This window comes from Nicotiana sylvestris, chromosome 9 (assembly GCF_000393655.2).
Source record: "Nicotiana sylvestris chromosome 9, ASM39365v2, whole genome shotgun sequence".
NCBI lineage: Eukaryota > Viridiplantae > Streptophyta > Magnoliopsida > Solanales > Solanaceae > Nicotiana > Nicotiana sylvestris.
Genome location: NC_091065.1, coordinates 63613480 through 63685568, shown reverse-complemented (window position 1 = coordinate 63685568; position 72089 = coordinate 63613480). Strand labels below are relative to the sequence as shown.

General features: G+C 38.7%; 2 protein-coding genes across 3 annotated transcripts; one reads left to right on the top strand and one right to left on the bottom strand.

The window, feature by feature from the left end:
- Nucleotides 1-8558: 8558 nt before the first annotated feature.
- On the bottom strand, nt 8559-23057 carry LOC104214713 (tyrosine decarboxylase 2). Of its 2 annotated transcripts, none has more exons than XM_009764424.2 (13): nt 22876-23057; nt 22642-22762; nt 22325-22397; nt 21976-22248; nt 21455-21618; nt 21090-21230; nt 20205-20264; nt 18852-19016; nt 18491-18547; nt 17773-17837; nt 16711-16834; nt 8931-9068; nt 8559-8809 (listed from the first exon to the last, which is right to left on the bottom strand). In XM_009764424.2, coding segments are annotated over exons 1-13 (1506 nt in total). In that variant the 5' UTR covers nt 22878-23057; the 3' UTR covers nt 8559-8686. The 2 variants fall into 2 exon arrangements, with proteins under 2 accessions (XP_009762726.1, XP_009762727.1); XM_009764425.2 differs by having other exon boundaries at nt 21976-22206; nt 22876-23055.
- A 31450-nt stretch (nt 23058-54507) lies between these two features.
- On the top strand, nt 54508-56412 carry LOC138877672 (uncharacterized mitochondrial protein AtMg00810-like). Its single transcript, XM_070157297.1, has 4 exons — nt 54508-54631; nt 54728-54971; nt 55092-55270; nt 55730-56412. The coding sequence occupies exons 1-4, from the start codon at nt 54508-54510 to the stop codon at nt 56410-56412; spliced, it is 1230 nt and encodes a 409-aa protein (XP_070013398.1).
- Nucleotides 56413-72089: the final 15677 nt, after the last annotated feature.

Sequence of the window (72089 nt, the reverse complement as noted above, 5' to 3'; positions counted from 1 at the left end):
TCGCCTTAAAGGAAATCCATACAGAAATATGTGAGATCTCATCATGACTGATAGTGGAGTCAGGAACTATATATAACAAAGGAATTAAACCAGAAAATGCAATAACTGTATAATTTTCTCACAAAGAGGATTTGATTAGTTAATTCTGCCCTGATCACGTAAGCCTTTCCTCTCCTATTTCACTTTTCTTGGAAGGGAAAAGAAAAATAAAGGGGAGAGGAAAAACAGGAAAAAATAATTAAGCATACCGTGCAAGTATTGAAGATACTGTACCAACATTTGACATTAATTTCCTCCTTTTTACCTTCATTTCTTGTCTACTGCATGTTCGGCAAGAAACTTAGACACTATTATAAGAACATTCATTTGCTTATAATTCCATGTCATAAGAGATCCCGACAGAATTTAAAACTTATGAATTCGAACGTTTATAGTCTTTAATATTAATTAAGTACTTTATTTATACATATTAAATAAATTTTATAAGACAAATAATTATAATTCTGCACGTCACTACTGAGCAGGAGTACTTAGTTGTCAGCTTATCTGGACAACAGTAACATGCAAATGTACACAAGACTTTGCTGTTTTCCACTATGAAAGTGGATTCTGTGGATATGCCAATTAATAGTACAACTTTTCAGCATTGTCGTTTTTGTCATTTCTTTATTCATATCTGCAAACCCTTTAAACAAAAAAGGCCCACCATTTTGTTTTTTTTTTTAAATATTGGGGATAATATAATGAAGAACACGTTCTTTCTTAATTTTGATCGATCAATGTTTTCAACTTGGGGCAGAATCCAAACCTTCTATTTATAACACGAACAATGATTCAAGTTCCAGTTGAGCGTACAGATCCCCCAAATAGATGCAAATATAGTCCTTCAATTCGTACTTAAGATTAGCCATTTTGTTGCTTGTTAGTGTTCAGGGTTGGGTTAACAGATCAAAGAGCAAACATCAGTGGAGAAACCAAAAATTTTGTAAAAGTATTCAAGATAAAATATACATCAAAAAATATTTTTGACATATACTTAATATAAGTTTTTATATACATAATATATTTTTTTATGAAAAATATTTAGTTAACCAGATTCAATGTATGTGGCTACCCCACCGCCACCGGTAAACATAAGCAAAAGCGAAACCTATTTAAAACGATATTTATGGAAACAGACTAAAAAATATGACGTCGACACCATATAAAAATAATAACTAAGACTATATATGAATTAACTTTGGTCACTATAAATTGCTTTCGAAATCCGTACTTAACTAATATGGAACAAGTACAACTTTAGGAACAATCAAACTCGTTTTCTAGCCAACACGTATATTCCTACGAGTACCAATCTTTGTTAGCCAGCACGTGCCCCTGAGATGAACTAGGCATTTCTTATAAAACGTAAAAGTTAAATGAAAGATCAAAGTAGAAATAGCCTTTCGGCATGAAAGGTGAGAAAAGGTGAAGAGTGTGATATTGCTTTCTTGGGGAATGGGCGTCATTCCCAATGTAGTAAAATATTGTATCACATTCAATTTGCAAAGCTTGTCAAAACACTTGTTAGTGATATTTTACACATCAGATACCTCACTTTTATCGGCGGATTTTTCCAAATACGTTTAAAACCAAGCACAACCAGCAACTCTATGTCCTATGTAAGAACATTGACATAATATAACCTAAGATTAAATATGGTATTAGGACACAAAATTAAATTCAGATTAGGAAGAATAGATATTTAGGTCTTACCGAATTACACGTAGAGATATTGATGACACACATGAAGATAATGGTATTTCATAATTAATTGATTGAGCAATTGTCTGTAAAGCACCTAAAAGGAAATATTTATTATTTGATTCATATCCCAACATAAGAAGTCCAATGAGAACAATACTTGCAATGACAATACTAAAATCGGCTAGAACAAGGTGACCACCAAAACGAATTAACTGAATAACTTAGAAAGATAAACATTACTATTACATATATGTTTAAGTTATATTGCGAATTGATGAAAGATTAGGTATTTCTCTCCGATATCATTCCTTTAATATGACAGGTTAATGGACAACTATCACACACATCAAATGTTATGAAATAATTATGATTGTGTATTTATATAAGCGCTAGAGAGGGGAAAGTGTAATTAATGAAATTGTGATGGGCCTTCTCATTACGAGCCTCATTGGGTTGAGCTTACACTTATCGCAACACTAGAACCACCAAACACATAAAGTGCACAACCCGAAAACTAATTATCACACTTATAATTGGGCTCACATTTATGGTCTATCATCAAATCATATTTAAATGAGATATTTGTCTTCCTACACACTATTTGAAACTTCATTCTCTTCGTACTTAAGTTTTAATTTGATTACATGGTCAATGAATAAGGAATATCAGTTATTTCATTATCCCTTTATGCTTGCACACTCTCTTTGTCTCTCTCTCTCTCTCTCTCTGTCATTGCCTCTCTCTTCGTCTCTATCTCTGTCTTTGTCTCTCTCTCTTCGTCTCTCTACTCTCCTTCTCCGTTTTTTCCCAATTTTTCTTCATTTGATTCTTTATTTTTTAATGCTTTCTTGTTGTATAGAGTTTTAATGGAATTCATCAATGGATTTCAATTGTTTTTAACTTAGCCATTTCCTTTTATGTTGCAGAATTGGTGTTCAAATTGAAATTATCAATCAATAAATTTTGAAAATATTTGACTCTCCACCATTGACAACCATTAAAAAGCTTTGAAGCTTTGAAATCAAATTTGGGTTTTCAAAAATCATTATTTGTTTGGATTGGGTGTTGTTGCAAATAATTGGGGATATTGTTTGGAATTTATATCTCAATTTTCAGAATGTTTTGGTGAATATTAGACTTAATTTTGGTTGAATTTCATATTGAAACTCGAAGAAGAAGAAGAACAAGAAGAAGAACACATGACATACAATGTACTTGCAAATTGTAGTAAAGTTGTAGTATAATTGTATGTAAATTGTATTCTGTTGTAGTTATATATTTTTTTATTTGAATGTTGTATGAAAGTTGAAAAATAGTTGTATAATGTATGAATCGTTGTATAAAAATTTTATTTAAGTTATCAATACTATCTTTTTACATAAAATTATTGATATGTATCAAAATTGTATTAAAAGAGTAAGTTTTGATTGAAATTTTAGAGAGGAAGAAACACACACCACAGACAAAATATATACAAATCAGACACAAAATATATACAAAAACACATTGTATAAAATTTGTATAAAAATTGTATTTAAGTTGTATGATATTGTAGTTGTATTTAATTGGGTAAAAATAATGTTTGAAAGGTGTAGATAAGTTGTATAATATATAATTAGTTGTATGAAATTTGTTTTTAGTTTATATATTGTTGTAGATATTCATATTTGCATTAAATTTGTACAAAATTTATTTTTAATTTGCATGTTGATATACCATATATTGTTCTTAGAGATAGAGATTTATGTGTTTAGTTTGAATGTAAATATGCAATGAAGTTTAGATTCAGTAGAAGTTCTATTTTAGATTGTGCTGATGAATAATTGTTGATTCCTTTGAAAAACATAATTCGAACTCTGTCTTATGTATTATATAAGAATTTCTATTATATACAAACTAAAGGACAGGCATTTGGTGATTGTGCAAGAACAATATTTGGATCATAGATTTCATAGTACTCGCGTTGTTTCTTTTATACGGTATTATTTCCTTATTAATCAGTTTTAAAAGAACGTCAGCTTTCTATCTTTGAAAACAATTTAATTTTAAACTTCGCCATTTGTCTCCAATAACATGATTTTTTAGTCACAGTAATCTATTGCTTGTGTACAACCAATATATATTCTGGAGGTTCTAACATTTCCATCACAAAAAAAAGGCAGCACATAATTCAACTAGAAAATAAATTGGCAATATTGTATACCTTTACGGGATTGCAAATACAGTGAGACCGCCAATTTTAAATTATATTTGTGCAGAGTAGAAATCCAAAGTATAATAAAAAATAAAAGAGATTACCAACTTCTAATAGTTGAGGCTTCACTCATTGATCGCTTTCAATCACGTTTACGATTGGTTTAACATATGAATATAAATAGAATACAATTACATTTTTTTCCATTTTTTGGTTTTGTTTTTTGAGTCTACTTTGGAGAGGAATTCCTGGGAATTATCCATGAAACTAACTGATGCTCCTAGTAAGTGTGGAATAGGATTATTTAGCAATTGGTATTCAACTACAGTACATTGTAGAGCATGACTATCAGCTTTGTAGTACGTAGTTTAAAAAATGGAACTCGAGTTTTAGTTGAATACGATACTCTTCGTGAAAAATTTAGTTACTTGATTTGTTTTGTGGAAAATATTGACCGTTGGGAGTATCTTTGGTCCCAATATTCCGGAGAGAAAAGGGGAGAGATGAGAGAAAAAAGGAAAATGGTATAACTAAATCCCTTTATTGAAGGCACTAATAATGGATTGGGAGCCTTTTAAGGTGGAATGTATATAATTTGTAAGTAATCCTTGTTTAGGGCGGATAATATACAAAATTAGAATAATTTTGGTAAATAAGTTTCAAATATTGTATAGGATGGAAAAAATAAAATATTTTAGTAATGTAAGCCCATTTTTCTTACACTATATGTATAATATTATTTGCAATTTACTTTATCCTTCTTTTCACATCAAAGTTTATTATACATTATGCGTATTTTCATTATCTTTTGACCTACTCATTTGGTTTAACTCACATCATCTTTTTTTAGGTACCTTAATTAAGAGAAAAAAACTTACTTATATCCGATCTTTACACCATATAAATACACTATGAATTAAGATGATAATATGCATGCACTAACTAGTCATGATAACTAATGTATGCAAAAGACATTAATTATATATTTAATAGGTTTTAGTATAATTATCGAGTATGAATAAAAAATCTTTAATCGTGTAGTAAATATGGTATGGTGTAGTAGTTGTGGCCTAGCGCTTGGGAAAATTAGTTAACGTTTTTATCAAGGATGAAATCAGAAAAAACTCGAACACTCATTATGATTATTTCATTCATTTTTCATTTATATGACATTCTTTTTCATTCTATAGTGTATATAATTTCTAACATCACTTTACAAATAAGATTATTTTATATGAGTAAAACTTTTACAAGTTTCACATCTTTTAATTAAACTCAGCTCATTGATATATTTACCTTAAACTTTGATGTGATTCTATTCAATAAAAAAAATTATGACGTAACTAGGGAAGACTCCATTCGAAAGCCACTAAATGAGTTCGTCGCAGAGCAGATTCATAAATTTAATACTTAATTTTCTCCCATTATTATAGGTCAAACAAGTTAAAAATCATTATATAAACTAAACGGAGGAGAATTGTACGTTACATGATTTAGGTGAATGGAGAATGTTTCTAAACTCTCAACACTGCAAATACTGGTCAATATCTTATCACTAGAATAAATGTGGCACATCATTTTATTCCTACGAATTCCAAGGACCCTGACCAGTTGAGCTGCATGACGCAAATCACACATGATAGTTATCTAACTTTGGATCTTAACTCGTAATATTATAATTCGAATTTGAATATCTATGTTGAAATCAAGTTCTACTACTCTTTAATTTCAATAAATCAAGTCTTACTATTCTTTAATTTCAATCGTTCTAATTTCAAATAGTTCATATAACAAATTGTAAAGTTTTATGTTCCACAGCAATCAACTTGAGTTGAGGTTCCACATGCATACGAAGATAATTAGCAATGTTCGTTCTCTATCCAATTCAGTTGTCTCACATTAAATGCTTTTATTGACTTTGCAAAAAATACAGTAAATTCGGAGGTTGAATATAGGAACCGTTAAACACATTGTCCAACAAGATGAGTCATCATTGTTTCAAATAGGACCCACAGGCTTTTTATAATAAACGAAGAACGCTGTATATAAATGATAAAAATTTAACCATCCAATATTTATACCAAAGTATATTAATTTATCATAATTAAGTGATAAAGTCAATGTAAAATACATATTAATTAATTATAATTTAATAATGATTATATGCGTGAAATATATATCATGTATTTATTAAATTGATATAAATACCTAATGCGCGTGAGCATTTACCGTCCATATGACGCCCAACTTTGTTTGGCAATTCCGACCAAATGGCTGCATTCTCAGACACAGAACGGAAAATTGGGCCATTGTCGGCCATAACCTATATATTATATAAAATCTCACCTGAGGGGCAAGTGCACAGATAACCATATCCAGGAATGTTATTTTGAAATTAATCAGTACTTATTTTATCCTGAAATTCTAAACTAAAAATCTTAATTTTCAGACAATTTAGGCTATTTTTGTCCCGAAAAATTAAACTGAAAAACTAAAATTTAGGACGCAATGGCTAATTCTTAAATAGCACCCGTTAGAGTAGCTACCTGAATATGTTTACTTCAAAATAGAAGGCAACAATTTCTTTTGTGCCTTTTATGCAAGAACTGCTCAGGACTAACCATAATCATATTCAACAGACCAAGGACTATGCTATTGAATTAAATGAAATTGGTATTGATAGAAAGCATTACAAGGTCATTGCAATCTATCAATAAATTCTAGGTTCATAAATTAATGATCATACTCCCTTCATTCCAAGTTATTTACACACCCGTCCTTTTGGGACATCTTAACATGCCTGGTATACTTCAATGAGAGCACAAAAACTCAAAAATTCTAAATTCTATTCATAAAAGTCGCAACTTTAGATTAACCCTTTGCACAAAATGACTTAATATTCAAACTACGAAGTTATCTGGCTCGAATATTAGTCGTTCATTTATTCACCTAAGAAAAATTAAAGGCAGAGGTTGTGCAGTGGCTTGTTTCTCAATTTGATTGGTGAGAAGTAAAAGACCACGACATAACAGAGATTTAAGTTTTATACTTGAAAATATAAGAAGGAAGTCCGGCTAGGACCTATACTTTCAGTTTCACACAAAAGAGCAAACTCAGAACACAAAGCAAATATCTTAATCATGTTGAATTAAATGAAGCAGAGAGCCATTACCGGTGATATTTGTAACTTAACTGCATTTGCCACTCTTGTTACGGACCACAAATACAAGCAAATGAAACTTCAAAGTACAATTGATAAAAATTTAAGTACAAGATTAGCACTTCTCACCTTGAACTTCAGTGGATACAACCAATTTTGAGTGGAAGTGCATGGAAATTCAGCTGAGATCCATTAAAAAACTAGATGGGAGATTTGCCACAAACTGCATTTTGTTCACTACGCATTTAACTTGCAGATTCTAACAGAATACCTTTTTCCATCTCCTCCGGTATTGCAGCTATCAATGTAAAGGTTGGTTCTTCGTTCTAGAGAATGAAAGCTAACTGGAATGAACCAGATGCAAGGTTCTACTAGATCAGTTTGTTACTTATGATGAGGCTGAAAAGAGAAATATTTTATACAGGGATAGAGTGACAACTTGGGGCAAGTTCTATGCTGCTAACACAAGTGTTGGTGGGCGGTAGAGGGCCTTTGACACAGACAGATTTCCCCATGGATGAGTGAAGCATAGTGGAACACAAGGATGTGATCGGCCTCGGAGGTATTAGCCCCTTGTGTCAGTGTGATGGTCTAATCTCTCTTTATGGGAAAATACATATCATCAGAAAGCCAATTGGAGACTGCATGACTACTCCCTTTCTTTTACTGCATATCATGAATATAATAAATAATATAATACTTATTTCACTCATCTCAATAGCAACACAGCTCTTTCCCGTGCTGTTACTAAAAGATTATCATTAACTAGTGATCCCCGCATAAACCTCAGCTACCAATTCACACTTTAGAAGACATATAGATCCTCTCATTGATTATCGTGCCGCAGCAACTCAGGAAATTGAATTTAGGACTAACTAGTTTAAATTTTGGCTGTTCACTGATGTAAGCACCAAAAATTACAACAGAAAGGAAATCAAATAGAACTTTAGATAAAGCCTAAGAGTGCTAGTTGTGCCGCATGCGGAGTTAGATTTATTGTCAGATGTCTACACTTTTACATTGCAATACAGTGTGCACCTTATCTCTTCTCAATGTGCCTTGATTTTCTGCTCTTCATGATGATCCCAATCTCATACAGTTCGTAACTGAAATCTTCTTGCATCCTCAAGTCTTTGCAGTATTATTCTGTCCAATTTAATAGACGAGGTATACCTCCCCTTTCTTACCATGCATATAATCATTTCATTAGCCCTAAGAAGTCAATTAAGATTCGGGATAAGAATTCAATAACGTAAGTGGTTATTTTGGCTATTCGAAAAGTATCATATCAGTTACATAACAAATATTACTCTAACTTATATAAATGGGTCACTAATATATTATTGAAAGCAAAAATGATTCTTTCAGCCAACCATCAGAACTAAAGATCTTCTGAGTTCGAGTGGCATCGCGTGATCAAAGATAACAAGAAAAATCCTAGCAGTATTCTAAGCTTAGTTCAAAGTGGAACAGAAAAGTCATTCAAGTAAAATACTGTAATAGAAGTGTCAATGAGAACAAGACAAAAGAAGTTACATTTCAATATTGTGATCAATTAATAATGACGTGAAATAATTGGCTTAGTATTAACATTTGCTTAACAATGTAGCAGCCTCATCTTGAAAAACTTTCCAAGCTGCAAGAATGTGCCTCTCTTCTGTCAGTGGGGCCCCTACTGCAAGGCGTAGTATGTATCTATTTGAAAGAACCTGCACAATTTTTTGACATTAAGTAAGATATATATTATTAAATTACTGAAGATCTATTTAATCTCCAATTCTGAATCGAAAACAAGGTTATCAGGAAATAGTTGGCAAAATTCAAACATACCGTGTGAGAAATAAACAATTTCCCAGTTGAGTTAACAGCATCTAGCAGGTCATGGTTCAGTTTATTGGCATAATCTTCATTACTCTGAGGTGGTCGTAAGCGAAAGCAAACCAAAGAGAACTTCCGAGGGGTGACAATCTGCAGCCAATGAATTTCTCAGGGGACAGATTTCTTATATAGAAAGAGATATTAGGACGCTTTTGATACAAACAATAATAAGTGTCTATCATCTCCCAAAAAAGAAAATGCTATCAAAAATGAATCAACAAATGGGCATAATGCTGTACAACAATACATGGTTTAGTCAAAAAAACAAGTCTCCATTGCACAATCATGTTTTCATTTAGTTAAAACCAGAAGTTCTCATTCTAATGATCATCGTTACAATTCAAGGATCACCATGTTGGAAGTAGGGAAAAAACAGCTTTCTTAAAGTTGGTAAATGGTAAATACTACAGGTAAGACCAACCAACGTTTCTGTCATCCAACATTCTGCATATACGGGATAAATTGATAGGATGGCAGCCCCATAACTTATCCCGGACCCCAAGATTTTAGGGAAGGGATTCAAAGCTAACGAGGCTTGAACATGAGATCTTATACAAAGTTTGAAACCCCGTAACTGTTATTGTTGTTAGAATATGTATATATATGTAATTAGTCCTAATCCCATATGTAGGAGTAGATGTATTATATATAGGGCTCATTGTATCATTGCTAATATATCAATAATATTTTTTCCGTGTATTATTTCTTACATGGTAACGGAAAGGCAATGAGAAAACACCCGGGAAAGAAAACCCAGCCAAAACAGTCGTCGTGCTTCAATTCCGACGACCTTTATAGGGCGCGTCCCACCTTTTTCCTTGGTGTAGTGCAAAATCCAACACCACCATAAGGTTCCCAAGAAAGAGGCGACCATACCCCAGAAAGATTCTCCGGCAAAGACCTCTCGACGTGCCCCCACGCGCCTGTCGGAGATCTGTTTCCAACAGCACGTCTGCCTCACGCGCCTGAGCGCGAGGCTAGTTCCGGCCAGATTTTGAAAACATTTCTTTTGGACAGTTTGATCGCCTAGTAATTCCGAGCCTACCCATAATATTCTCTTTTTATTCCGATCAAAGTTTGAAACCTCGTAACTATTATTGTTGTTAGAATATGTATATATGTAATTAGCCTAATCCCATATATAATAGGAATAGATGTATTATATATAGGGCTCATTGTATCATTGTTTATATGTCAATAATATTTTTTCCGTGTATTATTTCTTACATGGTAACAGAGCAGCAGTGAGAAAACACCCAGGAAAGAAAACCCGGCCAAAACAACCGTCGTGCTTCAATTCCGACGATCTTTTTAGGGCGCGTTCCCACCTTTTTCCTTGGTGTTGTGCAAAATCCAACACCACCACTAGGTTCCCAAGACAAAGGCGACCATACCCCAGAAAGATTCTCTGACAAAGACCTCTCAACGCGCCCCCGCGTGCCTGTCGGAGATCTGTTTCCAACGGTGCGTCTGCCTCACTCGCCGGAGCGTGAGGCCTATTCCGGCCAGATTTTGAAAATATTTCTTTGGACAGTTTGATTGCCTAGTAATTCCGAGCCTACCCATAATATTCTCTTTTTATTCCGATCACTTTTAATTTTTTGCGGCACCCGGCAGACACAGTGTTTCCCCTGTTTCAGCGAGATACAATTGATTATTTTTGTAATTTGTTTCTAGACCTCTCCAATCCAACGATGTCTTTGGGATTTAATATATTTGGTTCCAAAAAACACGAGTTCCGGAAATTCATGATTACTTAAGAGCTCTTAATGGGAAGTTCAAACTAATTAGCTTGGGCTTCCTATGTTGAATCGCGGTGCAAGGGTCAAGGTGTTCAAGATCACTTAACCAAAAAGGCTAGTGAGGGAGATGAAAAGGCCAAAGCACTTAAGGAAAAGATTGATGCTCAATTATGTAGTATTTTGTGGCAATCTAATGATCCCTAACTGATGCCCTTGTTTCGTCCATTCCAAACATGTTACTCTCTCTGTTCCAGTTTATGTGAACCTATTTCCTTTTTGGTCCGCTCCAAAAAGAATGACCTCTTTCTAAATTTGGTAGCAATTTCGCTTAAACTTATAATTCTACCCTTAATAAGAAGCTTTTATAACCACACAAATACTCTGGGTCCTTTTTTGACTTGTTTAGGACCATAAATTCCAAAAGTCTTTATTCTTTCTTAAACTTTGTGCCCAGTCAAACAAGTTCACATAAATTGGAACGGAAGGAGTATTTAGTTTGAGAAAAAGCTCGCAATACATACACTAATGACTATCTTGTTTCTATGATGTGATATCGTGAATGACAAGCTTGAAGAAATAGGAATTGGATATGTCTACTTATTTGGGATAAGTACATGGAAGAATTTGAGAAGTTGATGTCAAGCATTGAAAAGCAACAAGAGCAACGACAGAAGATGTTTCTTGATGGCCTTGATTCAATACGTGACCAGATTTTGGCTAGTCCAACTGTCCCTACAGTTGATGAATTAATATCTCGATTACTTCGCCTTGCTGCAACACCCAGTAATCTAATCACAGACACTTGCTCCTTTGTTCTTGCATCCCAGATACCGGTGTTCATTATTCGGTTTGGATCGGTTTCCCTAAAAAGAAACTAAACCAAGTCGATTCTTCAAATATTGGAACCAAACCAAACCAATTAAGACGTTTTTTATCGATTCGGTGTACGTCGGTTTTTCTCGATTTTTTTATTTTTTCGATTATTTATCAATTTTTTCTTAAATATGAGATATAACTACCAAACACATATTCCGATGACTACATTTTCAACATAACACTGTCAAACCAATTGCTCTTTGAGAAATCTATCATTTACCAAGATATGTTGATGATAATTGAACTAAATAGTGATGAATAATTTTAAAACTCAACTAAAATAAATTATTTTTAACATGATATAAATTCTTGTACTTAGCAAAAGAAAACTACTAATCAAACTAGAATGTAAAGGCAAAGAATTAGATTAAAAGTGCAAATTATTAAAATGTAACATAAAATTTTAGAAACTTTGTACACACACACATATATATATATATATATATAACTACTTCTATATTCGGTTTGGTTCGGTTTTTCGGTTATTTTTTTATTAAAACCAAAACCAAACCACATTTGGTCGGTTTTTAAAATTCAAAACCAAAACCAAACCAAAACGAAAAGGTATCGGTTTTTTTAGTCGGTTTGGTTCTGTTTTTCAGGTTTTTATGAACACCCCTAATCCCAGACTGTGGAAAATTGGGCATTTCAAACTATGGAGAATAGACGAGGAGGAGGTCGTTTTGGAAGATCTCGACCCAAGCGTTCTCATTGTAATAAACTTGGACACACTCGTGAAGTGTGTTATTCTTTACATGGTCGATCACCCAAAAATGCTTATATTGCTCAGATCGAGACTACAGGTAACCATGGATTTTCTTTATCTGAAGGGGAATATAATGAGTTTGTTCTGTATCGAGCCAGTAAGCAGACATCTCCACAAGTAGCCTCGGTTACTCAGACTGATACTTCTGTTGCAGGTAATTCTTTTGCTTGTGTTTCTCAGTTTAGTACTCTTGGACCGTGGGTCATGGACTCAGACGCTTTTGATCATATCTCTAGTAATAAATCACTTTTGTCGAATATTGTGTATTCACAGTCTCTTCCTACTGTTACTTTAGCCAATGTGTTCTAAACTAAAGCAATAGGAGTTGGACAAGATAACCCCATATCTTCTATCACTCTAGATTTTGTTCTTTATGTCCCTGGTTGTCCTTTTAATTGGGCATCTGTTAGTCATTTGACTCGTGCCCCCATTATGGTATATAATTTATTGATGATTCTTTTTTTTTTGATGAAATAAATTGTTGTATTAAAAGGCATCAAGAAGATGCAAGAGTACAAGAAGCTACTTACAAGAAGTAGATATACAAAAAACAAAAGTGAGTTGCTAGCCCCTATACAATGTCTCAATCTAGGACAAGAGAGCTAATAAACTCCAAAAAGTGTTCAGTACTAACTATTGAGTACAGCTTTGTCCAGCAAAAAAGATTGGTTAAACATTTGGCTTTAATAGAGTGGTTTGGAGTTGAGATGCCATCAAAACATCTTTTGTTTCTCTCATTCCATAGACACCAAAAAATAACTGCAGGTATCATAATCCAGATCTTTTTGATGGACTTATCAACTGGCCAAAGACTCCAAATCAAGTACGCGTCTCTCAGATTTTGTGGCATGACCCAACTTATCCCAAAAATACTATAGAACATGTTTCATATATCAATGGGTACCGGACAGTGCAGGAAGAGGTGACTGATAGATTTCTGGTTCCTCCTGCATAGATAACATCTATTAACCAATTGAAACCCTCTTCTGTTGAGATTATCTTGAGATTATTGATGATTCTTTTATTATGCAAGACCGAGTACGGGACAGACAATTGGCACAGGACGTGAATCACAAGGCCTTTACTACCTTAACTCACTCAATCCTTCCACAACATGTCCAGTAACAAATCCTCCAGACCTAATTCACACACATTTAGGACATCCGAGTTTATCCAAGCTTCAGAAGATGGTGCATTTTTTGTCTAGTTTGTCTACTTTAGATTATGAGTCATGCCAGCTTGGGAAACATACCCAAGCCACCTTTCATGTAGTGTTGAGAGTCATGCAAAGTCTATTTTCTCTTTAGTTCACTATGATACATGGGGTCCTAGTAGAGTCAGTTCAACTTGGCTTGGATTTTCGTTATTTTGTTAGTTTCATTAATGATTATTCAAGATGTACTTGGCTTTCTTAATTAAATATCGTTCTGAGTTGTTTCCTATATTCCAGAGTTTTTGTGCTGAAATCAACAATCAATTTGGTGTTTCTATTTGCACTTTTCGCAGTGATAATGCCTTAGAATATTTATCCTCTCAATTTTAGCAGTTTGACTTCTCAAGGATTATTCATCAGACATCTTGCCCTTATACCCCTCAGCAGAATATGTTGCAGAAAGAAAGAATAGGCATCTCATTGAGACTTCTCGCACGCTTCTCATTAAGTCTCATGTTCCATTGCATTTTTGGGGCGATGCAATTCTCGCAGTTTGTTATTTGATTAATCAGATGCCTTCATTTCCCATCCAGAATCAGATTCCGCATTGAGTATTATGTCCCTGATCACCCTTATACTCTCTTCTCCTCGTATTTTTGGGAGTATATGTTATGTTCATAGGTTAGCCCTTGGGAAAGATAAGTTAGCTCATCGTGCTCTCAAGTGTGTCTTCCTTTTATTTTTTTTTGATTTGCACCGGGTGTCCGAGTCTCTAAGAACCCCGACTAATCCCGGGGGTGCACAGGCCCTCGGCAAGGAGCTTCCCGCAAGTGTGTCTTCCTTGGTTATTCTCGTGTTTGGATATTGTTGTTACTCATATGATTTTCGTAGGTACCTTATATCAGTTGATGTCATATTTTTGAGTCTAGACTTTTACCTCTTTTGACCACCTTAATATATCTAAGGTCTTGCCTATACCAATCTTTGAGGAGTTTACTATAGCTCTCCCTACACCCTCAGGCACAGAAATTTTACCCATACCAACCATTGAGGAGTCTAGTATTGCTCCTCCTAGATTACCAGCTACAGGAATACCACTCTTGACTTATTGTGGGCGGCGGCACCCAGCATCTGATTCACGTCTTGCACCTAACCTTGCTCCTACTATGAACTGGTCTCCTCCTAGTCCACCGATCGCACTTCGGAAAGGTATACAAATCACACTAAATCCTAATCCCCATTGTGTCGGTTTAAGTTATCACCACCTGTCATCACCCCATTATGCTTTTGTATTTTTTTTGTCCTCTATTTTCATCCTTAAGTCTACAAGTAAAGCATTGTCGCCATCTTGGTCTCATCCAAGATGGCGACAGGCTATGATTGACGAGATGTCTGCTTTACATATTAGTGGTACTTGGGAGCTTGTTCATCTTCCTTCAGGTAAATCTATTGTTGGTTGTCGCTGGGTTTATGCAATCAAAGCTGGTCCGAATGGCCAAGTTGATCGACTTAAGGTCTGTCTTATTGCCAAAGATATACTCAGACATTTCGCCTCGATTACAGGGATACTTTCTCTCCCGTGGCTAAAATAGCGTCAGTCCACCTTTTTCTATCCATGGTTGTTCGCCATTGGCCTCTCTATCAATTAGACATTAAGAATGTTTTTCTTCACGGTGATCCTAAGAATGAAATTTATATGGAGCAACCACTTAGTTTTGTTGCTCATGGAGAGTCTAGTGACCATGTGTGTCGCTTGCGCCGGTCACTTTATAGTCTAAAGCAGTCTCCTCGAGCCTGGTTTTGTAAGTTCAGCATAGTTACCCAGGAGTTTGGCATGACTCGTAGTGAAGCTGATCTCTCTGTGTTTTATCGGCATTCTGCTTCAAATCTATGTATTTATTTGGTGGTTTATATTGACTATATTGTTATTACCAGCAATGATCAAGATGGTATTACTAAGTTGAAGCAACATCTCTTTCAACACTTTTAGACTAAGGATCTCAGCAGATTAAAGTCGCTTAGTCTAGCTCTGGTATTGAGGTCGCTTAGTCTAGCTCAGATATTGTAATCTCACAACGGAAGAGACATTCTTGAGGAGACATGAATGATAGGTTGTAGACCCATTTGACACTTGGACGGATCCAAATTATAAACTTTTGCCAGGTCAGGGGGAGCCGCTTAGCAATCCTGCAAGATATAGGTGGCTGGTTGGTAAATTAAATTACCTTACAGTGACTAGACCTGACATTTCTTCTCCTTTAAGTGTTGTAAGTCGGTTTATAGATTCTCCCCGTGATAATCATTTTGATGTAATTGTTTGCATTCTTATGCAAAGTTAGCTTCAGGCAAGGGTTATTATTTGAGGATCGAGGCCATGAGCAGATTGTTAGATACTCAGATGTTGATTGGGCAGGATCACCTAATGATAGATGTTCTACGTCTAGATATTGTGTTTTAGAAGGAAGGTAATTTGGTGTCTTGGAAGAGCAAGAAACAGAATGGTTGCTCGGTCTAGTGTAGAAGTAGAATATCGAGCAATGGCTATGGCAACATGTGAGCTAGTTTGGACAGTTGCTCAAGGAGTTGAAATTTGGTGAAATGAGCCAGATGGAACTTGTGTATGATAATCAAGTTGCCCTTCATATTGCACCAAATCCGGTGTTTCATGAGAGAACTAAACACATTGAGATTGATTGTCACTTCGTCAGATAAAGGATACTCTCAGGAGATATTGCTACAAAATTTGTGAAGTCGAATAATCAACTTGCAGATACTTTTACCAAGTCCCTATTAATTACATATGTAACAAGTTCGGTACATAGGATTTGTATGCACCGACTTGAGGGGGAGTGTTAGAATATGTATACGTGTAATTAGTTCTAGTCCTATATATAGTAGGAGTAGATGTATTATATATAGGGCTCACTATATCATTGTTGATACATCAATAATATTTTTTCCTATGTATTATTTCTCACAATTGTAAAGATATTTCTTGTAGCAACAGCGTTCAATAGCATAAATACATACATATTTTTTATTTTTCAACATGTAATTAACATGTATAAACAGTGAAGTTTACCAATCAAAGGGAATTCCCTTTCTGAAAGGTAGATATGTCTGTGCCTGTAAATCTCCTACTTCAGTTAGTCAGCATTCCTTATTGGTTACTTTGCATTGATATGAAAATTTTACCTCAAACCTCTGGTCTTGAGCAACGTGTTCCTCAAAACGCCTTGCTAGTTCTATATGATTTCTTACGTAAGCTTGAAGCTTTTCCAGCCCATAGAGTCTCAATACCATCCACAGCTTCAATGATCTGGTTAATAAACCAATATAGATATTAGAATTAAGAATATATTAGAATTAAGAAAGAAACAAGGCTTGCTTTGAAGGACATAGAAATAACATTATTAGAATTAAGAATATATGTCTTCATAATCTGTATTTTTGCTGTAGATGTAGCCAGTTAGGAAATTTGAATCAATTTATGGACTTTCTAGAGGTGTTGGGAGGGGGAGAATAGTTTGCTGATGTTGTAATTTGGGATGTTTTTCTGTAACTTTAATGTACCATCTTGGTACCTTATTAATAAAAGTTTTACCTTATCAAAAAAAAAAAAAAAAAAAAAACTATATAGATATGAGATAATTGAAGCCTAATGCTGCAATAAGTTCATATGAACTTCCTAAAAAAATGTTCTTTGAGTATCCTACCAAAGCAAATTGAAATGATGTTGAATTACAGAAAAATTGTAAGAATTCAAGCACTTCATCTTATGAACCATTAAGCTGGTATCACTTTATTTTTTAAAGTCCAAGGTACTACAAAAACCCTCTATGTCAGGCTAACTTTCAAGAGCCATCATAGTATCTGCATAAACAGGTTGTACATGTAATTCTTTCACCCCCTGGAGCAGTAACGCTTATCAGCTCGCAAAATCAGAGATGATGTTACTTTTTCAGTGTCCAGTGTTTCATAGTATTTGTCATTTAGGTTTAAGACATGCTTTCACTGTGTTTCACATTATTTCTTGTTTTGCTTTTAAGGCATGTTTCCACTTGTAACAGCTGTGTGGACTTCGTTGCAGAGCTAACATAAATAAATAATGTGTCTCCTCTCTAACAACTTAAAATTTTAGACGGAGTGGCATACAATTCAACACGCACCAACACGGCACATGCCATAGTGCGATAACCTCGGCAACTAGCAAAATCATTATTTGCTAGCAAACTTTATACAACGTTGATGGCATACCTGAACCTGCGCCCAAGAGGAATTTGCCAGTCTTTGTAATCCACAACCAAGTTTCCTTGAGAAGCCTGGATTATCAAGTTTATCACTATAGGTGAGGCAAAATTTTCACAAGAAAACTGGTTATCATGCATGATTAAACTATTTGACAATGTTGTACCAAAAAGAAAATTCAACCTGTTGAAAAGTAACATTTACTTTCGAAATAACTTCAAAGGAAAAAAGTTACATATTGAACTCCAAAAACAGTTTGTTTCATGCAATAAAAAGCATTTTAATCAGCAGTTTGGCTATCAGATCCGAAGAACTGATAGAGCTGATGCCTCAAAAGCACAAGATAACAAGTTTACAAAACAAATTTAAGTTACAGATCTGCAGAGAAATCCATTCAGTCAAAGACAATGATATGCGTAGCAAAGAACAATTCATAAAAAAGGAGATAAAAGTTTGAAGCCGTCTTCACAAGGGTGAAAGGGAGCTGTCACCAAACTCCTATCAAGCAACACAAGCACTGATCGTTATTGGTTGGGGAAGTAAAAATAACCTGATGCGTGATTACATTTCACAAATTCAATTTCCATGTTCATACTTTGATAAACAAGAAATAAGCCTTATTTTATCTGTGTCAGAAGGTGGAATTATATTATTGTTCCTGATATTATAGTTATTTATTCTACTGACAAAAACTGAAAATATGAGTATTGAACCTAAGGATACTTACTTTGTTTTTGAGAAATTCAGGATTTGTTGACAGTGACTGGATAAGTGCACTCCGGTCCTGTTCAGATGCAAATACCATTAAGCCCAGTTTCCCAAACTATACAAAGTCATGTTATCTCCAGTGTCCAGAAAAGTATGTGTCCAGTAATTGAACTATTAAAAAGATGAATTACCAAAGCAGCAACTCAAACAAAATCTGGCCAACTATAAAGCTGTTTCCAGTATCGGTTAAGATGACATGCATTGCTATTCAGTCAGGAGTATTTGGAGATGTCCTAAGGTCACCGACGTACTCCCGTAATAGTAGAATTGCATACACTTCTATTTAGTTTATGGAATAACACCAGAAGATAGCACTGTACCTTGACCCAGAGAGCTGAACAGTCAAAGTTTGTCAGGAACCACTTATGTGCATTCATGTTGAAAGAATCAGCTTCTTCTACACCATCAATATAGTGCCGGAATTCTGGACAGATACATGCACTTCCAGCGTAGGCAGCATCCACATGAAACCACATGCTATTACTCTGTCAAATAGGCATGTGACTTAGCCTTGTTCCCTATGGACTAGACACTGACTGTATGGACTCACTAGCAATGATGCAAAACAACATGGTTTCAGTACACTGCTGATAATTACAAGACATCTGATACAAAATCATTAATACTTAAGAAACTGAGTTCAAGAATCAAAAGGTTCATTAAATGGCTTACAGGAGCGGACACAGAGAAGTATGAGATGCTTCCATTATCTACTCCACAACATATACAAGATATGTGTTTATGTAGCTTTGGGCATAACGTATATGGTTTGTGCTTGACAACAGTGAGGCTAAACCCTATCTGTTTATGTGTTATGGTTTTAATTTAGTGTGGCATCTTGAAGTGAAGTTCTGAATACTTGAGCTAGTACAACAACCACCCAGTGGAATCCCACAAGTGGGGTCTGGAATACTTGAGCTAGTAGTGAGCAACAAATATAGTGTTGCAAGTAGAGAAATTATCATATCTGTTTCTGTTTGGATTAATGTAAAGAAGTCTATCAATCACAATACAGGGAAAGTTTAGTGATATCTAAATTTGTTGGACACTTAACATTGTTGTTTCATGGTTACAATTCAAAAGCAGCATTTTAGCTTCACTCTAGAGCATCCAAGTACCTTTGGACCTTTAAAATTAGAGAAGTTAATATCTGAGCTAGTGGTGAGTTATATGCAACCCGAAAAAAACGACCGGCCTGAAAAGTTCGTTTTCTGATTCGACCCAAAGCAGAGAACTAAAGTTATGACAAACAGAATTAAAAATATACACTTGAAGTATGTAAATTCAAATTTATACATGAAATATGATGAATGCCGCAATTAATGACTAAATGTAGATAATAAGGGATATCTTAGAGATTATATATCGATTCTGTTGGTCCACAAGGTATAATGAGGAAGCAGCAGAGAAAACACTTAAAGCCAAAGTGAAAATCCCAAGTCCCAACACTGAAAAACCCAACAGTCAAAACGATCCAAATGAAAAAGATTGAACTTCTTGGTTTGCCCATCTAAAAACTGAGAACGAATAAAACAAAGCAGACTGAAATAACCAATGGCCAGCCCTAATTTGAGAAATGGCCATACTTCCTTTCTTCGCCTATAAGCTAAATAAATTATCCCCCCTAACAGATTCTCCCCTCATGATGTCAAACCCCTTTTACCAGGCTTTACCTTGGTAATCTTTCCCAGGGCAGGCAAAGGATCCACAGCAGTGGAAGATGTTGTACCAATCTGTGAATGAATAGCAAAAGACTGCTTTAGCATTTTAGAAATTAGAATCCACAGCAAGGAAATTACATGTCAAAAACAAGCAAAAGAGATGTTAGAAAATTTCAAAATGTGGCATCCTTCAATTTTTACTACACAATAACTTTATGTACTAAATTTACTGTTTTATGCTTTTCACACATCTGAATAAATTCCTAAAGACTGATTACCAACAATTTGCATCCAACACTATAACCAAGCTCACACTCGTGATGTCTCACATTTTAAGCACCTCAAAGTGCTTATATCTCAACCAACTTACTGTCACATAAACAAAAGTAAAAGAACACTTGTGCATGGAAAATCACCGAGATAAGTTTTACTTTTTGTAAATGAGAGAAAGGGTCCTTATTGATGTTATCAATACAGAAATCACTATATGCTAACTAGACAAGCCAATATAAATAGCTTCGTAATTCACTGAAAGGAATGAATACAGAAAATGCAATTTTTTTAAAATGTAAAGGAATATGTATACTAAAAGGTTAGGACAACCTTAAAAAGTCTCAAACTCGAAGTTAAGTTCAAGATACCTATATCCTAACAATGTAAAGTGATCACTATTTGACGTCATCAAAGTTCTGAGGTGGATTTAATGCTTTACTTTCTCTTTTCGAGAACAGGATTCTGCAGTCTTATCTTGTCAGTGAGACCTAAGGGATATGCAGCATCTTACACGAAATGAAAGAGACCCAAGAGTAAACCGAAGAAAAAAGTTCTTTTCCTAATACGTTGAAAGACATGGTTTGGAAGATATACATGGTATCTTCTTTTTTCTATTTTCCTTACAGTAGCACAAAAGAAGAAGGGTATTAAACCAGTGGCCAGGTCATGTGATACAGCTTCTGAAAGTGCGTCAGGAGAAAGAGCATAATCCCTGCATGAGACTGCTTTCAGCATCCGAAAATTCTCAGGATGAATTCCTCCTATCTGCCACAATAAAGAAACGAAAAGTAACTAATCTCAAAGACGAAGCCAATGGGTTAGAGGAAAAAAAAAATTATTTGCAGAAAAACATTCTTTTTCGCATGTTTGATGCAGATAAAAATTGGTGAACCGAACATGAATTCCTGTCATCCTCAACCTTTCCTTGTTACTTCTTTTGTCAATTAAATTAGCAATCATGCACAACGTCAAACAATTTTGACATATACCTGGCAAGCTTTCTGTAAAGCAGAATGAGTTTGATCAGAACAATAGACCACCAGTTTTCCAATTGCATCTTTTCCGACCCTTCTCAGAACCTTGTCCCGGGCAGCTAAAAGCACAACTAGAACAGCTTCACTTGCTGTGCCCTGTATGACTCCACCTCCTTGACCTGAAAGTCAATTTCAACAAAAGGAAACCATTTTGTATGGCCAATCAACTCCCCTGGTTGACCATAGCAAAGATGTCTTTTGGAAATGGTGGACATATTTAAGTTGATCATCCATCTTCCAACCAGTTTATAAAAGTAAGGTTCTATTCCCTCCGAACTTTTCGCCTATCTCAATTTTCTAGTACACAACTTTTAACCAAAACTCAAGATAAAGTGTGCTCAAAGAGAAGTTGCCTGTAATATCAAATTTTCATCTTGTTCCAATAAGTGCCAAACAAACGATTCATATTTACAAATGTTTTGCACACATATCTGCGATTTGACTTTTTCGAGTGAGTGGAAGACAAGGGTCATTACCTGTTGAAAGGAATTCATCGGGCAACTTAAGTGCTTTAGCAAGCCAATCCAAAACGATCATTTCGAGCTCGGTTGCTGCTGGGGAAGTTATCCAACTAAAACCAACCATGTTAATCCCGGCACTGAGCATCTCCCCCAAAAATCCAGCTACACTACTATTAGAAGGAAAATATGCAAAGTAATCTGGGCTCTGCCAATGAGTCACCCCCGGTAATATTTTTGTCTGAATATCTGGATCAAATGGCACGAGATCCAAATTACACGCCTGCCATCCTTTCTTTTTAAGACGACACAAGATGTCAAATGATTCAATAATTTCAATTATACACAAAATTATTAGATATTTCACCTTCAAGAACGTCTTGCAATGTCTCAGAATGAGCAGGTGCGGTTTCAGGAAGTAGCTTACGTAGATAACCGGGCTGTGAAGAGACAAGGCGTGGAAACAATCAATAACTGATTATTAACAACTAAACAGAACTCTTAGGATGAACGATGATTTCTCATATGTTGACCAACTAGGATAGTAAGACATGTATGCATTCTAAAAGGAGTGAGCTTTACTAATATCATTCAAAATAGGTTTGTTAATTTCTAGTAAATTCACCACAATGTATTTAAAAGGATTGTGCATGGGAAATAAACTGAAGGTTGTTATAGAAAAACCTGAACTTGACTGAGAACAGGAAAGTTCTCGATATTCTTGTAATAATCAGCAATGAAATCCACCATTTTGTGACCATATTCTCTCAGTTGCTCTGCATCCATGGGCTTCAATTCACCCTCCCTAACCATAACAAACAAAGAAAAACCCCTAACTTATACACAAAATCACATTCATCAAAACATAGCAAACATAACTCTAAAGTCAGAATTTTATTTTTGCAGATTGGCACTTACATTTTCGTTCTCAGTTAATGTATGAACTCAGCGAAAAAATGAGAGTGAAAAGACTAGTGGTGTGGGACTGGAGGGAGGATGAAATCGCAAATGAGGCAGCAAGGGACAACTGGAAGACGTCAATCTCCCACGTTACATTTACCAACTCCTCTTCTTTCAGAGGAAGATGGGTTTTGAGTGCATCTTCTTATCTAAAATTTTGATTTTATTTTATTCTATAATTGAAGTTAGTACTATTTATTTAATTAAACGTGTATATATTTTATATTTTAACACTTACTTATATAAATTTAGATTGAAGTTCTATTTTATGTTAGAACATTTTTGTGACGGTCTTATGATTTAAGTGGTCTTATTTTTTGATTTGCAAATAGGAAATATTACTATGCTTCTAACTAAAATTAAAAAATACGGCCAAATTAATTAAGTAGTAGTAATAGATATGTGGTCCTTTCTTATTATTCTTTTGCATCTCCTCATTATTTTTACACAATTGGCTCCTTTTAGTAAAATCTCACTTTGTGAATAACCAATTTGTGCGCATTGCCATTATTTGGTATAGCAACACATATTTGTATGTGTTTCATTTTCTTTTCTTTTTTTGATTCTTTCTTTCTTCTTCTTTTTTATCTAAGATTCCAAAGTAATTAATTAAAGTGAGTGCGATAAATATATGTTTTTAAAAGAAAAATAGTTCATTTTCTTAGGCCAAAAGAAAATAATTCATTATCATTATTAGAAATAGTTTCAGGAAACTAATCGCATCGTTTTCGAAAAGGGATGCATACACAGATACACTAGCGGACAAAAACATGATCCATGTGAACTTTTATATATAAAATAGAGAAAATACATAAATTGCCCATCAAATTTGTTCGAAAAAATTATTTACACACCTTAACTTTACAGGCGACCTATGTCCCCCTATTTTTGTTTGGGGTGAATTTAATACCCCATTGATAACACTTAGTCACTCTTGTGGTGGGATGACACTACACGCGTTCCACGTGTCAAAAGCTATTTTATTTTTATTTTTCACTTATTTAATTACTTTTTTATTTAACTCTTTTTTTCCATGTCATCTTCATCACCACCTACACCACCATGGAACCAGCTCTAAACCACCTTAAAAAGCTGCAAAAATAGAAAGAAAACCCAAAAGCAGTAGCCATGTCTTTATAACGACCCGACGTGTCATTTTGAGCTCTAGCGCGTCGTTCAGCAGTTTGGGGCCATGAGCAGCTTCACTTCAGGTATTATGACTTGTACGCATAGTCGGAATTGAATCCTGGGGAATTCGGAGTTGATTTGGAAAGGGAATTCTTATTTTGAAAGATTTAAGTTGAAAGAATTGACTAAGATTGGATTTCAAAGTAATCGACCTCGGAATCGGGATCTGAAGGTTCCAGTAGGTTCGTATGATGATTTCGGACTTGGGCGTATGCCCGGATTGGATTTTGGATGACCCGGGGGCATTTTGGCGCCTATTGTGGAAGTTAGCATTTTGGAAGAAATTTCATAAGTTTGGGTTGAAGTGCATTTCAGTGTTATCGATGTCCGTTTGGGATTCCGAGTCTGGGAGTAGCTCCGTATGGTGATTCTGGAGTTGGGAGCGCGATCGAAAGTGAATTCGGGGGTCCGTAGGTCATTTTAAAGTCATTTGGCTAAAGATAGAAATTTGAAGGTTTTTGAGAAGTTTGACTGAGAGTTTGACTTTTTGATATCGGGGTCGGATTCCAATTCCAAAAGTTGGAGCAGGTCCGTAATGTCGCTTTTGTGCAAAATTTGAGATCAATCGGACGTGATTTGACGGGTTTCGGCATCGAATGTAGAAGTTTGAAATTTCAAAGTTCATAAAGTTTAGATTGGAGTATGATTCATGATTTCGACGTTGTTTGATGTGATTTGAGGCCTCAAGCGAGTTCGTATCATGTTTTGGACATGTTGGTATAATTGGTTAAGTTCCCAGGGGCCTCGGGTGGATTTCGAAAGGTTAACGGAATGAATTTCGGACCAAAGAGTTGCTGAAATTTTCTGCAGAAAGTTGTTTTGACAGCAACTAGTGCAATCGCGGAGCTGGATTTGGAAGCTTATATCTTGAAATTTATAAGGAATCTGAAAATTTGCAAAACATAAAAGTTTTTTTCCTTGCATTCTAGTTTTCAGAAAGATAAATCATTTACGATTTGGACATTTTATCAGAAAGTTATGATTGATTGAAGATGGCTGATGGAGCAGTTTCGACAGAATTTTCTGATACATGAAGCCAATTTTAGAAGCTCATATCTCGGAATATATAAAGAGTTTATGGTATGCAACCTATCAAATGAAAGATCTTAGAGTCTAGTTTCTAAATCTTCAAATCTTTTATCATTTGGATATTTCCACAAGGAGTTATGGGCGTTTTAACAGAAGGTGTACAGCAGGGAAAATTGTAATAGGATGTACAACATGCACTGTGCAAGGTACAACTCGATGAAGCCTAGGCAGATTGTTTTAAACACGAGTTTTGGCCCATTTCTTTCATTTCTTTCATTTGGCTTGGGCCATTTTGGAGCTTTTTGAGAGGATTTGAAGAGGGATTCAAGAGATAACACCTCGAGGTAAGATTTTTGAACTCAATACTCGATTCTTATGTAAATTCTACCTAATTAATCATGGAAATTAAGCCTAAAATTGAGGAATTACGGCTTTGAATTTGGAGAGTATAAATTGGGGATTTGAAGGGACAATTGAGGTCCGATTTTGAGGTTCTTGGTATGTATAGGCTCGTGAGAGGATAAGGAACCTATTGATGTAAAATTTATCGGAATCTGAGACGTGGGCTCGGGGGCGGGTTTGAGAAATTTCGAGATTTTTGTTGTAAATTGGATATTTTCGAGTGGGCTTTATTCCCTTAGCATATTTTAATGGTTATGTACTGATTATGGCTAGATTTGGAGCATTCGGAGGTCGATTCGTGAGGGCAAAGGCATCGCGGGCTAGAGTTTGGACCGAATCGAGGTAAGTAATGATTGTAAATACTGTCCTGAGGGTTTGAAACCCTGGATTTCACCTCGTTGTGCTATTTTAAGGTGACACAGACTCTAGATGACGAGCGTGGAGTCATGCACCGTTGGGGATTGTGATTTGGCCCGTCCCGTACAACTGTCAAGTCGCATATTTGATTTGAATCTTATGATATTCCATATTTTAGAGATTGATATTATATTTTGGGTTGTATGCCATGTTTGGAGCCTTGTGCTGACCTATTAAGACCCTTAGGGGCATTTTCACTACTTTTTCTCACTCTATTTGTTTTGAAAGAATATCCTCAGTCATGTTTTACCTGTTATCGTTTAAATCTAGTTTTGTCACTTTACTTCTTAAAATGTGAAAACTGTTTGGACTGAGTTCCCTAATTTACTAATGGCACGAGTGATTGTGAGGTTGATGACTGAGATAGACCGAGGGTCTGATTGTGTGGTTGATGACTGAGATAGACCGAGAGTCTGATTATGAGGTTAATGACTAAGAGAGGCCGAGGGCCTAGTTGTGAGGATTATATAGTTATGGATAGGGTTGCACGCTGCAGAAATATATATATATATATATATATATATGTGTGTGTGTGTGTGTGTGTGTGTGTGTATGTGTGTGTGTGTGTGTATGGATCGGGCTTCACGTTGCAGCATATGTTGGATCGGGCTGCACGCCGCAGCGATATAGCGCTTGGGCTGTAGGATCCCCACCGGAGTCTGCTCATCCCCAGTGAGCGCCGTCGACGAGATATATAGATCGGGCTGTACGCCGCAGCGATATATGGATCGGACTACGGACCACAACGGTTACTATATGGTACCTATTGAGTGTGAATGCTGAGTGTGAGCGCTGACCAGTAAGAGTGAGTCATGAGTGACTAAGAGGCTTGGCCGAGGGGCTATAGATATACATGTACATGAGTGATACTTTGCCTGAGGAGCCTGTTAATGAACTTACTATTTTTCACTCCTCCTTAAAGTGAGTTTTATCGAATATGTTGATTTAATTACTGCTTTCACTCATCTTTAGACCGAGCCTCTATTGAAAATGTTGGGCAAACGCTTTAAACAACTTTCATTCAAACTGAAGTTTTTAAGTTATGAAATGGGTATAAATTCTGTTTTGCCGAGGGGCTGTATACGAACTATGTTTTTGCCCGAGGGGCCGATTATGATTTTCATCACTTCCACTATAAATATATATATTTCATTAAACCTATATTGAAAAGGTTAGAAAGATAAATTTTAAAGGATTTTACTGAAGTTGGGAGTTTAATGAAATGATTTGAATGGTATCCTGATTTGGGAACATGTTGTAATCAGTGTGGTGCTATGACATGGTTGACGTGTTTCTTACTGCTCAGTCTTTATTTACTCTTATTACTTACTGGGTTGGAGTACTCACATTATTCCCTGCACCTCATGTGCAGATTCAGGTATTTCGGAACCCGGTAGCGGGTGTTAATTGCTCAGAGGCGGAGTCGTCGGAGTTAGCAAGGTGGCTACACGACGTTCGCATCATTGCTTTCCTTCCTCTCATTATCATTATTGTATTTAGTATATTTTTAGACTCTGGTTGTATTCGGACCTTGGTAGATGCTCATGACTAGTGACACCCTGATGGCAAGCTTGTGTAATTATTCCGCATTTTTCTTTAAAATTTCATTATGAGAACTATTGTTTATAAATGGTATAAAAACAACTTTTATTGGAAAAATGGTTGATTCGGGAGTTTCATCAGCTGGCCTAGTTTCATGATAGGCGCCATCACGACCGGGTCGGTTTTGGGTCGTGACAAGTTGGTATTAGAGCACTAGGTTTCCTTAGGTCTCACGAGTCATGAGCAAGTCTAGTAGAATCTCGTGGATCGGTATGGAGACGTCTATACTTATCTTCGGGAGACTACAGGGCTGTTATGAGCATTTCCCTTTTTGATTTCTTTATCGTACGACTTGATTCCTTGAGGCTTATGACCTTGTTTCCTTCCTACTCAATCTTACGCGATGTGAACCGCTTGTTATAAATCGAGAATTGAAGAATTGTAATGGTACTACAGATGTGGTGCGGGATGTTTCTCTCGGTATAGTTGGGTGAGCTATTGTCGTCGCCTTGGGGAAAGAGTTTTCTATCGTTTCGGCTTGATAGTTGTGCTTCTAAGAGCTTGGAGGCTATGCACAGGTTTCTATGATGCTCGCAATTAGTTATCTCACAGTATTAACTTGATGGTAGGAGACATGCCTATGTGTTGGGGTAGTGAATGAGTTGAAAGGAAATCTACCCAGTGCACGATTCAGAGATATGATATTTCACTTCCGGTGGAGGAAAAACAATTGGCCTATGAATGTCCAAATTTGGGGTGATGGAGCAACGAGACTTGGTAATTTCGAGCATGGTGGAATTTTTATCTGCGATGTAGTGTCATCGTCTTTGATTGTATGTGTTAAGTTTGCCGGTGTTATATTCTTCTACAATTCGCCCTTGGGGTAGGATATTGTGAAATAATATTGGAGAAACGACTGTTGGATATCGTGGGGTGCGGTGGTTCAGGATTGAGTCGGTGTTTCTAATGTCGACGGCTCGAGAAAGATGATCTCCGGAAAGGTTTAAAGTTAGTAGCAATTTGTAGGTTCAAGCTCTACGAAGATAGATTTTATTAAGGCAACATTTGAGTAGCAAAGGATGACGAAAGACATGTAGGGAGTGTCAGGCGGTGGTTAAAATTTCTAGAAGGCCAGGTATAAGAAGCAAAGGTTGAGTGGTCGATTAGAGGGGTGAGTTCCGCCAAAGTGGTAGAGTGACGGAGTTGCATATGGGCTTTGTGTTAGGATGACTACGCACCTTAAGGAGAGTTTGGAACGACTTGGGAATTTTAGTGATTGATGATTGGGGTCTATGGATATAATTTGAAGTATGGGCTATTATGCAGCAATATATTTGATATAACGGAATGGAGCTACTTGAAATGAAGAAGGATACAATGTAACTTTGAATTGGAAGGATGTTGCCGCACATTTAATTGATGTCCACAAGGGCTGAATGGACTTGTGCAACTAGAGAGTGAGCTCGGACTCAGGATGGGGTATTGATGTCGTAGTGATTATACCCAGTGCAGTAGCGTTGGAAGATGTCGGCACGTAAATTCCACAGGCGGGTTATCTCTAGTGAGCAGATCGGCAGTCGCATGGTTGGTGAAGCTTCTGCGAAGAATTTTATTGGTTATATAGCAAAGAGACCGGTCGTGCGAATGTGGTTGATGATTTAGAATATAAAAAGGGGTTTTACAGAAAGATTCCGAGAATTATGGTGGTTGATTGCGCAAGGTTATGTCAATAAGAGATAAAGAATCCTGATGAATTTCAGAGTTGTGTAATAGTGGCTTCAAGCTAAGTGGTAATTTGTGCAAAGGAATTGTTAAAGGTATGCTATGGTTGGCCTTATTGGCTCATATTCAGACTTGGGGAAGGATTCAGGATTTATGCCTTGTATAGATGCGGGTTTCAAGGGAAGAGATTCTGCCAAGTGCTTCATCGAGAGGGTATTAATGTGCTAGAAGATTCATGGAGTTGATTATATTCGGGGCCAAGTCAGAGCGGGTGGCTCTCAACAACAGTCCTAGTGGATTCAAAGGGGCAAAGTGTGGTGCCTAATGATTGCGAGCCTATAGGTACGATTAAGAATCAAGCTTTGTAGCAGCTTATGAGAAGGGGCACAAAATATTCTATGATGTTTTGACTTGCTGTGTAGTATTTGGGAGGTATGAAATGGTTTGTGGGATTTGAGACAGCATGGTCTCGTGATTCAAGGTCACTCGGGATGAGTGCGGATAGAGTGTGTTATGTGTTGAATGGAGTTATTATTATTATTATTTCTAAGGCAATCAAGAATTAATTTGGAAGAAGATAGATTTGTTAGCCATAGTTGAATTGGCATATTGGTGGTAGTGATCAATTCCTTCAACATGATCAAGTTATGCAAGTGATTTGTGACGGCACGTGTGAGGCTTGTCGACCGCCGTAATTGATGCTATCTAGAAGTATTCCACTGTTATGGCCTATTATGGGTAGGCGGATCCCAGAAGGGCTGTGGTGGCTTAGACCACTACTTAGATATTTGTATATTCTACGGTTATGAGAATTCACCTGTGTGTTGCTATGGTTCTCCTGAAGTGAGTTAAGTGAAAAGTTTTATATGATAAAGTGTTAATCTATTAGTGGTTACGGAGTTATGATGAAAATCATGTTCCATCGTATATTGGCATGTTGGGTGCAGTGAGTGGTATGGAATTTGAAGTGAGGATCAAGGTTGCAGTTCGGTGTTGACAAGGATGTCACGAGCTCAGATGAGTAGTAAAGGAGTTTCAATGTTTAAAGTAAATAGGTATCGTCTTCAGCGTCACCTGAGATCAGTGTTTTGTGAAAAAGTCCTTGCATCCTGGTTATGGATTCTTGAATGCTTTCTCAATGTTAGTGCGGCTGGTGGTATGGATACGCATACTTGTTGTCTATTACGGAAGGTCATGGGAGCATGCCCCACAGGAAGATTGTATAAGTGTGGCATGTAGTCATTTGATTGATTGAAGATTTAAACCAAGTATGAAGACTGTGGTGATATCGCTAATTTGAGAATTTATGCTTGGAGGGCACTCGACTTATTGGGTTGTGGACCGTGGAGGATTGCCCGGTTATGATGGTAGTTCTCGTATGTTATGAGAAAACGGGAGTTACTATGGACCTTCAAAAGGTTATTAGCCAAGTTCAGTCTGATCAGAATCAGCTTGAGGTCTGTGGATGGATCTAAATATGAATATGGGCTCTATATCAGGCCAGATGTGTTCATTTCAGCAATGCACTCCTTTAGACAAGTAGTCGGGGTACTATTTCGTCGTCAGCTATTTCATGTAATGATATATTGCACTGTATGAGTTGTAAGATGGCTTGGTGAATTTCTTATGTGCTGAGGTTCCGCATAGAGATGATGTTATATGAGCAGGATGGCTCTCGAGATTCAGATTGTATATCGCAACTCAATTGTGCTTGAGTTTTGTAGCCTAGCACTATATGTCTCCCCAGAGATGGTATTATGCACTTAGCGTGCTTGTGACCGATATTTCGTATTTTGTTGTAATGAGCAATTTAGCTCGATGTATATCTCCTTATGTGAATTCTATGTGTGGATCGGGTGGCACGCCGCCATGGGTATGTTATTTGGATCGGGTTGCACGTCGCAACAGTGTGATGTTGAGTACATTTTTCTATATGCTATTTTTGTATGCCTTGTTTCCTATTTTCTAAGGAAAGTCCATATTAGTGCGTGAGTTGAGTAGTTCCTTCCACAGTTCGTTTTCCTTTTATAACGTTCGAGTTCATAGCCTATTGGCATATTGTGGCATCATATGAGACTTTTGATCATGTTCGGGGTGGCTTATTGCCTGAGCGGTTCGTACTGGGTGAGACAAGATCATTGGATTTAGGGTCAGTGCAATCTGATTATATGAAGTATATTGAGGAGATAAGACCATTATTTGGTTCAGAATGAGGTGATGGTTCTTGTCAGGAGTATAGACCCAATGATTTGTTTATTTGGCAGTTGGGTATGAATTTCTACACACCTCTTCTGTCTTGGCGGTATTGTAAGAGTTCGAGCAAGACCTATATAGGTCATGAGGTGCAATGGGAGCATCAGATTCGTGGAATTTCGACTAATTTGATCAGAGAATGTTATTGTGGTCCTATGAGTAAAGTGGTGCAAAGTCTGAATTCAGCTAAGGTATGCAGTCATGTTTTGGTGTTGCGGGTAGTTGTTGATACGGTGAGCGTATATTGGAACAGGCCTAGTAGAGAATTCCGGATGTAGGAATTGGGCTCTAAGGCTTATTTGCTTAAGTGAAAAAGGATATCTTCAGATTTATCGAGCTAGGGTGCCTAGTTGAGTTGTGGTAGCACAGGTAGGTTCTCGAGGTGTTAGACAATGATTTTGGACAACCCCAACACAGTTCTTAGCACGTTCGAGGACGAACGTATGTTTAAGTGGGAGAGAATGTAACGACTCGACCGATCGTTTTGAGCTCTAGTACATCGTTCAATAGTTTGGGGCCATGAGCAGCTTCACTTCAGGTATTATGACTTGTACGCATGGTCAGAATTGAATTTCGGGGAATTCAAAGTTGATTTGGAAAGAGAATTCTCATTTCAGAAGCTTTAAGTTGAAAGAATTGACTAAGATTGAATTTCAGAGTAAACGACCTCGGAATCGGGATCTGAAGGTTCCAGTAGGTTCGTATGATGATTTCGGACTTAGGCGTATGCCCGAATTGGGTTTTGAATGATCCGGGGGCGTTTTGGCGCCTATTGTGGAAGTTAGCATTTTGGAAGAAATTTTATAAGTTTGGGTTGAAGTGCATTTTAGTGTTATCGATGTCCGTTTGGGATTCCGAGTCTGGGAGTAGCTCCGTATGGTGATTCTGGAGTTGGGAGCACGATCGGAAGTGAATTCGGAGGTCCGTAGGTCATTTTGAAGTCATTTGGCTAAAGATAGAAATTTGAAGGTTTTTGAGGAGTTTGACCGAGAGTTTGACTTTTTGATATCAGGATCGGATTTCAATTCCAAAAGTAGGAGCCGGTCTGTAATGTCGAATATGACTTATGTGCAAAATTTGAGGTCAATCGGACGTGATTTGACGAGTTTCGGCATCGAATGTAGAAGTTTGAAATTTCAAAGTTCATAAAGTTTAGATTGGAGTATGATTCATGATTTCAATGTTGTTTGATGTGATTTGAGGCCTCGAGCGAGTTCGTATCATGTTTTGGGACATGTTGGTATAATTGGTTAAGGTCCCGCGGGCCTCAGGTGGATTTCGGAAGGTTAACGAAATGAATTTCGGAGCAAAGAGTTGCTGAAATTTTCTACAGAAAGCTGTTTTGACAGCAACTAGTGCAATCGCGGGGCTAGATTTGGAAGCTTATATCTCGAAATTTATAAGGAATCTGAAAATTTACAAAACATAAAAGATTTTTTCCCTTGCATTATAGTTTCCAAAAAGATAAACCATTCATGATTTGGACATTTTATCAGAAAGTTATGATAGATTGAAGATGGCTGGTGGAGGAGTTTCGACATAATTTTCTAATGCATGAAGCCGAATTTAGTAGCTCATAACTCGGAATATATAAAGCGTTATATGGTGTGCAACCTATAAAATGAAATATCTTAGAGTCTAGTTTCTAAATCTTCAAACCGTTTATCATTTGGATATTTTCACAAGGAGTTATGGGCGTTTTAACAGAAGGTGTACAACAGGGGAAAATTGTAATAGGATGTACATCCTGCACAACGCAAGGTACAACTCGTTGAAGCCTGGGCAGATTGTTTTAAACACGAGTTTTGGCCCATTTCTTTCATTTCTTTCATTTGGCTTGGGCAATATTGGAGCTTTTTGAGAGGATTTGAAGAGGAATTCAAAAGATAACACCTGGAGGTAAGTTTTTCCAACTCAATACTAGATTCTTGTGTAAATTCTAACTAATTAATTATGGAAATTAAGCCTAAAATTGAGGAATTAGGGCTTGACTTTAGAGAGTGTAAATTGAGGATTTGAAGGGGCAATTGAGGTCCGATTTTGAGGTTTTTGGTATGTATATACTCGTGAGAGGATAAGGAACCTATTGATGTAAAATTTATCGAAATCTGAGACGTGGGCCCGAGGGCCAGGTTTGAGCAATTTCGGGATTTTTGATGTAAATTAGATATTTTCGAGTGGACTTTGTTCCCTTAGAATATTTTAATGGTTATGTACTGATTATGGCTAGATTTGGAGCATCCGAAGGTCGATTCGTGAGGGCAAAGGCATCGCGGGCTAGAGTTTGGACCGGATCGAGGTAAGTAATGATTGTAAATGCTGTCCTGAGAGTTTGAAACCCCGGATTTTACCTCGTTGTGCTATTTTGAGGTGACGCACACGCTAGATGATTAGCGTGAGTCATGCACCGTTGGGTATTGTGACTTGGTCCGTCCCGTACGACTGTGAAGTCGCGTATTTGATTTGAAATCTTATGATATTCCATATTTTAGAGATTGATATTATATTTTGGGTTGTATGCCATGTTTGGGGCCTTGTGCTGACCTGTTGAAACCCTTAAGGGCATTTTCACTATTTTTCCTCACTCCTTTTGTTTTGAAAGCATATCATCAGTCATATTTTACCTGTTATCGTTTAAATATGGTTTTGTCACTTTACTTCTTAAAATGTGAAAACTGTTTGGGCTGAGTTCCCTGATTTACTGATGGCCTGAGCGATTGTGAGGTTGATGACTGAGATAGACCGAGGGTTTGATTGTGAGGTTGATGACTGAGATAGACCGAGAGTCTGATTGTGAGGTTAATGACTGAGAGAGGCCGAGGGCTTGGTTGTGAGGATTATATAGTTATGGATAGGGCTGCACGCCACAACAATATATATATATATATTATATGTGTGTGTGTATATGGATCGGGCTTCACACCGCAGCGATATGTTGGATCGGGTTGCACGCCGCATCGATATAGCGCTTGGGCTATAGGAGCCCCTCCGGAGTCTGCACACCCCCAGTGAGCATCGTCGACGAGATATATGGATCGGGCTGCACGCCGCAGCAATATATGGATCGGGCTGTGCACCACAACGGTTACTATATGGTACCTATTGAGTGTGAGCGCTAACCGATAAGAGTGAGTCATGAGTGACTCAGAGGCTTGGCCAAGGGGCTATGAATATACATGTACATGAGTGATGCTTTGCCTGAGGAGCCTGTTAATGAACTTACTGTTTTTCACTCCTCCTTAAAGTGAGTTTTATTGAATATGTTGATTTAATTACTGCTTTCACTCATCTTTAGACCAAGCCTCTATTGAATGTTGAGCAAACGCTTTAAACAACTTTCATTCAAACTGGAGATTTTACGTTATGAAATGGGTATAAATTTCTGTTTTGCCAAAGGGCTGTATACGAACTATGTTTTGCCCGAGGGGCCGATTATGATTTTCATCACTTCCACTATAAATATATATATTTCATTAAACCTATATTGAAAAGGTTAGAAAGATAAAATTTTAAAGGATTTTACTGAAGTTGGGAGTTTAACGAAATGATTTGAATGGTATCCTAATTTGGGAACATGTTGTAATCACTGTGGTGCTATGACGTGGTTGACGTGTTTCTTACTGCTCAGTCTTTATTTACTCTTATTACTTACTGTATTGGAGCTCACATTACTCCCTGCACCTCATGTGCAGATTCAGGTATTTCGGAACCCGGTAGCGGGTGTTGATTGCTCAGAGGCAGAGTCGTCGAAGTTAGCAAGGTGGCTGCACGACGTTCGCAACACTGCTTTCCTTCCTCTCATTATCATTACTGTATTTAGTTTATTTTTAGACTCTGGTTGTATTCGGACCTTGGTAGATGCTCATGACTAGTGATACCTCGATGTCGGGCTTGTGTAATTATTCCACACTTTTTTTTAAAAATTTCATTATGAGAACTTTTGTTTATAAATGGTATAAAAACAACTTTTATTTGAAAAATGGTTGATTCGGGAGTTCCGTCGGCTGGCCTAGTTTCACGATAGGCGCCATCACGACTGGGTCGGTTTTGGGTCGTGACAGTCTTTATCCTTCAAAGTCATGTAAATTCGCCACCAAATGACCGCTATTTTTGCTCCTTTTAACCACTAAAAATTATCTAGCAAAACAGCCCTAAACCAGCCCAAAACAGAGCTCAAACTCCCCACAACTAACCCCAAAATCAGCACCTAAAACTCACACCTCAAAATCCACCCCAAAATCGTAGCAATATCAGCTGCGAAAACCAGAAAAGAGCTGCAAAAATCAGCTTCAAGACACCCCAAATTCTAGCAGTTTTTTTCCCTTTAAAATCACTCTAAAATCACTGAAAATTGCAGGAAATTGCATCCTCGAAACCTCCCCAAAACCTGCTGAAATCATCCCTTAAAACCACTAATTTACAGCTCCAAAACACCTTAAAATCAGTCCAAAAAATAAGCCCTTGATTGTGAGATATTTTGTCTTCTTTCTTTTTAATTCTTTGCAGTAGGATTATATTGATGGAATATGGCGAAGGAAACAGACGAGTGGAAATAGAGACTCAACAAGAAAAAAAAGAGAAGCAAAAAATAAAACATGACTTAGTTTCAAAAAATTGGGAGGAAGATAGTGACACTGGTTTGCTAAAATGAAGAAAGAGAAAAATAAACGAAAAAGAAAAGAAAATGAATAAGAAAAGAGAAAAAAATTAGTATTAAGTTTAATTAGTTAGAGTATCCAATAGGAAAGTGACACCTTGACAATTAAATTAGTTTAAAGCTTCTTTTTTTTTACCTCACGTGCATCTACGAAATGAGCTATACTTTTCATGTCAGGTCATCACTCAATGGGGTATTAAATTTAGTTTAGATAAGAATAGTGGGTGTTAGGACACCCGTAAAATTTAGGTATGCAAATGATTTTTGCTGACAAGTTTAATGGGTACTTTGTACATTTTCTCTATAAAATAAGCAGTTTGCAGGCTTATTAATAGAATTAATGTAACCTCACAAATCAAACTGCAGCTATAATTTCAGAAATTAATATTCTATCTCTTTTAATTTATATGGCATATTTTAACTCGCCACAATATTTAATATAAAAAATAATTAAAATTTATGGTCTTTAAAGTATAAAGGGTAAAGCTTTATGTGACCATAATATTTGTGTAACTATAAAAGTGTAACGACCCGGCCGGTCGTTTCATGTGTTACCGCTTCGTTTTTCCCATTTCTGCTTCTTATTGTCTTGTTCAACGGTATTATGTGTTATCGGGTTAGTTGGCTCGGGTTCAGAAAGGTTTTGGTGAGGTTTGAGATACTTAGTCTCTTTTGAGCAAGCTTAAGTTGGAAAAGTCAACCGGATATTGACTTGTGTGAAAAAGGGCTCGGATGTGAATTTCGATGGTTCGGATAGCTTCGAGAGATGATTTGGGTCTTAGGAGTGTGATCGGAATGTGTTTTGGAGGTCCGTAGTAGGTTTAGGCTTGAATTGGCGAAATTGGTATTTTGACGTTTTCCGGTTGATAGGTGAGATTTTTATATAGGGGTCAAAATGAAATTTCGGGAGTTGCAGTAGTTCCGTTGTGTCATTTGGGATGTGTGTGCAAAATTTCAGGTGATTCGGACGTGGTTTGATAGACTTTTTGATCAAAAGCGGAATTCAGAAGATTGTTGGAACCTTAGGCTTGAATCCGATGTGTTTTGGTTGATTCGATGTTGTTTGAGGTGTTTTGAAGATTGGTATAAGTTTGAATAATGTTATGTGACTTGTTTGTGCTTTTGGTTGAGGTCCCGGGGGCCTCGGGGTCATTTCGGATGGTTGACGGGGAGTTGGGAGTTTTGGAGAAGTTGCAAAATTTTCTACTTTTGATATTTCCGCACCTGCGGATTGGGGACCACAGGTGCGACGCCACAGATGCGTAAAGGAGGCCGCAGAAGCGGAGTTTGTCCATTTGGAGCTTGGCCGCAGATGCGGTGAATTGGGCGCATCTGCAGGACTAGAGGTGCGGTTCCTGGACGCAGATGCGGCCCTGGGGACTTAAGTGAAAACCGCAGAAGCAGTTCGTGGACCGCAGGAGCGTTGTTTGGGCTGCAGGTGCGAAAACCCTGGGCCAGAAAGTATAAAAGGTTTCCTTCACAATTTTTGAGTTGTTCTTCACCATTTTCATTCGGGTTTGAGCTTAAGGGAGCTATTTTGAAAAGGGATTCAAGGGATAATACTTGGAGGTAAGATTTTTGAACCTAATAATCGATCATATGGCATTATTTCACTGATTTGGCCTAGAATTAATGGAAATTAAGGGTTAAATATTAGAAAACTAGGGCTTGAGACAGGAGACCTTTGAGCAAGGGTTTGAGGGGTCATTTGTGAACAAACTTTGGTACTTTTGATATGAATGAACTCGTGGGGAGATAAAGAGTTGATTGATATAAATTTTATCGGATTCGAGACATGGGCCCGGGGGTCGGGTTTGGTTAATTTCGGATTCGCGTTGTATTTTGATTTCTTTGAGTGGGCTTTGTTCTCTTAGCATATTTTGATAGTTATGTACTGATTTTGGTTAGATTTGGAGCATTCGGAGGCCAATTCGAAAGGCAAGGGCATCGTGGGCTAGAGTTTGGATCGGATAGAAGTGAGTAATGATTGTAAATGTTGTTCTGAGGGTATGAAACCCCGGATTACACATCGTTGTGCTATATTGAGGTGACGCACATGCTAGATGACGAGCGTGAGGTCGTGCACCTTTGGGGATTGTGACTTAGTCCATCCCAAATGACTGTTTTACCGTGCATTTGACTGAAAATTGTTTGCTATCATCATGTTTTGGGCTGAATGCCATAATTGGGCCTCGTGCCAACTATTTTGGATCCTTAGGTGATTTTTACTATTATTTCCTCACTGTTTTGATTTTATATCTGTACTCAGTCATGCTATATTCTACTATTTTCATAACTCAGCCATGTTTACTCTGTTTTAATACTTTAAATGATATTTTAGGCTGAGCATCATGTTATACTGTGCCCGAGTGGCTTTTAGAGATTTCTGACTAAGTAGGGCCGAGGGCCTGTGTTATGAGGATTATTATGGGATCGGGCTGCACGCCGCAGCAGTGTTGTACTGATTATGATTATGAGGCCAAGGGCTTGAGTTGTACGCCACAAGGTAGCTTTATATGAGACCGATAGCCTATTTTATTATACTGCGAGATGGCTTGATATTGCGCTTGGGCCGTAAGGAACCCCTCCCGGAGTCTGTACACCCCCAGTGAGCGCGGGCACCTAGTGTGATATGTGATATAGCCCGAGGGGCTGGTGTTGTTCCATGTTATTGCCCGAGGGGGCTAATTCTGTTGATACTGTGCTCGAGGGGCTGATTTTATGTGTTTATCTTTTCTCGATGCTTTTCATTTACTTGTTTAACTGTTAAAAAGGTGTTTTAAGGAAGCTTATACTGAACTAAGGTGTTTTTATAAGATTTCATTGTTTTATTGCATTGTATTAGTTTACACTGCCTCTTTGTAGCATTTTGATGTGTTTTACGTGCTTTTTTATTGCTCAGTCTTCATTTATTTTTATTACTCACTGAGTTGGCGTACTCACATTACTCCCTGCACCCTATGTGCATATTCATGAGCTTTGGGTCCTACTAGTGAGGGTTGATTTCTCCCAACAGGCTATTCGGAGTCCACTAGGTAGCTGCTCGGCATTCGCAGCCCAGTGTTTCTCCCTTCTATCTTACTTTCCTTGTTCTAGTTTAGTAATAGACTGTATAAACTCTTTCATACTCTTTGACTTATGTTAGATGCTCATGACTGGTGACACCTCGATGTCGGGCTGTGTTTATTTTCGCATTTGTGTAATTACGCTTATTTTGAGATTTATCACCTGTTAATGCTTTAAATTGAACTATTTTAATTGTTTAAAATGAATTGGGTGTTGTGTCAGCTGGCCTTGTTTCACGATAGGCACCATCACGACCGGGTCTAGGTTTAGGGTCGTGACAAGTTGGTATCAGAGCCTAGGTTACATAGGTCTCATGAGTCATGAGCAGGTTTAGTAGAGTCTCGCGGATCGGTACAGAGACGTCTGTATTTACCCTCAGGAGGCTGCATAACCTTTAGGAAAAACTTCATATTCTTGAAATTCTTGTCATGCGAATCTGTTGATCCGAGTACTAAACTTCTGTTATTCTATTCTCTCACAGATGGTGAGGACACGCGCTACCGGTCAGGATGGACGACCACCAGTACCACCAGCTATGGCCACTAGAGGCCGAGGACGCGATCGAGGTCACGGTATGGGCAGGGGTGTAGCCCGTAAAGCAGCTAGGGCAGCACCTGCAGATCCACCAGACGCCCCAGTTCAGGATCAGGTCCTAGTTGTGGACGCTCCAGCAGCACCAGCTCAGGCACCAGTTGTGCCCATTGTGATTCCTGGTCTTCAGGAGGCCCTGGCCCAGGTTCTATCAGTATGCATTGGCCTAGATCAAGCGGTCTCAGTTACTACAGCCACAACTACTTCGCAGGCCGGGCGAGGCACTCAGACTCTCGCCGCTCTCACACCTGAACAGGTCGTGCAGGGACTTCAGACACTGGGGGAACCTCCAACCCAGCCAATTGCAACTTTTCAGGACTATGTAGCTCCTGGTATGCCAGAGGACGAGCAACGCAGGTTGGAGAGGTTTGGTAGACTTTAGCCTCCAACTTTTAGTGGTGTAGAGGGGAGGATGCCCAGGGTTTCTTGGACAAGTGTCAGAGAATTCTTTGTATAACGGGTAATCTGGAGACCAGCGGGGTTGCTTTCACTACTTTTCAGTTTTCTGGAGCTGCCTTCACTTGGTGGGAGGCTTATGAGAGGCGTAGGCATGTTGGTGCAGCACCCCTTACCTGGCAGCAGTTCTCCATTCTATTTTTGGAGAAGTATATGCCACAGTCTCACAGAGAGGAGCTGCGCAGATAGTTCGAGTGGTTGCGTCAGGAAGATTTGACTATGATGCAGTATGAGATGAGATTTTCGGAGTTAGCTTGTCATTCTGTTTGGTTGGTTCCTACAGAGAGAGAGAGGATTAGGAGGTTCGTTGATGGCCTCACTTATCAGCTTCGTATTCTCATGACCAGGGAGAGGGTGTCTGGTGCTACTTATGAGGAGGTTGTTGACATTTCTTGTGAGATTGAGTCAGTTTGTCGCTAGGAGCGAGATGAGAGGGAGGACAAGAGGCCTCAGGGATCTGATAGTTATGGTGGTGCTCCTTCGAGGGGTCAGTTCCAACACGGCAGAGGTCGTCCTTTCAGGCATGCTCAGCCAGCTCGCCCAGGTTATCGTGGGGTGTCATCAGGTCATGGTTCTCACAGTTCTTATCAGGGCCAGTCATCACTTAGTGCCCTTCCAGCTCAGAATTCGTCCTGTGCTCCATCAGTTCAGGGCTCTTCTATGCCAGGTGCATCTGCTAGTCATTTCGGTGTTAGGGGTTCCCTTCAGTTCCCGTCTCCAGCACCCGGGACTTGATATGAGTGTGGATAGATGGGTCATATGTGGAGGCAGTATCCTCGTCGTCTTGGTGGTTCATCTCAGTAGAGGAGTCAGCCATCGGCTTCAGTGCCAGTTACTTTACCACCACCTGCCCAGTCAGCTAGGGGTGGAGGTTAGTCAGCTAGGGGTCGCCCTAGAGGGGGAGGTCGATCAGGTGGCGGTCAGGCCCATTTCTATGCACTTCCAGCTAAACTCGATGCTATTTCTTCAGACGTTGTGATCACAGGTATTGTTTCGGTCTACCACAGAGAGGCCTCTATATTATTTGATCCTGGTTCCACTTATTCTTATGTGTCATCATACTTTGCTCGTTATTTGGATACGCCCCGTGAGTCTCTTATTTCATCTGTTCGTGTATCTACTCTGGTGGGCGATACTATTATTGTAGACCGTGTGTACCAGTCATGTGTGGTGACTATTGGGGGTCTGGAGACCCGAGTGGATCTTTTGTTGTTATGTATGGTAGACTTTGATGTTATATTGGGCATGGATTGGCTATCTTTGTATCATGCTATTTTGGACTGTCATGCTAAGACAATGACATTGGCTATGCTGGGTGTGCCACGGATTGAGTGGTGAGGTTCGACTAATTATGTTCCCAGTAAGGTAATTTCATTCTTGAAGGCCCAACGTATGGTTGGGAAGGATTGTCTTTCATACTTAGCCTTTGTGAGATTTTCCCGATGTATTTCCTGCAGACCTGTCGGGCATGCCACCGGACAAGGATATTGATTTTGGTATTGATCTGGTACCGGGCACTCAGCCCATTTCTATTCCACCGTATCGTATGGCACCAGAGGAGTTGAAGGAACAGCTTCAGGAGCTCCTTGATAAGGGGTTTATTCAGCATAGTATGTCGTCTTGGGGTGCGCTGGTTCTATTTGTGAAGAAGAAGACGACTCGATGAGGATGTGCATTGATTACAGGTAGTTGAACAAAGTAACAATCAAGAACAAGTATCATTTGCCTCGTATTGATGATTTGTTTGACCAGCTTCAGGGAGCAAGGGTGTTCTCCAAGATTGATCTTCATTCAAGTTATCACCAGTTGAAGATCAGGGACTCGGATATTCTTAAGACGGCTTTCAGGACCCGATATAGTCATTATGAGTTCTTGGTGATGTCTTTTGGGCTGACCAATGCCCCAGCAGCGTTCATGCATTTGATGAACAACGTGTTTCAGCCTTATCTCGACTCGTTTGTCATAATCTTCATTGATGATATTCTATTGTATTTACGTAGTTAAGAGGAGCACGCGGAGCATTTGAGAGTTGTGTTGCAGAGATTGAGGGAGGAGAAACTTTAAGCAAAGTTCTCCAAGTGCGAGTTTTGGCTTAGTTCAGTGGCTTTCTTGGGGCACATGTTGTCCAGCAAGGTTCATGTTGATCTGAAGAAAATAGAGGCAGTTCAGAGTTGGCCCAAACCGTCCTCAGCCACAGAGATTCGCAACTTTCTTGTTTTGGCGGGTTATTACCGCCAGTTTGTTTAGGGATTCTTATCTATCGCATCGCCCTTGACCAAGTTGACTTAGAAGGGTGCTCCATTCATGTGGTCAGACGAGTGTAAGGAGAGCTTTCAGAAGCTCAAGACAGCCTTGACCATCGCTCCAGTGTTAGGTTTGCCATCAGTTTCAGGTTCATATATAGTGTATAGTGATGCTTCAAGAGTTGGTATTGGGTGTGTGTTGATGTAGGAGGGTAGAGTTATTGCTTATGCTTCTCGTCAGTTGAAGCCCTATGAGAAGAACTACCTTGTTCATGATTTGGAGTTGGCTGCCATTGTTCACGCATTGAAGATTTGGAGGCATTATTTGTATGGTATGTCTTGTGAGGTGTTTACTGATCATCATAAACACCAGCACTTGTTCAAATAGAAAGATCTCAATTTGAGGCAGCAGAGATGGTTGGAGTTGCTAAAGGATTATGATATCACTATTTTGTACCATCCGGGGAAGGCCAATGTGGTGGCCGATGCCTTGAGCCAGAAGGCGGTGAGTATGAGGAGTTTGGCATATATCCTAGTTGGGGAGAGATGTCTTGCAGTTGATGTTCAAGCCTTGTCCAATAGGTTCGTGAGGTTGGATATTTCGGAGCCCAGTCGAGTATTAGCTTGTGTAATTTCTTGGTCTTCCTTATATGATCGCATCAGAGAGCGCCAATATGGTGATCCTCATTTGCCTGTCCTTAAGGACAAAGTTCAGCACAATGATGCCAGAGATGTGATAATTGGTGATGATGGGGTGTTGAGGATGCAGGGCCGGATATGTGTGCCCAATGTAGATGGGCTTCGGGAGTTGATTTTGGAAGAGGCCCATAGCTCGCAGTATTCCATTCATCCGGGTGCCGCGAAGATTTATCAGGATCTGAGACAGCATTATTGGTGGAGGAGAATGAAGAAGGACATTGTGGGATTTGTAGCTTGGTGTCTCAATTGTCAGCAGGTGAAATATGAGCATCAAAGACCGGGTGGCTTGCTTCAACAGCTGGATATTCCAGAGTGGAAGTGGGATCGGATCACTATGGACTTTGTAGTTGGGCTCCCACGAACTTTGAAGAAGTTCAATGCTATTTGGGTGGTTGTGGATCGGCTGACCAAGTCCGCACACTTTATTCCTGTATGTACTACCCATTCTTCAGAGCGGTTGGTAGAGATCTATATCTAGGAGATTGTTCGTTTGCATGGTGTCCCAGTTTCCATCATTTCAGATAGGGGCACTCAGTTTACTTCGCAGTTTTGGAGGTCTGTGCAGCGAGAGTTTGGTACTCAGGTTGAGTTGAGCATAACTTTTCACCCTCAGATGGACGGGCAGTCCGAGTGCACTATTCAGATATTGGAGGACATGTTGCGTGCTTGTGTTATTGATTTTGGAGGGTCATGGGATCAGTTTCTATCGCTCGCAGAGTTTGCTTATAACAACAGTTACCAGTCGAGTATTCAGATGGCTCCATATGAGGCTTTGTATGGGAGACAGTGTAGATCCCCAATCGGTTAGTTTGAGCGGTGTGAGGCTAGGCTATTGGGTATAAACTTAGTGCAGGATGCTTTAGACAAGATGAAAGTGATTCAGGAGAGGCTTCGTACAGCGCAGTCGAGACAAAAGAGTTATGTTGACAGGAAGGTTCGAGATATGTCCTACATGGTTGTGAGAAGGTCTTATTGAAGGTTTCGCCCATGAAGGGTGTTATGAGATTTGGGAAGAAGGGTAAATTGAGTCCTCGATTCATTGGGCCTTTTCAGGTGCTTTAGAGGATTGGGGAGGTGGCATATGAGCTTGCTTTACCACCCAACTTGTCGAGTGTGCATCCAGTATTTCATGTTTCTATGCTTCGAAAGTATATTAGGGATCCGTCTTATATTTTGGACTTCAGCACGGTTCAGTTAGATGATGATTTGACTTATGATGCGGAGCCAGTAGCTATTTTGGAGCGTCAGGTTCAGAAGTTGAGGTCAAAGGATATAGCTTTAGTGAAGGTGCAGTGGAGAGGTCGGCCCGTGGAGGAGGCTACTTGGGAGACCGAGCGGGAGATGCGGAGTAGATATCCTCATCTATTTGTGGCTTCAGGTATGTTTCTTGACCCGTTCGAGGACGAACGTTTGTTTAAGAGGGGGAGGATGTAACGACCTGACCGGTCGTTTCATGTGTTACTGCTCCGTTTCCCCCATTTCTACTTCTTATTGTCTTGTTCAGCGGTATTATGTGTTATCGGGTAGGTTGTCTCGAGTTCGGAAATATTTTGGTGAGGTTTGAGACACTTAGCCTCTTTTGAGTAAGCTTAAGTTGGAAAAGTCAACTGGATGTTGACTTGTGTGAAAAAGGGCTCGGATGTGAATTTTGATGGTTCAAATAGCTTTGGAGGTCCATAGTAGGTTTAGGCTTGAATTGGCGAAATTGGTTTTTTGGGTATTTCCGGTTGATAGGTGAGATTTTGATATAGGGATCGGAATGGAATTCCGGGAGTTGCAGTAGTTCCGTTGTGTCATTTGGGATGTGTGTGCAAAATTCTAGGTCATTTGGACGTGGTTTGATAGATTTTTTGATCAAAAATGGAATTCGGAAGATTTTTGGAACCTTAGGCTTGAATCTGATGTGTTTTGGTTGATTCGATGTTATTTGAGGTGTTTTAAAGATTGGTATAAGTTTAAATAGTGTTATGAGACTTGTTTATGCTTTTGGTTGAGGTCCTGGGGGCCTCGGGGTGATTTCAGATGGTTGACGGGGAGTTTGGAGTTTTGGAGAAGTTGCAGAGTTTTCTGCTTCTGATATTTCTGCACCTGCGGTCAGACCGCAGGTGCGATGCTACAGATGCGTAAAGGAGGTTGCAGAAGCGGAGTTTGGCCATTTGGAGCTTGGCCGCAGATGCGGTGAGTTAGGCACATCTGCGGGACCGCAAGTGCGGTTCCTAGACGTAGATGCGGCCCTGGGGGGCTTAAGTGAAAACAGCAGAAGCGGTTCGTGGACTGCAGAAGCGGTACCACAGGAGCGTTGTTTGGCCCGCAGGTGCGAAAACCCTGGGCCAGAAAGTATAAAAATTTTCCTTCGCGATTTTTGAGTTGTTCTTCACCATTTTCATTTGGGTTTGAGCTTGAGGGAGCTATTTTGAAGAGGAATTCAAGGGATAACACTTGGAGGTAAGATTTTTGAACCTAATAATCGATCCTATGGCATTATTTCACTGATTTGGCCTAAAATTAATGGAAATTAAGGGTTAAAAAATTTGAAAACTAGAGCTTGAGATTGGAGGCCTTTAAGCAAGGGTTTGAGGGGTCATTTGTGGTCGGATTTTGGTACTTTTGATATGAATGAACTCGTGGGGAGATAAGGAGTTGATGGATATAAATTTTATCGAATTCTGAGATGTGGGCCCGGGGGTCGGGTTTGGTTAATTTCGGGATTCGAGTTGTATTTTGATTTCTTTTGAGTGGGCTTTGTTCCCTTAGAATATTTTGATAGTTATGTACTGATTTTGGTTAGATTTGGAGCATCTGGAGGCCGATTCGAGAGGTAAGGGCATCACGGGCTAGAGTTTGGACCGGATAGAGGTGAGTAATGATTGTAAATATTGTCCTGAGGGTATAAAACCCCGGATTACACATCGTTGTGCTATATTGAGGTGACACACACGCTAGATGACGAGCGTGGGGTCGTGCACCGTTGGGGATTGTGACTTAGTCCATCCCGAATGACTGTTTTGCCGCGTATTTGACTGAAAACTGTTTGCTATCATCATGTTTTGGGTTGAATGCCATATTTGGGTCTCGTGCCAACTATTTTGGACCCTTAGGGGATTTTTACTATTATTTCCTCATTGTTTTGATTTTATATCTGTACTCAGTCATGCTATATTCTACTGTTTTCATAAGTCAGTCATGTTTACTCTGTTTTAACACTTTAAATAATATTTTGGGCTGAGCATCATGTTTTACTGTGCCCGAGTAGCTTTTAGAGATTTCTGACTGAGTAGGGCTGGGGGCCTGTGTTGTGAGGAATATTATGGGATCGGGCTGCACGCCGAAGCAGTGGTGTACTGATTATGATTATGAGGCTGATGACCTGAGTTGTACGCCACAAGGTGGCTTGATATGAGGCCGAGAGCCTATTTGATTATGCCACGAGATGGCTTGATATTGCGATTGGGCCGTAAGTGGCCCCTCTCGGAGTCTGTACACCCCAATGAGCGCGGGCACCCAATGTGATATGTGATATAGCCCGAGGGGCTGGTGTTATTCCATGTTATTGCCCGAGCGGGCTGATTCTGTTGATACTTTGCCCGAGGGGCTGATTTTATGTGTTTATCTTTTCTCGCTACTTTTTATTTACTTGTTTAACTGTTAAAAAGGTGTTTTAAGGAAGATTATACTAAACTAAAGTGTTTTTTATAAGATTTTACTGTTTTATTGCATTGTATTAGTTTACACTGCCTCTTTGTAGCATTTTGTTGTGTTTTACGTGCTTTCTTATCGCTTAGTCTTCATTTATTTTTATTACTCACTGAGTTGACGTACTCACATTACTCCCTGCACCCTGTGTGCAGATTCAGGAGCTTCGGGTCCCGCTAGTGAGGGTTGATTGCTCCCAGCAGGCTATTCGAAGTCCACTAGGTAGCTGCTCAGCGTTCGCAGCCCAGTGTTTCTCCCTCCTATCTTACTTTCCTTGTTCTTGTTCAGTAATAGACGGTATAAACTCTTTCATACTCTTAGACTTATGTTAGATGCTCATGACTGGTGACACCCCGATGTGGGACTGTGTTTATTTCCACGTTTGTGTAATTACGCTTATTTTGGGATTTATCACTTGTTAATGCTTTAAATTGAACTATTTTAATTGTTTAAAATGAATTGGGTGTTGTGTCGGCTGGCCTTGTTTCACGATAGGCGCCATCATGACCGGGTCTGGATTTAGGGTAGTGACAAAAAACTTCTCATTAAAGATAAAATAGGTAAAATGAAAACTTTAAAGTTAAACTATTTTTAACTAAAAATATGTCATTCTTTTTGAAACATATTAATAAGGATGTATGCCATATCATAAGCACGAATTTATATATATATATATATACTAAATGTTGAACAACTAAATCTTGCCCTTTAATATTTACATTAACTTTTACTAGAAGTTACACGAAAAGGACACAACTGGAAATGCAATACTTTAATTTAAGTCCTACATTAGGACATCCAAACTAAAAGTTGGGACTTTGAAACCAAATAGATCACTTAATTTGATTTGCATAAGGAATGATATTGTAAGGTTAATTAATCCTTATGGAGAACAATTTGAGTGACTCTAGGTATTTCGCTAATAAAAATTTGCAATGCGACTGAAACTTCTTTAGACTTACAAGTTCGATTCTCTTAGGAATCAACTGAATACAATTTAATATCTCTAACAGATGCATATGTCTGCCACCTCTGCATTCATAGATGTTATTTTTCTATTGAATTTCCGCATATTTTATGTAGCATATTTCAATACCGTTTTTGAGTTAATTTTTCTTTGACATCGATATTGCTTCTTTGGATTTTTAGAATCAATAAAAAATTAAAAGACTCAATCTGTCAATCATAATTGCAGCAAAAATCGAGAATAAACGGACTTCTTACTTCTTCCATGTTACCCTGAGGTAAGTTTCTGTTCATTACTTTTTTCTTACTTCATTACTAATGTTATTTGACTATTCATGCAAAAAATAGTTATTCTTCATTACTAATGTTATTTGACTTTCATGCAAGAAATATTCTTCAAGAGCTATGACATAGTTGAAACTTGCTACTTAGCTCTTTAGGATCATAATCACATCTACTTTTCGAGAAAAATAAATGACGAAGAAGGAGAGAGGGACACCATTATGATGGTTGATTTCTATTATCTTAAAAGAATTAAGTTTTCTTAATATGAATGCATTAATAAATTTACTTTTTCTCTTGTTGCATAAGAAAAATCTGACTACAAATTATATTCGTAGAGACTGGTTACTAGAAAATAGGAATGCTAAAACGCACAATATTTAAAGACGAAAATATTCTCGGCCAAAGCTAAAATATAATTCTGAAATATATATATATATATAATTTCACGCCTAATGAAATTATCATATTTAAAATTTTACCAAATATACGAGACTTTGAATTAAACTATAATTGTTATTTGGCTACAGTTGTGAAATTAAATTTTATATGATTTCTAGAACTTTGAATACAATGATAAAATTTTTAGATGACTACGATTGTAAAATTAGAATCCTACTAAACTTTTCTCTAAAGGCAAGAAAATCCATTATAGTAAAGGAGTATTATCTTTAGACGCTGGCCTCCAATGTAATTTTGCTTTTTGACATTACGTTTGTTATGGTTTGATGATGTAGTTTAATAAAGATTGCAAAGCGGCAAGTTTTATTGGAGGATAAGGATTTACATGAGAGTTTACTTCATCTCAATTTAATTTTATATATTTTTATTTGGTAAAAGGATAAAAACGGAGTACGTGAAGAGACAAGAGATAGAAAATAGGTTTTAAGAATATTTCGTGCAAGGATAAGCAAAAACGCTCCCGGATAATATTTCTGGATATTCTTAAAAGAGTTTATTTAACCATGCATGTCCAACTCAAAAACTGAAATTGCTGGCTAAATTAAAGAAGAAGATTTTAGAATTGACAATTACATTTAATTGAAACTATATTATTTGAGAGAAAAACAAAAAGAAATTGGTTTTAAGTAAGAAATTGTAGTATCATATGAGAGACTGACTAAGCGCAACCAAATACTAAATTACTAATTGAGACACATAAATTCACTAAGCTAAATTTTTTATAACAATACTAACTTTACTCTAAGGCTGTATTGTGGTCCGGGCCCGGGCCTAAATGGGCCAAACGGGCCAAATGAGTGGAACCGGCCCATTGCGGTCCTAAGCCCACATGGTCCCGGGCTAAATGGGCCGGGCCCGCGGGCCTAAACGAGCTTTTTCGTTCCGGGCTATTTTTTTAATTTTTTTTATCTAAGGCAATTTCTTGTAAACTATATATGTATATACTAATACAAATTGCTTATATATAGCTATATAAATATATATAGTATATATAGTATGTATAATATGTATATATAATTATATATTGCCTTATATAATATATAGCAATAAACTTATCTGTGTGGCGTGAATTAATTATTCTATAAGCAATAATGCGCTTTTGCATTATCCAGTCCTCATCTATCCAATGACTTGTAACGGTTAGATAATCACAGTCATTACCACTTCTACCAATATCAGTAGTAATAGCAATGCGACAATCTATATGAGTAAATAAATAGCGCAAATATTGTTCATATTCATGTTTATATTTATAAATATCACTCTTTACGGTTGCACGAGGCCATCCTTTATAAGTAGGATTAAAAATTCTTCTAATATAATGCACAAAATGAGGGTTAGAAGGAAAACTATAGGATAAACACATAACAATAACCATTTTTGCCAATTCTTCACGATCTTTATTTGGATCATAATATAAAATGCCACCGGTAACAGTGTTAATTCCCGGTTGAACTAGATTTGAACCTGTATAGGGTTAACCGTAGTATCTACACTTGTCCCCTCTTGCGCAGCTTTCATTTGTAAATATCTAGCTTTATCTCTAGGGTGTTTCAATATGTGTCTAGTCAAACTACCCGTACCACTACGGTCTCCAGTATATTTATGAGCCATCAAAGACCCACAAGTTTTACACTTAGCCTTATTTTGTTCTCTTAGTTGAGTAAAAAAGTGCCAAACAAGAGATGTTTCGGGCCGTTTAGAAGGTTTTCTATTAAAAGTAGAGGTTACTATAGGTGGGTCAGGTGGGACATCAGTTGGGTTATTAACAGGACTAGTAGGTGTATCATCTAAATCCGGTTACATTTCATCTAAATCATCATTTTCCTCATCATTTTCAAAGATAGTTTGGTTAGGATAAAGAGCATTCATAACTTCTTCATTTAATTATTGACCTGGTGCAACATCATGGCAAAATTGACTATCGGAAAATTGAAAATAAGGGTTATCACTATCAAGAATAATAGGTGGAGGAGGACGGGTAACAGGTCTGGGTCGGGGAGCCGGGGGAAGAGTAGTAGCTTGGTGACTAGATTCACCAATTTTCGATTTTCTCTTACCCTTACTGTTGGCCCAAGTTCAGGTGAAGTTTTGAAGAATGACAAATGAACTCAGTCATGGACCAGGTTCATCATGTGAGGCACAATATTTATCAACCTAGACATGTGAGATACACGTGAAGGAGATAAGTCTCAGTAATAAAGCAGCAATATCTCCTGAACTGATCGAAAAGGTTGCATATTAGATGAGGAGAGAAAGTCTCCTTATGGGAAGAGGACACAATCACACAATCCGGATAAAGGATAGGGTTGGAGTTTGTATTGAACAAGGACTCAACTTCGATGGAAGTTCAACAATTGAGTCTCAATCAAACTCTGATTACTAACTCATTAAATAATAGTGATTGTTCTCTTTTACAGGTGTTGCACATACGCAAAAGTTAAACGTGAATAGGGAGCAAAATAGCAACGCTTTTTGCAAGCAGTTCGTGTGTGATTCAAGTGTGCAAACCTGAAGCTACTTGAACGAGATAGAAGAACCAGTTCCGTTGTGTTTATTCTTATTCTAGTTCAATTGTAGTAGGTGGTTTAAAGTTGTACCTTTTCAGCTTTCATAGAAGCATTTGTAATAGGTATTTTGAGTGTTCAAGTTATAGGCTAACTCGAAGGTGTCGCAACTGTTGAGGCTGTGTGCTACACAAGGATTAGAGTTAATCCTTAGGTTTACAAAGAGTTTTGTAAATGCTGTTTTGGCTCAGTGATTTTAGTGGATGTTTGGGAAAATCCTAGAAAATCCTACTGAGTAGTAGGTCGTAATTTTTTCACCTTTTGAGCCAGGTGTTTTCCTCTCTGTGTTCTTTATTTTTTGCACTTTTAATTCTGCAACAGTAGCAGTTAGAACACCTAGAAGAACCAGGTTCTTCTAGATCGAAAAATTGGGTACCACACAAATCACTCCCCCTCTTGTGTGGTATTGACGTTTAGAACATCAATTGGTATCAGAGCGGGTTATCCTTGAAGAACCTAACACCTTAGTAAAAGATCAACATGACTGCACCACCTGGGAACTGGGAAGGGCAATCCACTGCCAGGCCTCCACTATTCAATGGATAGTACTACTCTTGGTGGAAGAACGGGATAAAGGATCACATCATAGGAGAAGACTATGAACTCTGGGACATAGTCACTGATGGTCCTTTGGCAACTACAATGAAAACTGAGGAAGGAGTTGTTGTGCCAAAGACAAGGGCTGACTGCATTGAAGACCTAAAAAAGTGGGAGAAAAATGCTAAGGCCAAGAAATAGCTTGTGTGTGGACTAGGTCCAGATGAGTATAGTAGGATCCAAAGCTGTACTACTGCCAAGGAGATATGGACACTTTGCAAGTGGCTCATGAACGAACATCTCAAGTGAAAAGATCCAGATGAACACTACTGTATTCTCAATATGAGAACTTTACTATGAAGGAAGGAAAAACTATCCAAGAGATGTATACTAGGTTCACTACACTAACAAATGAACTTAAATCCCTTGGAAGGATTATTCTTGAAGAAGACAAGGTTGAGAAAATCCTGACAAGGGTTCTGCCAGTCTCATGAGAAAGCAAAATCATGGCCATTCAGGAATCCAAGAATATTGCTACTCTCAGACTGAATGAACTGATTGGAAATCTTACTACTTATGAACTGAGAAGGCAAACCATGAAGATGGATACACCCAAGAAGGAGAGAAGCCTAGCTCTCAGAATTGCTGAAGGTTCAGATCTGGAAGATGATGAGATGGCTATGATCACTAGAGAATTCAAAAAGTACCTGATGAGAGAAAAGGGTTCTTCAAGAGGTACAACCTTCAACAAGTCAAGAGCTCCTGAAAAACAGACCAATGAGGGTTGCTACAAGTATGGTAAAACTGATCACATGATCAAGAACTGCCCTCAATGAGAAATTGAGTGGAAGAAAGAAAGGGCTGAACGAAGGAACAGGAAGAAGGAACAAGTTCAACCAAAAAGGAACAAAGGTTCAACCAAGGCTATGGTTGCTGTTTGGGGAGAAACTTCAGATGAAGATTCAGAAGATGACGCTGAAGAAGAGCAAGCACTGATGGCCATCAGAGAATCAGATGATGAACAAGAGGTAAGTATCCTTCACCTCAAAAATAAGATTAAATTTTTGTCTAAAGAAAAGTTGGCTGAGCTACTACTAGACTTCATTGATGAGTCTGAGTAATTAACAATGAGAAAGAAGTTCTGTCTAGGGAATGTGTGATCCTAAAAGCAAAATGCAAAAGTCTAGAGTCTAGGGCTAATGAGAGTGATAAAACAAATGCTGAGTTGAAGAACCAGGTTCTTGAACTTGATAACAGTGTCCTAGAACTTAGGTCTGAAAACTTAAAACTGAAACTAGGAACAGGAAAGAAGAAAGCTGATCACACGTATCTCACTCTAGAAGAAAACTTGGGAAAAATTAAAGATGAATTGTATAAGAAAGATGAACTTATCAAAGTCCTGAAGGAAGATCTAGGAAAGGTGAGACATGAACTAGACAGAACTTGCAAGTGGAACAAGGCTTCTGATGCACTCTCTTGGCTACAAGAGCATCACAGTAGCAACAAAAGAGGACTTGGCTATGGGACTCAAGCTCCAAAATAGGACTCTAGAAGCAAGTACCTCACTCTTCCTGAAAATAAAATCTGCACACACTGTGGCAAGGCTGTCCATTACAAAAATAAATGTAATGCAAAAGAAAAGTCCAGTCAAAAGAACAAAGTCTTTGTTCAAGAGAAAAACAAGCTGCCTGGGTGGGCAAGAAGGAATCTGATTCATCCTTTTACCTATATAAAGGGACCCAAACTAGTTTGGGTTCATAAGATTAACCCCTGATTTCTTTTTGCAGGTCCAAGTGAAAGGGAAGAGCCAAATATGGTATATGGATAGTGGCTGCTCAAAACATATGACTGGGAACAAGGACCAATTCCTTTCACTTGAGGACTTAAAATGAGGTAATGTCTCCTTTGGAAATGGAAAGAAAGGTGAGATCATTGGGGTTGGAAAGGTAGGCAAAACAGATTCTCATTCCATAGAGAATGTCTACCTGATAGATGGCTTGAAATATAGCCTAATAAGTGTGTCACAATTGTGTGACAGAGGTAATCTTGTAGCTTTTACCTCTACCAGATGCTTTGTGATTAACCTTACCATTGACAAGATTGTTTTGTAGGGAAAAAGAGTTAACAATATTTACATTGTAGACTTGTCTACTCTCTCAGAAAATGAACTCACTTGCTTAAGTGTGTTGGTTAATGATCCCCTATTGTGGTACAAAAGACTTGGTCATGCAAGTCTAAATCAGCAAAACAAATTAGTCTCTAAAGATTTGGTGATAGGGTTACCTAATATCAAGTTCAAGGAAAACAAAGTTTGTGAGGCATGTGCAAGGGGGAAACAGGTAAGATCATCCTTCAAAAGTAAGAAAATGGTAAGTACAACCAAGTCGTTGGAACTGGTCCATATGGATCTATGTGGTCCAATGAGAACCATAAGCAGAGGTGGAAAGAAATATGTAATGGTGCTTGTCGATGATTATTCTAGATTTACCTGGGTTCTGTTTCTAACCTCCAAAGATGAACATTTGACATGTTTATTGCATTCGTTAGAAAAACTCAAAAACAATTAGGAAATCAACTTGCATCCATTAGGTCTGATCATGGAACTGAATTTGAAAATTCCAAGTTTGCTGAATTCTGTGATGAAAATGGTATAGATCATAACTTCTCTACCCCTAGGACCCCTCAACAAAATGGAGTAGTTGAAAGGAAGAATAGAACTCTAGAGGACATGGCTAGAACCATGCTTCTTTCTAGTAAATTGCCCCACAGCTTATGGGCAGAGGCCGTAAACACTGCATGTTACATAATTAATAGATCCATGACTAGACCTCTGGTAGAGAAGACTCCCTATGAGTTACTTAAAGGGAGAAAACCAAACATATCCCATCTTAGGGAATTTGGTTGCAAGTGCTATGTGCACAATAATGGAAAAGACTCCCTAGGTAAGTTTGATCCTAGAAGTGATGAGGGAGTATTCTTGGGATATTCTTCACATAGCAAAGCATATAAAGTGTTTAATAAAAGAACTTTGTGTGTAGAAGAAAGTGTACATGTAGTATTTGATGAAACTAACATTCTTTCTGAGAGACAAGAACATGAAGATGAAGCCACTGGATTGGTAAAGGAATTGACTGAATCCCCAGCACAAGTCAAAGTGGAATCAAAAGAAGAAACAAGTGATGGAACAGGTCCTTCAAATCAGCGCAACCTGACAGGGGGAACTAATCAAGGAGAAATTGAATCAAATCCCCCAGAGGAACTTGTTCATGAACCCGTTCCTCAGTAACAGAACATGGGAGAGACATCTAGCAGAAATCAGTTGGTTGTGAAACCTCACAAGTATCAAAGTTCTCATCCTACTGAGAACATCATTACTGATCCAACATCTTGAGTCAAAACTAGATCACAACTAAAGAATCTGGGTGCTTTTGATGCTTTCCTATCTCTTATTGAACCTAAAAATGTTGTTGAGGCTTTGCAGGATGCAGATTGGGTGAATGCAATGCAAGATGAACTCAACCAATTTGAAAGAAGTCAAGTTTGGCATCTAGTTCCGAGACCCAAGGAAAGATCAGTCATTGGTACAAAATAGGTCTTCTGAAACAAACTTGATGAAGATGGAACAGTTACAAGAAACTAAGCAAGACTGGTGGTATAAGGATATAGCCAAGAGGAGGGCATAGACTATGATGAGACATTTGCTCCAGTTGCAAGACTAGAGGCAATCAGACTCCTCATAGCCTTTGCAGCACACATGAAATTCACTCTTCATCATATGGATGTCAAAAGTGCCTTCCTAAATGGCTACCTAAAGGAAGAAGTGTTTGTGAAACAACCTCCAGGGTTTGAGAGCAAGGAATGTCCTGAGCATGTGTACAAGTTAGACAAGGCTCTCTATCGGCTCAAGCAGGCCCCAAGAGCTTGGTATGAACGACTATCCAAATTCCTACTGGAGTATGGTTACAAAAGAGGTAAAATTGACAGTACCTTATTTTTAAGGGAAAAAGGTAAAGATCTCCTTGTTGTGCAAATATATGTAGATGACATCATATTTGGGGCTACCACTGATAGGCTGAGTAAGGACTTTGCAAAACTAATGGGCAGTGAGTTTGAAATGAGCATGATGGGTGAGCTTAACTTCTTTTTAGGCTTACAGATCAAACAAAGTCCAAATGGAACCATGATCCATCAACAAAAGTATACAAAAGAGCTAATTAAAAAATTTAAAATGGAGGAATCTAAAGAAATAGACACACCCATTGCAACTGCCACAAAATTAGATATTGTTGAACCTGGTTCATCAGTCGATCAAAAGTTGTATAGGGGTATGATTGGTTCACTCTTGTATCTTACTGCAAGCAGACCTGACATCGTTTTCAGTGTAGGGCTTTGTGCTCATTTTCAAGCAAATCCAAAAGAGTCTCACTTGACTGCGGTAAAGAGGATATTGAGATATCTGAAAGGCACCACTAATCTGTGTCTCTGGTATCCTAAAGGTAGTACTTTTGATCTAGTTAGATATGCTGATGCTGATTATGCAGGTTTCTTAGTGGACAGGAAAAACACCTCAGGTATGGCACACTTCCTTGGTTCATGTCTTGTGTCATGGGCTACCAAAAAGCAAAACTCTGTGGCCCTATCTACTGCTGAAGCTGAGTATGTTGCTGCTGCTTCCTGTTGTGCTCAATTGCTATGGATCAAACAACAGCTGGTAGATTTTTGAATTGAAGTGGGATGTATTCCAATATTCTGTGATAACACTAGTGCTATAAGTATGACAAAGAACCCTGTTCATCATAAGAGGACTAAGCACATAAATGTTAAACACCCACTTCTTAAGAGATAACTATGAGAAAGGATTGATTTCAATAGAATTCTGTGCTACTGATAAACAAATAGCTGACATCTTCACTAAAGCACTGAGAGAAAACTTTGAGAGGAATAGGTTGGAGTTAGGGATGATTAAGATCACTTAATAGGTCCAGTTCAGAATGCACAATGAAAAAAATGTTTTTTGGTTAGGAGTTCTAACTTTATGTAAATATCTAGATCAATTCTTACTCAGTTTCATACTTTAATTAGTATACTCCTGTGACATGTGTATCACTCACTGATCTCTTACAAAGTTTCTTCTATTTTGGCATTTGAGGTATGTTCAAGAACGTTCTATATAAAAAACCTGGTTCATCAGTATGTGTTCATATGAAAAGCCCAGGTATGTTTTCTATACTCTACACAATTAGAAAGATCATTTTTCCAATCATGAGCAGAAGTCCTACATTCATCAAATTCCCAGAAATTCTATCCATTGAGCATTGAACCAGTTTCATTCCCCTATAACTCTAAAAACCAAGATTTTATCCTAAAATCTAGCGATGCCTAATAATCACTAAGAGACCGGAATTACATCTTGATTAGACTTCTAATTTACCTCTGAAAAAGTTACCGTTACTACATTTAAGTCTAATCATCTTTAAATACATGCCACACCTCTTCTTCATTAGTCCATAACCGTCAAAACTCTTCTCAAGTTCTGATCGCCCTTTTTCTTTCCAAAATTCCCAAATTTTTCTCAAAGAAAAAATCCACCATGACTAACCCCCAAGATAATCCTGGAACTTCCCCACCAGTATCCCCTTCGAATACATCCTCATCTACACCCCCTAGTGAAACCCCAAAACCTAGGTTTTATAGCAGAAAATGTTGGCCAGAAAAACTGTAGCTTCTGGAGCTCTAAGAAAAGTTCTAAATGAGAAATTGAAGGCTAGCAAGAGGAAGGAAAGTACTACTCAAGAATCTGACTCAAGCTTTGAGTCTAAAGCTTTTATTTATGCTAGCGAAGGAGAAGAACATGGGTCTTCTGACACTACCAAAATTCAAGAAACCTCTGGTGAGGTGAGCTCTTGTGTGATACTCTCTACTGTGGTTGAAAATGTAGAAAATAGGTTTGTCTGGGTTGGTCCTGTTAAAGATGTAAAGGGGGATGAATCTAGTAGAAGTGGAGGTAAAAAGAAAGAAAAAGAGAGAGAGGGAGCAAGTGGTGATGAGAGGGGAAATGGGAAAGAAAAAGTTCTGGCTATCTGTGGAGGTGTTGAAGAAGGTGGTAACAAGTCAGGGGGAAGTGGTTCTGGGGAGGCGGCTGAAGGGCTTGTGCATCTAAGCAAGCAACAAGATGAACCTGGTTCATATGTTGAGGAAACACTGGCTGATCTTCTGAAGAGGGTTGGGGCCAGTTATGATCCAAAGAAGCGTAAAGCTTCCACACAAAAGGCTTCAACTTCTTCCAAGACAACAAAGAAAAGCAAAATGTCATCCACAAAACCTACTGTACCTTCAGTACCTAAGGGAAGAGCCACTAGAAGCAGGGTCAGACAAAGTGAAGCTGAGTTATAGAAAGCTCTGGAAGAAAGCAAGAAGAAAAAGAAGGAGAAGGGAAAATCAAAGGTTGTGGAGAGTTCTGAGGTTGCAGAAGAAGAAGAAGAGGAGATGGAACTAGTCCATCAAGAAAGGGGAACAACTGTGGAGGTTCCTACACCCAAACCAAAAAGGGCCAAGGCTTCTTCCAAGAAGTCTTCCTCTGAACCTGTATCTGTTGAACCCTCTTTAGCCAAAAGAACCAGATCTGTAGTGAAAGGTAAGTAGGTAAAAGTTACTGAGGAAGAAGAAGAATGGAGTGGAGAATAAGAAGAAGAGAAATCTGAAAAGGAACAAGATAGGTTTGCCATCTTTGGCAGAAGAATTTTTTTGAAAGGAAGACTGTTGAGAGACCTGGATGAGCCAGGAATGAGAAGACTAGTGGATGCCCTAGCTGCACAAGGTTGGAAGGACATGGTCCTTGAAATGGATGGTAGGCTGGCTAGGAAAGAATTCATTGATTTTATGGCCAATGCCACAATGAAGAATAGGGTAGTCACCAGTATAGTGAAAGGAGTAAGGGTGCAATTTGATGCACTCAAATTGGGTAAGATTCTAGACATACCTAGTGAGGGGTATGATGATTATACAAGGCAAATGTGTCCATGTCTAGATTCTCTCCCTACTGCTCTTCAAATCACTAGGAATTTTTGTGATGCCGCAACTACTGAAGATGTGCCTGAAGCCAGGTTTGTGCAGAAAAGTGAGATGAGGCCTGAGCACAAGGTCTTGTTTAAATTTGTTAACAAGTGCATGCTGCCCAGACAGGAGAGGAGGCACACTGCCAACTACATGGACTTGGTTCTTATGGAGTGCCTTGTGAGAGGAATGTAGATCAATTGGCCTGCCTTTATTGTCAAATTACTGGACAGGGTCATAAATGGCTCCAAGGCTCATGCCACCCCATATGGGTTCATATTGACTACTGTTCTGGATAGGCTGAATGTGTTTTTGAAGAAATGGGAGATGGCATCAAGCAAGAAACACTTTGGCATCAAGACTCTTCTGGATTGTGACTATCCAGTCAATACCACCCCAGTTGAACCTGGTTCATCTCTGAAGACACTTGTGAACAGCAAGGTTAGGGCTTTGGTTTAGGAGTGTGGATCTAAGGATGCTGAAATTGCTCGGCTCCAGGCTCGTGTAGTTGAACTGGAAACTAAAAGAGATGGCCTTATAATTGAGCTAGCAAAAGAAAAGTAGAAGAGTGATGGGATGCTTCAGAATATGCTCAACCTTCTCCAAACCCAGCCCTCTAGTTCCTCCAAGCCTTAGGATGTCCAGTTGTTGTCTTCTGAACCAATCTAGTACCCCCAATGACCCAGATTAGGGACTTTTTCGTTTTTTTGCTCATGCTTTGGAAGTTTTTCTTTCTTTTTGTGGTTTGTTGGTGGAAACATATCTTATCAATGACAACTGCTGTTTCTCTTGTTCTATGAAGATTTTGCTCTTAATAGTTTGAATATGTTTGTTGATTATTGATGATTTCATCCATGTTTTCACTTGAAGTTGCCCAAGTGGCCATGAGTAATGACTAAAATTTTGGATTCACAATGCATGCAACTTTTCGATGATGCCAAAAGGGGGAAGAGATATTGTGCTTTACTCTTTATTCTGAATAATGTGATATTTATAACCTAATTAAATCTGGTCCTTGATGATAAGTTAAATTCTAAGTTAATGTGTTGATGGTCAAGCTGAGTTCCTACAGGTTCTTTGATTAGTAAAAGCACAGAGTTTGTCATCATCAAAAAGGGGGAATTTGTTGGCCCAAGTACAGGTGAAGTTTTGAAGAATGACAAATGAACTTAGTCATGGACCAGGTTCATCATGTGAGGCACAGTATTTATCAACCTAGACATGTGAGATATACGTGAAGGAGATAAGTCTCAGTAATCAAGCAGCAATATCTCCTGAACTGATCGAAAAGGTTGCATATTAGATGAGGAGAGAAAGTCTCCTTATGGGAAGAGGACACAATCACACAATCCGGATAAAGGTAGGGTTGGAGTTTGTATTGAACAAGGACTCAACTTTGATGGAAGATCAACAATTGAGTCTCAATCAAACTCTGATTAGATTGTTCTCTTTTACAGGTGTTGCACATACGCAGAAGTTAAACGTGAATAGGGAGCAAAATAGCAACACTTGTTACAAGCAGTTCGTGTGTGATTCAAGTGTGCAAACCTGAAGCTACTTGAACGAGCTAGAAGAACCAGTTCCGTTGTGTTTATTCTTATTCTAGTTCAATTGTACTAGGTGGTTCAAATTTCAGCTTTCATAGAAGTATTTATAATAGGTACGTTGAGTGTTCAAGTGATAGGCTAACTTGAAGGTGTCGCAACAGTTGAGGCTGTGTGCTACACATGGATTAGAGTTAATCCTTAGGTTTACAAAGAGTTTTGTAAATGCTGTTATGGCTCAATGATTTTAGTAGATGTTTGGGAAAATCCTACTGAGTAGTAGGTCGTGTTTTTTTCACCTTTTGAGCCAGGTGTTTTCCACATAAAAATCTCTGTGTTCTTTATTTTCTGCACTTTTAATTCCGCAACAGTAGCAGTTAGAACACCTAGAAGAACTAGGTTTTTCTAGATCGAAAAATTGGGTACCACACAAATCACCTCCCCTCTTGTGTGGTATTGACGTTTAGAACATCACTTACCACCAAATATATTTTTCAAAGAAAAGTCCATCTTAATTATAATTATACTAAATAAAACAAACAAAACTATAATATTAAAACTTAAGAGTTGGAACGAGTTTACCGAATTGATGAACAACTTCTTGAAAATTGAATATCGTTGAAGACTTGAATACTTCAATTCACCAACTTCACAATTTTTCACGAAATTGTAATAATAAAGTAAGCAATTATAGAAGAAAATTAGAGAGAGATTGAAAGAGATTGATGAATTTGTGAGTAAAAAATGAAAGAATGAGGGGGTATTTATAGTTGAGAATAGGGAAAAATTGTAATTATAAAAAGTTTGGGGTTAAAACAAAGTTTGGGGGCCAAATGACTATTTTTAAAAGTTCCAAACGGCTGAAAATTGAAGTCCAACGGCTAGATTTTAAAAATCTGACCGTTGGCCCTTTTTAATTGTTTTTTTTTTAAAAAATAGCCGTTGGGGCCCATTTTGCCTGGTTGAACCGCCCCAGGCCGCCTGTCGGTCCCGGGCTCACGGGCTATTTGGTCAGGACTGGCCCGCTATGGGCTTTTGCACCCTTAGAGACTGGCCCGTTTAAACCGGCCCGTTTAAACCGACCCATTTGGCACGTGGGCTCGGGCTAGACCCGGCCCAATCCCGGACTAGGCCCGGCCCACAATACAACCTTACTTTACTCTGATGGCCATGAAGTAAATGAAGAATATCTTTTTAAAATAATAAATTTTAATATACATTTGTTTTATAATGTTAAGAAATAAAGGCATGATTAGATAATCTCTAATTTTGGACTATGTTTATTACATTATGTTTTCTTACATAAACTATGTATTGTACTTCAAAGAGAGATCAATCAACAATAGAAATTTTACTCATGATAGAGTAGACAAGACTAACTCAAAGGAATACACAAAAATATTATCTAAAAGAACTATTAGATAAGATATGACTATATTGTCAAAATACAATGTATATTTTTATAGTGGAAGTACACCCGTTCGAGGAAGCAAATATAAAAGCCACTTTTTACGCGAATTCCCCTTTTAAAGTACTAGCTACTCAGTTACCAAATTATAACATGAGATTATGAAATTACTTATTCACAAATCTTATTTTAGGCGGGCAACAAAAACTGTCAAACTAACTAAATTAATAAACAGATCATCTTTGTTGGTTAAGATATGATATCCAATCTTTTCGAATTTAAGTATTATGTTAATGTAAATAATATTGATTTTCAATATTTAAAATATTGTTACATTTTATCTATGTCAATTGCTTTACACCAATTCTTTCTTCTTCTATGTTTTAATAAAAATATTTTTATTCATATAAATAACTTGTCACTACCTGGATTTTCCACCCTCGGGAGTCGTGACGACAACGACTCGTGAAAGCTACGCAAGCCAACCATTTAGATTTTTAAACAAATGAAAAGTGCGAAAGAGTTATAATAATTTCAAATAATCCAATACATGTCTACCCATGGATCTGATGTCACAAATTCACGAACATCTACGAATTACTACAAACACTGGTCTGAAAAGAAAAGTACAACTATTCTCGGAATGAAAAGAGACAACAAAAAGCTAAAATAGGGAAGGGGGATTTTAGACTCTGCGGACGCCAGTAGATCTACCTTAGTCTCCCTGGACTGAAGGCAGCTACCTCAGCTACTCACCGGGTCCGGTACCAAAATCTGCACAAAAGAGTGCATAGTGTAGTACAACTGACCTCATGTACAGAGTGAGTATCGAGCCTAACCTCGGCAGAGTAGTGACGAGGCTAGGACATGACAACCATATAAACCTGTATAGTTAAATCATATACAAATAGAATCATAATAACATGAATCAACAGAATAAGGTGGGAAGAGGACATGCTGTGGGGAATATCAGATTCTAACAATAAACCAATAATGAAGCATCAATAAAGAAGCATAATGAACATCATATCTATATCAACAGGAATAATGAAACGGTAGCACGTGCACGTCATCACCCTTTGTGCTTTTACTCTCGTCCTCACCATATGAAACAACAGAAACAACACGACATCACCCTCGTGCATTGCCTCTCATAATCATGGTACGGCATCACCCTTCGTGCATTATTCCTCACAATATCCGCACAACATCACCCTTCGTGCATTAACTCTCAAATCATGGCACGACATCACCCTTCGTGCATTAACTCTCATAAAATCGGCACGGCATCACCCTTCGTGCATTACACTCACTCACAATATCATGCACGACATTACCCTTCGTGTTTTACACTCTTCCTCACAAAAACAATAAAAATAATACATCCCAATAACGGAATCAACAATATCAACAATAACATCCCAACAAGGGAATCAGCTATAACAAATCTCGTTTTCAACAATTACTTTACAAAGTGAAACTTACTCGAGCCAATACTCAACAATAGTGAATTACCAAGAAACTTTCATAATCTTTGTTCAACATTAATAACCATCAATTTGAGCATGATCGATACATAATAGAGTCACAACAATCATGATATAAGACCCACGTGCATGCTTGACACAAACGTATAGATACTCGTCACCATACCTATACGTCGTACTCAATACTAACACATAAAAATTAGACCACAACTCCTATTCCCTCAAGCTAAGGTTAGGCCAAACACATACCTTGATTCCACGGACAAGATTAAGCCTCAACTACCATTTTACCTCTCAGTTCCACTTCCAATTCACTTGTATCTAGTCACAATTTACTTGATAACATTAATAAATGCCAAATAAACCAATTATGATGCATGAAAATAGATTTTCTAATATTTTTCCCAAAAAGTCAAAACTCTATCCCGGACCCGCTTGGTCAAAACCCGAAGTTCAAACCAAAACCCGATTACCCCTCCACTCACGAACTCAAATATGCAATTAGTTTTGAAATCCGACCTCAAATCGAGGTCCAAATCCTCAAATTTGAAAATCCTAATTTCTACCCAAAAATACCCAATTTTCCATGAAAACCCTAGATTTTGAAGTGAAATTATGTAAACAGATGGATTAGATTAAAGAAGATAAGTTAGAAACCACGTACTTATGATTTGGATAAGTTTGAGCCTTTGAAAAATCACCTAAGGGTGTTTAGGTTTTGGGAAAGTTGAAAAATAATGAAAAATTCCGTCTGAAATCCCACTTAACAGGTGCTGTTATCGCAATTGCGATCAGGGGTTCGCAATTGCGAACCATTTGGAAGTCTGTTATCTTCGTATTTGCGAAAGGGATGTCGCATTTGCGATAAAGGGGCTTCGCAATTCTCAGCCCAGTGTCCACATTTGCGATGAGGGCCTGCCCAGGCTTGGTTCGCAATTGTGACACTTTGGCCGCATTTCCCAAGCCTGACCACTTCGCAATTGCGAAGCCTAATCTCGCAATTACGAGATCAGAGGCCTGTGCAAAAAATACCAGATGCACAGTTGCAATTTCCTAAGTCTAAATCACCTCGTGGACTATCCAAAACTCATCCGAGCCCTCGAGGCTCCAAACTAAACATGCGCGCAAGTCTAAAAACATCATACAGACTTGCTCGTGCGATCAAATCATCAAAATAGCATCAAAAACTACGAATTTAACCTCAAATTCATGAAATTCTTTAGAAACATTGAGATTTCCATTTTCTCAGCTAAAGGTCCGATTTATACCAAATCAACTACAATTCTTACCAAATTTCACAAATTCGACTTAATTATTATTTTGAACCTGTACCGGGCTCCGGTACCAAAATATGGGCCCGATACCATCAAGAAAATACATCATTTCATTTCAAAAAGTTTTTATATTTTTCAGCAAATATTTTTTTAAAAAAAATTCTTTTCTCGAGCTAGGGACCTTGGAATTCGATTCTGGGCATACACCCGAGTTTCATATTTTACTATTGACCCTACGGGATTGTCAGATCATGGGTCCGGGTCCGTTTACCAAGAATGTTGACCAAAGTCAACTTTAATCAATTTTAAAGGCCAAATTCATTATTTTTCTTAAATTTCACATAAAAGCTTTCCGGAAATGCACCCGGACTGTGCATGCAAATCGAGGTGAGACAAAAGGAGGTTTTTAAGGCCTCAGAACACAGCTTTGAATTCTACAACAAGAGATGACCTTTCGAGTCATCACATTCTCCACCTCTAAAACAACCATTCGTCCTCGAACGAACATAGAAAAGTACCTAAGTCGGTGATAAGATGAGGATAACAACTTTGCATATCAGACTCAGACTCCAAGGTCGCTGACTCAACAAGCTGACCTCTCCACTGCACACGAACTGAATTCTTCGATCTCTGAACTTGCCGGTCTAGAATAGCTACCGGCTCCTCCTCGTAGGTCAAGTCCTTGTCCAACTGGACAGTGCTAAAGTCTAACACGTGGGATGGATCGCCGTGATACTTATAAAGTATGAACACATGAAACACTGGGTGCACAACTGATAAACTCGATGGCAACGCAAGTCTGTAAACCACCTCCTCCACTCGATAAAGAATCTCAAAAGGCCCAATGAACCTAGGGCTTAACTTTCCCTTATTCCCAAATCTCATCACGCCCATTATGGGTGACACCTGAAGCAATACTCGCTCCCCGACCATGAATGCCACATTACGAACCTTGCAGTCGGCGTAACTCTTTTGCCTGGACTGAGCTATACGAAGCCTATCCTGAATGATCTTAACCTTATCCAAGACATCCTATACTAGATCTGCACCCATCAACCGAGCCTCTCCCAGCTCAAACCATCCAACCGACGACTGACACCACCTACCATATACTGTCCGTCCGTCTGAGGATGAAATGATGTGCTCAACTCGACCAGAGTACCCAACTCACACTGAACTGCCCTCCAGAAATGCAAGGTAAACTGCGTACCTCGGTCAGAAATAATGGACATGGGCACACCATAAAGACGAACAATCTGCCGAATATAAATCTCTGCTTACCGCTCAGAAGAATAGAAAACTGCCATAGGAATGAAATGCACTGACTTAGTCAGCCTATCCACAATAACCCACACTGGGTCGAACTTCCTCTGAGTCCGTGGGAGTCCAACAATGAAGTCCATAGTGATACACTCCCACTTCCACTCAGGAATCTCAATCTTTTGGAACAAACCACCATGTCTCTAATGCTAGTACTTTACCTACTAACAATTCAAACACCGAGCTACATATGCAACAATATCCTTCTTCATACTCCTCCACCAATAATGCTACAGCAAGTCTTGATACTTCTTAGTAGCGCCCGGGTGAATAGAATATCGGGAACAATGGGCCTCCTCTAGAATCAACTCACGAAGTCCATCCATATTAGGCACACAAACACGACCCTGCATCCTCAAAACTCCATCATCTCCGACTGTAACCTGCTTGGCACCTCCGTGCCACACTGTGTCTCTAAGGATAAGCAAATGAGGATCATCATACTGTGGATCTCGGATACGCTCAAACAATGAAGAATGGGCGACTGTGCAAGCTAGCACACGGCTGGGCTCAAAAACATCCAACCTCACGAACTGATTGGCTAAAGCCTGAACATCCAAAGCAAGCGGTCTCTCACCGACCAAAATATACGCAAGACGGCCCATACTGACTGACTTCCTACTCAAAGCATCGGCCACTACATTGGCCTTCTCCGGATGATACAAGATGGTGATATCATAGTCTTTAATTAGCTCCAACCACCTCCTCTGCCTCAAATTTAGCTCCTATTGCTTGAATAAGTATTGCAAACTCTTGTGATCCGTGAACACCTCACACGTCACGCCATATAAATAATGCCTCCAAATCTTCAGCGCGTGAACAATGGCTGCTAGCTCCAAATCATGAACTGGATAATTCTTTTCGTGGATCTTCAACTGTCGCGAAGCATATGCAATAACCTTGCCATTCTGCATCAACACCGTACCAAGTCCAATACAAGATGTATCGCAATATACTGTATATGGCCTTGAACCTGTGGGCAAAACCAACACCGGCGCCGTAGTCAAAGCTGTATTGAGCTTCTGAAAGCTCGCCTCACACTCATCCGACCACCTGAACTGGGCACCCTTCTGGGTCAACCTGGTCATCGGGGCTGCAATAGATGAAAACCCATTTACAAACTGACGGTAATAGCCCGCCAAACCCAAGAAACTCTGGATCTTTGTGGCTGATGTGGGTCTAGGCCAGTCCTTGACTGCCGCAATCTTCTTAGGATCCACCTGAATACCCTCTGTTGATATAACATGACCTAACAATGCAACTGAACTCAACCAAAACTCACACTTCGAAAACTTAGCATATAACTGACTGTCCCTTAAAGTTTAGAGAATGTCTCAAAGATGCTGCTCATGCTCCTCCCGGCTGCGGGAATAGATCAAAATATCATCAATGAAGACAATCAAGAAGGAATCCAAATAAGGCTTGAAAACTCGATTTATCAAATCCATGGAAGTTGTTGGGGCATTTGTCAACCCAAATGACATCACTAAGAACTCATAATGCCCGTACGAGTGCGAAAAGCTGTCTTAGGGATATCAGATGCCCTAATCCTCAGCTATGGTAGCCAGATCTCAAATCAATCTTCGAAAACACTTTGGCACCCTAAAGTTTATCAAATAAATCATCAATCCTCGGCAATGTATACTTATTCTTGATAGTGACCTTGTTCAACTGTCGATAGTCTATGCATATCCTCATCGATCCATCCTTCTTCTTAACAAACAACACTAGCGCACCCCAAGGTGAGACACTAGGCCTAATAAAGCCTTTATCAAGCAAGTCCTACAACTGTTCTTTCAATACTTTCAACTCTGGCGGGGCCATACGATATAGCGGAATAGAAATAGGGTGAGTGCCTGAAGCCAAATCATTGCAAAAGTCAATATCCCTGTTGGGTGGCATCCCCGACAGGTCTGAAGGAAATACCTCTAGAAACTCACGAACAACGGGCACAGAATCCGTAGAAGGAACCTCAGCACTAGAATCATGAACATACGCCAAATAAGCCAAACACCCTTTTCCAACCATACGCTGAGCCTTTATATAAGACACAACCCTACTAACGAAATGACTGGGATTCCCTCTCCACTCCAATCGAGGCAAACCTGGCAAGGCTAAGGTCACAGTCTTGGTGTGATAGTCCAATACAGCATGATAAAGGGATAACCAATCCATCCCCAAAATGACATCGAAGTCTACAATATTGAGAAGTAAGAGATCTACACGGGTCTTAAGACCCCCAATAATAACCACACACAAGTGATAAACTTGATCTACAACAATAGAATCACCTACCGGTGTAGACACATATACAAGTGCACTCAAAGAATCATGAGGCACAACCAGATAAGGGAAAAATAAGATGACACATAGGAATATGTAGACCCCAGATCAAATAGAATTGAAGCATCTCTACTGCAAACTGAAATCGTACCTATGATAATTGCACCGGAGGCCTTAGCCTCAGGTCTGGCTGGAATAGCATAACATCGGGGCTGGGGCCCACCACTCTGAACTACATCCCAAGGACGACCTCCTGCTGGCTGGCCTCCACCTCTAACAGCCTGACCTCCACCTCTAACACCTTGACCCCTACCTCTAGCTGGCTGAGTGGGTGGTGAAACACTCGGTGCCTGAACCATGACACGGGAACCCTGATGTTGAGAACTGCTCGATGCTCAAGGGCAAAATCTAGCAATATGCCTTATATCTCCACAAGTATAACAAGACCTCGGCTGTTGGGATTGCTAACCCTGACGGCCTGAGTAACCATCCTGAAAACTCTGGAGCGGACATGCACTGATAGGAGCTAGTGGCGCATTGTAAGGTAACTGATCTGAATACTACATATGAGAACCATGGCCACCTGGAGCACCATGAGAAGCCTGAAGTGCTGATTGAAACGGCTTGGAAGGATGACCTCTACCAAAAGAATCCCTGCCTCCAGACAAGGCACCACTGAACCTGCCAAAATGATGAGGCCTCTTGTTAGACCCCTGACCACTCCCCTATAGTAGAACCATCTCAACTCTTCTAGCCACATTGGCCGTATCCTGAAAAGAAATCTCGCTCCCTATCTCCTTTGCCATCTGCAATTTGATAGGCTAAGCTAGTCACTCAATTAACCTCCTCACCCTCTCTCTCTCTCAGTGGGAAGTATAATAAGAGCATGACGGGACAAGGTAATAAATCTGGTCTCATACTGAGTGACGATCATAAAACCCTGTTGGAGATGCTTAAACTACCTCCGATAGTCCTCCCTCTAAGTGATAGGTAGAAACTTTTCCAGAAATAGCTGAGAGAAATGATCCCAAGTCAAAGCCGGTGACCCATCTAGTCTAGCCAAACAATAATCCCTCCACTAAGTCTTGGCAGAACCTGACAGATGAAAAGCAGCAAAGTCGACCCCATTGGTATCCACTATCCCCATGTTCCGTAGAACCTCATGACAGCTATCCAAATAGTCCTGGGGATCCTCTAAAGATGTACCACCATAAGTAGTAGTGAATAGCTTGGTAAACCTGTCCAACCTCTGCAAAGCATCAACAGACATAGCTGCTCCATCACCGGTCTGAGCCACAACACCTGACTGGACTACCCCAACTAGCTAAGCTGTTGGAGTCTGAAACTGGGGAGCCATCTGCTCTGGAGTACGAGTAGCGGGAGTCTGTGTTCCTCCCCCATCCTGAGAGACGGCTGGTGGTACAAGAAGTAAGCCTGCTTGGGCGACACTCTCCATAAGGCCCACTAGACAGACTAGAGCATCCTAGAGTACCGGGGTGGCGATGAACCCCTCTAGGACCTGAGTTAGCCCTGCTGGAACGGTTTGGGCTGGAGCCTCCTCCTCGAACTGTACCTGAGGCTCCGCCACTGGTGCTGCTGCTCTAGGCTGAGCTCTGCCCCTGCCTCGGCCTCTAGCATGGCCTCATCCTTGTCCTCTAGCATGGCCTCGTCCTCGTCCTCTGCCCCTCGTTGGAGCTGCCACTAGGGGCTTGGGCTACTGATTAATGGATGAAGAAGCACATGTTCTCGCCATCTGCGAAAGAATAGAGTAGAAGTTCAATTAGAATTGAGAAGTCAAATCGCACGACAAAGAAGAATAGATGTGAAGTTATTCCTAAACTCTCTAGCCTCTAGGGGATAAGCACAAACATCTCCGTACCGATCCCTCAGACTCTACCTAACTTGTTAGTTAATTGTGAGACCTAGGCAACCTAGAGCTCTGATTCCAACTTGTCACGACCCGGATTTTTCACCCTCGGGAGTCGTGATGAAAAGTGCTAAACAAATGAAAAGTGCAGAATAGTTATAACAATTTCAAATAATCCAATACATGTCTACCCACGGATCTGGTGTCACAAATTCATGAACATCTACGAATTACTACAAACACTAGTCTGAAAAGAAAAGTACAACTATTCTCGGAATGAAAAGAGACAGTAGAAAGCTAAAATAGGGAAGGGGAATTTAGGCTCTGCGAACGCCAGCAGATCTACCTTGGTCTCCCTGGATTGAAGGTAGCTACCTCAGCTACTCACCGGGTCTGGTACCGAAATTTGCACAAAAGAGTATAGAGTGTAGTATTAGTAAAACCAACTCCATGTACTGAGTAAGTGTCGAGCCTATCCTCGGCGAAGTAATGATGAGGCTAGACACGACAATCATATAAACCTATGCAGTTAAATCATATACAAACAGAATCATAATAACAGGAATCAATAGAATAATGTAGGAAGGGGACATGCTGCGGGGAATATCAGATTCTAACAATAAACCAATAATGAAGCATCAATAAAGAAGCATAATGAACATCATATTTATATCAACAGGAATAATGAAACGGCAGCACGTACACGACATCATCTTTCATGCTTTACTATCGTCCTCACCATATGAAACAACAGAAACAACACAACATCACCCTTCGTGTATTACCTCTCATAATCATGGCACGACATCACCCTTCATGCATTATTCCTCACAATATCGACACGGCATCACCCTTCGTGCATTAACTCTCAAATCATGGCACGACATCACCCTTCATGCATTAACTCTCATAAAATTGGCACGACATCACCCTTCATGCATTACACTCACTCACGGTATCATGCACGGCATCACCCTTCATGCTTTACACTCTTCCTCACCAAAATATTAGAAATAATACGTCCTGGCAAGGGAATCAACAATATCAACCATAACATCCCGACAAGGGAATCAGCTATAGCCAATCTCGTTTTCAACAATTATTTTATAAAATGAAACTTACTCGAGCCAATACTCAACAATAGTGAATTACCAAGAAACTTTCATAATCTTTGTTCAACTTAATAACCATCAATTTGAGCATGATCGATACATAATAGAGTCACAACAATCATGATATAAGACCCACATGCATGCTTGACACCAATGTATAGATACTCGTCACCACACCTTGATTATAGGCTATAATTGCGTATATTAGTCTCTTATTACACTGTAATTTACTGCACTTTAATTGAGTTTGAGCTTTAATCGCTAGTGTTTTGCACTAACTGTGTGTTTTATGTCTTGTAGGAGTTATTCCGAGCTATGTAGATGTTATAGAATGAATGCAATGATTTGGAGCTTTGAAGTCTGAGTAAAAGCCCAAGGAATTAAGCTGGGATCGTGTTCGGGGATCAACGGGTGATAGTTAGAACGAACGAAGAATCGAGTAGGCATATTGTGCACTATCTAGTAAAATACACGTAACTTTTTGCTCAGAACTTAATTTGGGTTTCAAAATATATTATTAGAAACCTAACTCAAAGGGCTAAAATTTTTATGTTTTACATTTTTCCAAATTCCCAACATAACAGGGTACAAAGTTCGCGTCAAGTGCACGGCTGCGCTCAGGCCGCACTCGTCAGGCAGAATCAAAGTGGATATGCGCGGTCCAAGCGCGGCCGCACACATCATGTCCAGGAAAAGTATCCTTTTTCGCGTAGGAGAAGGTATAATTATTTGGGCCTGACCCTACTTGCTATATATACATGGAAGAACGGTATTTTGAGGACTTTTGACACATATTCGATCTAAAGAGGCAGAGATACAATAGGAGCAAGGCGGGGAATTCTTCTACGAGTTTTTCCTTCCTCTTCCTTTTTTTCATTTTTGGTTATGATTTTTAGTATTGTAGTTTTACATAATATTATGAATATCTAATTTGTTATCTAGGGTTTTGATAGAACCTTTTGTAGGATAAATTCTTGTTATGTTTTTATATAATTGAGCCATTGGATTTCTCTACTTGTTCAACTACGTGTTTGTTGTTGTTGATTGAATGG

Bases quoted from the DNA above. Each gene is read 5' to 3' on its own strand.
- LOC104214713 (XM_009764424.2), bottom strand. The intron at 22,249-22,324 runs GTGAAATATCTA...TTAAAAAGAAAG, and splicing joins ATTGCAAGACGTTCTTGAAG to GATGGCAGGCGTGTAATTTG. The intron at 16,835-17,772 runs GTATGCCATCAA...TTTATTAACCAG, and splicing joins CCTCTTGGGCGCAGGTTCAG to ATCATTGAAGCTGTGGATGG.
- LOC138877672 (XM_070157297.1), top strand. From the start codon at position 54,508: ATGACTAGACCTCTGGTAGAGAAGACTCCCTATGAGTTACTTAAAGGG. The intron at 54,632-54,727 runs GTAAGTTTGATC...CTTTGTGTGTAG, and splicing joins TAATGGAAAAGACTCCCTAG to AAGAAAGTGTACATGTAGTA. The intron at 55,271-55,729 runs GTACAAAATAGG...AAATATATGTAG, and splicing joins CAAGGAAAGATCAGTCATTG to ATGACATCATATTTGGGGCT.